Consider the following 70,635-nt stretch of genomic DNA (forward strand, 5'->3'; position numbering starts at 1 on the left):
AAATTTTCTGAAATGTGTTTTGTGCATCTTTGGGGACAAGTGATTTGTTTCAATGTTGTGGTTTAACTTAAAACAACTTTTGCCCGTCTAGAATAAATCAAACCTCATGTCTATGCATTCTCTTTTCACTGGATTCCATTTGTAAATAGTGTGCTTTGGATCCTTGCATGTGTATTCAAGAGAGAGGTGGGTGTTCCCTTGCACCCTGTTGTGCTGTCCTTGCTGGGGTTTGGGTTACAGGTCGTGCTGGCCTCCTAAAACAACGTAGGAAGAAGCACTCCTTGTGCTTTCCCAGAAGAGTTTTTGTGTGTGTTCTTTTCTTTTCGGAAGAAGTTCTAGGCCAACAGCTGGTGTAGGGTTTTCCTTGTGAGAAGGGTTTTCATTGCAGATTCCTTCTTAAGTGGAAATAGGATTTTTCTGATTTCCCATGTCTTCTTGTGTCTATTTAGATGAGGCATTTTGTTTTCTAGGAATTTGCTCAGACCTCCCAAACTTTCCAAGGAGTAAATGTCAACTGGTTTCTAATATCCCTCCTATCTGCAGCATCTGGTGTGATATTTGCTTTAGAACTTCTTATTATTGGTACTTTGTGCTTTGTTTCTTCTTCATAGAACCAACTTGGGCTTTTTTTTTTATTTCTGTCATTTACTATTTGTTTCCTGCAGCACTGATTTCTGCCCTTTTGTTTTCCATCTACTTGGTGATTGTTTGCTGTCCCATCTTGTAGTTCTTGAACTAAATCCTTCATTTGATTTTTAGCCTTTGTTCCTTTCTAGTATGTGTATTGTATTTATTTGCTTATTAGTGTGTTAATTCATTTTAGAATGAGAGCATGAGCACGGCAGAGGGTCAGAGGGAGAGAAGAGGGAGAGGGAGAGAGAGAGAGAGAGAGAGAGAGAGAGAGGAGAGAAATCTCAAGCAGGCTCCTCACTCAGTGTGGAGCCTGGCTGGGGATCAATCTTGTGGCCATGAGATCATACCCTGAGCCAAAATCAAGAGTGGGTCACCAAGCAACTGAGGTATCCTATGATATTTGTATTCTAAAGCTATGAGTCTCCCTTTAAGCACACCTTTACTGATCTCACAAGTTTTGATAAGCCAAATGTTTATTATCTTTTATGTGAAACTATTTCCTAACTTTCATTGTGGCATCTTTTTCTTAATTCATCACAATGATTAGGAGCATAACACATCTTGATGTTTCAGGGGATTTTCTCATTCTCTTTGTGCGGATTTCTAGCTTAATTCCATGAAGGTATCTGTCTCAGTGCTTTGGGGTGGTTGTAACAAAATACCATAGACTGGCTGCCTAATAAGAAACAGAAACTTCTTTCCTACAGTTGAGGAGACTGGGTAGTTCTCAAGATCAAGGCATCTGCAGATTCAGGGTCAGGTGAGAGTCAGCTTCCTGGTTCATCAACAGCCTGCTTCTCCCTGTCCTCCTGTGGTGGCAGGGGTGACAGTGCTCTCTCAGCCGCCCAGGACTGGTCATCACCGGAAGTCTCCCTGTCTTCATCCCATCACAGTGGGCGTGATGAATTGTTGGGGGAATTGAACTGTGAATCTAATGCAATCCGTCAATATGCCCTGTAGTATTTCAGTCCTTTGAGATGAGCTGACTTTCCTAATGGCCTGGCATATATTGGTTTTCATGAACTGTTCCTCGGGCACGTGAAAATAATGTGTATTGGGGGAATGCAGTAGTCTCTATTTATAGGTTAGATGAAGTTTGTTAATGACAGAATTCAGATTTTAGTAACCACTTGAAACCAAGTAAGGAATAGGCGAGAATGAGTTTACTAATATAACTAACAGGCATATCCAAAATATCATCTCAGTGTATAGCCGGCGTGAGAAAAAATTATGAATGATTTTGAATTCTCTTTTATCACGTTGTCTTGAAAATGTGTTGTACATTTTATACTTTCCACACGTCGCACTTTGAGGAGCCACGTTTCAAGTACTTGCAATAGAGCACGTGACCGCATATTGGACAGCCCCGTCCCACTGCCTTGAGTTTTCTGTTGTCGTCAGTTCTGTCAGATACTGAGAGATGTATCGTCAAGTCTCCCATCGTGCTTATGGATGTGGCTCTTTTTCCTTTTCTCTGTTTGTGAATTTTTCCGTAATTTGAGATTGCGTTATTAGGTATATGCAAGTTTAGAAGTCTTGTTCTCTTGGTAGATGGAAGTTCCATCACGAAATGTTCCTCTTGGTCTCTAGTAGAGCTTTTTGCAATAGAGGTTACTTTCTTGGAGGGTCCCAGTGGCCACCTCAGTTTTCTGTTCAGTAGGGTTTGCCTGGGGATCTTTTCCTTCCACCTGTCTGTGATCTTACGTTTTAAGGTGTACCTTTGTGACCAGCGTATGCTTAGTTTCCTTCTAATGAATTTGAGAGTCAACCTTTTGCTTGCAGCATCTGTGCACATGTCATGACTGATAGGTTAGTTGACACGTACCGTATTATTAGTTTCTTCTTTGTCCCCGCTGTTCTGTGTTCTTTTGGTCTCTAGCCTTCCTTTAGAAGTAGGAGGGAGTTTTTAATTGTACACTGATCTGTTAGGTAATTGGAATATATCTATTTCTAGAGGCAGGTGCATTTTGAACTGACCCCTGCCTGATTCAGGACTTGTACTGCTTCCCTGACACTGCTCTCTCCGTTTATCTTTTCGTTGTTTTAAGATTTATTTGTTTTTTGAGAGAGATATAATACAATCGGATGAGGGGCAGAGCAGAAAGGGAGACACAGAATCTGAAGCAGGCTCCAGGCTCTGAGTCATCAGCACAGAGTCTGACGCGGGTCTCCAACTCAAAAACCGTGAGATCGTGACCTGAGCCAAAGTCAGACACTCAACTGACTGAGCTACCCAGGTGCCCCTGCTCTTTTCTTTGACACTTGAACCACACTGAACTCCTCCTCACCTTTTACTGCCTAATATTTTTAAGTTTTAGATGGATTTTGGCGTTGTTGTCATTGTTTCGTGCACTTAATGCTTGTGAAGGTTTGTTCTCATAGTTACCCTTTCTGTTGTGACATTGTTCTGCAAGCCTTGTTTTTTCATATGTCTGTCAGAGACTACATTTCTTTTGTGCAACAAGCTGCTTTAATATTGATTTTATTTTGTGTCTGTAGTTGATGTGTAGTCATGGTTTGTGTGTGTGTGTGTGTGTGTGTGTGTGTGTTGTTTTTGTTTGTTGTTTCTGTTTTTATTTTTGTTTTTGCTTCTGTTTTGCCTGAAAAACATCTTTACTTTGCCTTCACTGTGAAGAATGTTTCTGTTAGGTAAAGACTTCCAGGTTGGTGGCTATTTTAGTTCACCTTTCATACATGCCAATCCATCATCTGGCTTCATTTGCTCTTCTTGAAGAGTCAGCTGGTAGTGTTGTTGTTGTTGTCCCATGGAAGGCGGTATCTTTGTCCTCTCATGACTGTTAACATCTTTTTGCCTCGGGTGTTCTTTGTGGAGTCACTCTCATGGTTCTTTTATCAGTTTTGATTCTTATCTTTGTAGCGAAGTGGTACTACCCATTCTGTGTTTCCTCTACTTTGTGGGTTCCTATTGGACCTTTGTACCATATCTTCTGTGTCTTTTGGGCTTCTGTATTTTCTGGACGTTTTCTCTGTGTATGGTCTAGATATATTTTTACCTAACTATCTTTCAGTTCACTGAGTCCATTCACCTGTGTCTAGTCTGATGTGAAACCCACAGACTGAGTTCTTAATGCCATTAACAAGATTTTTTAGTCTTTTAATTATGTTAGAGAGCTAGACAGACTGGGAGCAAGGGAAGAACAGAGAGAGAGGGAGACACAGATGCCGAAGCAGGCTCTAGGCTCTGCACTGTCAGCACAGAGCCCAACGCGGGGCTCAAACTCCCGAATCACGAGATCATGACCTGAGCTGAAGTCAGATGCTGAACCAACTGAGCCACTCAGGCACCTGGAGATCTTAATTTTAGCTCCGATAATTTGCAGCTTGAGAATCTGTTTTGAGTCTCTGAAAATTTCCCATTTATCAAGAATGGTTTTTGGATAGTTGACTTTTGCATCCAATAACTCCAGTCTATGGGTCTCCTCTTGGTCTGTTTCTCTTCTTTCTTCTTTGGGTCGATATGATGTAAAACCTGTTTTTTTTTTAATGTTTATCTATTTTGAGGGAGAAAGAAAGTGAGAGCAGGGGTGGGGGTAGAGGACGGGGGAGAGAGAGACACTGTTGAGGAGAGGCTGTTTTCTGTCAGTAGAGAGCCCAACACAGGGCTCAAACTAACAAACGTGAGCCGAAACCAAGTGTCGGTCACTTAAACGAGTAGACTGAGCTATCCAGGTGCCTCTCTTTTTTTTGTTTGCTTGTTTGTTTCTTCCCTTTTATTATTAAAAGAATTTTTTTAAATATTATTTACTTCAGAGAGAGGGAGAGGTAGAGACAAAACTTGAAGAGGGGAGGGGGAGACAAAGTGGGAGACACAGAATCCAAAGCAGGCTCCAGGCTCTTCACTGTCACCACAGAGCCCGACGCGGGACTCAAACCATAAAGCGTCAGATCATGACATGAACCAAAGTGGGATGCTTCCCCGACTGAGCTCCCCAGGCATTCCTTTCATTTCCTTGCCTTGCTTTGCCTTGCCTTGCCTTGCCTTTCCCTTCCTTTCCTTTCCTTTCGTTTCCTTGCCTTTCCTTTCCCTCCATTTCCTTTCCTTTTCATTTTTTCTTTTCTTTTCTTTTCTTTCTTCTTCTTTTTTCTTTTCTTTTCTTTTTTTTGTCTTGTCTTATCTTGTCTTTTCATTTCTTCTTTGTTTTCATTTTTGTGCTGGACTGTATGGAGAAGCATAGAGGCTCTTCGTGTGCTTGTATTCCTTCAGCATTTCATCCCACACACCCCAAGTGTGGCGGTTATTGGGCCCACACAGGCGTGAGGGAGTTGGGACTGGGGCTCAGTCTTTGTAAGGTGCAGTGTGAGCTGGGCTCACGCTGTCCCCCACCCCCGTGTAGACCTCCGGGGTCTCCATTTGGAGGCCTGGAGTATTTCCGAGGACCCATCCTTGATGCTAGGTCCCAAAGCCCAGTTATTTTCTCCACAGCACAATGAGATGATGGAAGGGTCAGCTTCTCAAGCAGTGCTTGCCGAGTGCCGGGCTCATTTTCTGTGCCTCCCTGTGCTGTCCACAGCTCGGTTAGCTGCGACTTTGTGCTTGCCTTTCTGTTAGGTTTCCTTTGCAGCTCGTTGGTATCTTGCCTCCATTCCCTGAGGAAATTCAGAATCCTCACATGTCTTGAGGGAGAGAGAGGACTCTGAACATAAGAGTTGGCTCAGCGGGCTTCTGTGTTGTTGCACCCAGATCCTCTGCAGAGACACAACCACTCACCCTTGTTGAGCCCTTTTGTGACTCTGCACCATTGTGGTCGCCAGGCTCTGGCTGCTGTGCTCCTCGGAGACGGGGTGGAGGCACAGCTGAGAAGAGTGTATCTGGACGAGTGAAGGGGTTAGGAGGAAATGTCGCTTACTTGTGCACCGTGGTTCCGGAAAGGCCTTTTCCGGAGAGGTCGCTCGGGGGCTGAGGCTGACCGAGCACTCTCCCAGCAGTGTGACTCCGAGGCCAAAGGCCGGGGTCAAGGAGGAGCTTGGCTTTGTTGTGAGCGATGGAAGCGGAAGCGGAGCCAGGTGAGGCACCAGGCAGCTGGTGTTGGGACAGAACCTACCCCGTAAGGAGTTGGGTTTTCAGATAAGGGCCTGGGGTCGTGGTGTCCTCAGGGGGAAGGACTGGCATGATGTTGTTGAATTTTTTATGTTTATTTATTTTTTTTCAGGATATGAAATTTATTGTCAAATTGGTTTCCATACAACACCCAGTGCTCATCCCAAAAGGTGCCCTCCTCAATACCCATCACCCACCCTCCCCTCCCTCCCACCCCCCATCAACCCCGTTTGTTCTCAGTTTGTAAGAGTCTCTTATGCTTTGGCTCTCTCCCACTCTAACCTCCTTTGTTTTCTTCCTGTCCCCCATGGGTTTCTGTTAAGTTTCTCAGGATCCACCTAAGAGTGAAACCATATGGTATCTGTCTTTCTCTGTATGGCTTATTTCACTTCGCATCACGCTCTCCCGTTCCATCCGTGTTGCTACAAAGGGCCATATTGCAGTCTTTCTCATTGCCACGTAGTACTCCATTGTGTATATAAACCACAATTTCTTTATCCATTCATCAGTTGATGGACATGTAGGCTCTTTCCATCATTTGGCTATTGTTGAGAGTGCTGCTATAAACATTGGGGTACAAGTGCCCCTATGCATCAGTACTCCTGTATCCCTTGGGTAAATTCCTAGCAGTGCTATTGCTGGGTCATAGGGTAGGTGTATTTTTAATTTTCTGAGGAACCTCCACACTGTTTTCCAGAGTGGCTGCACCAATTTGCATTCCCACCAACAGTGCAAGAGAGTTCCCGTTTCTCCACATCCTCTCCAGCATCTATAGTCTCTTGATTTGTTCATTTTGGCCACTCTGACTGGCGGGAGGTGATATCTGAGTGTGGTTTTGATTTGTATTTCCCTGATGAGGAGCGACGTTGAGCATCTTTACATGTGCCTGTTGGCCATCCGGATGTCTTCTTTAGAGAAGTGTCTATTCATGTTTTCTGCCCGTTTGTTCACTGGGTTATTTGTTTTTTGGGTGTGGAGTTTGGTGAGCGCTTTATAGATTTTGGATACTAGCCCTTTGTCCGATATGTCATTTGCAAATATCTTTTCCCATTCCGTTGGTTGCCTTTTAGTTTTGTTGGTTGTTTCCTTTGCTGTGCAGAAGCTTTTTATCTTCATAAGGTCCCAGTAATTCATTTTTGCTTTTAATTCCCTTGCCTTTGGGGATGTGTCGAGTAAGAGATAGCTACGGCTGAGGTCAGAGAGGTCTTTTCCTGCTTTCCTCTCTAGGGTTTTGATGGTTTCCTGTCTCACATTCAGGTCCTTTATCCATTTTGGGTTTATTTTTGTGAATGGTGTGAGAAAGTGGTCTAGTTTGAACCTTCTGCATGTTGCTGTCCAGTTCTCCCAGCACCATTTGTTAACGAGACTGTCTTTTTTCCATTGGGTGTTCTTCCCTGCTTTGTCAAAGATGAGTTGGCCATACGTTTGTGGGGCTAGTTCTGGGGTTTCTATTCTATTCCATTGGTCTGTGTGTCTGTGTTTGTGCCAATACCATGCTGTCTTCATGATGACAGCTTTGTAGTTGAGGCTAAAGTCTGGGATTGTGATGCCTCCTGCTTTGGTCTTCTTCTTCAAAATTACTTTGGCCATTCGGGGCCTTTTGTGGTTCCATATGAATTTTAGGATTGCTTGTTCTAGTTTCGAGAGGAATGCTGGTGCAATTTTGATTGGGATTGCATTGAATGTGTAGATAGCTTTGGGCAGTATTGACATTTTGACAATATTTATTCTTCCAATCCATGAGCACGGAATGTCTTTCCATTTCTTCATATCTCCTTCAATTACCTTCATAAGCTTTCTATACTTTTCAGCATACAGATCTTTTACATCTTTGGTTAGAGTTATTCCTAGGTATTTTATGCTTCTTGGTGCAATTGTGAATGAGATCAGTTTCTTTATTTGTCTTTCTGTTGCTTCATTGGTAGTGTATAAGAATGCAACTGATTTCTGTACTTTGATTTTGTATCCTGCAACTTTGCTGAATTCATGTATCAGGCCTAGCAGACTTTTGGGGGAGTCTATCAGATTTTCCATGTGTAGTAGCACGTCATCTGCAAAAAGGGAAAGCTTGACTTCATCTTTGCCAATTTGGATGCCTTTGATTTCCTTTTGTTGTCTGATTGCTGATGCTAGAACTTCCAACACTATGTTAAACAACAGCGGTGAGAGTGGGCATCCCCGCCGCGTTCCTGATCTCAGGGAAAAAGCTCTCAGTTTTTCCCCATTGAGGATGATGTTAGCCGTGGGCTTTTCATAAATGGCTTTTATGATGTTGAAGTATGTCCCTTCTATCCCGACTTTCTCAAGGGTTTTTATTAAGAAAGGGTGCTGAATTTTGTCAAAGCCCTTTTCTGCATCGATTGACAGGCTCATATGGTTCTTATCTTTTCTTTTCTTACTGTGATGTATCACGTTGATTGATTTGCGAATGTGGAACCAGCCCTGCATCCCAGGAATGAATCCCGCTTGATCATGGTGGGTTATTCTTTTTATATGCGGTTGAATTCGATTTGCTCGTATCGTATTGAGAATTTTTGCGTCTATATTCATCAGGGATATTGGCCTGTAGTTCTCTTTTTTTACTGGGTCTCTGTCTGGTTTAGGAATCAAAGTAATACTGGCTTCATAGGATGAGTCTGGAAGTTTTCCTTCCCTTTCTATTTCTTGGAATAGCTTCAGAAGGATAGGTATTATCTCTGCTTTAAACGTCTGGTAGAACTCCCGTGGGAAGCCATCTGGTCCTGGACTCTTATTTCTTGGGAGATTTTAGATAACCGATTCAATTTCTTCGCTGGTGATGGGTCTGTTCAAGCTTTCTCTTTCCTTCTGATTGAGTTTTGGAAGAGTGTGCGTGTTTAGGAATTTGTCCATTTCTTCCAGGTTGTCCAATTTGTTGGCATATAATTTTTCATAGTATTCCCTGAGAATTGTTTGTATCTCTGAGGGATTGGTTGTAATCATTCCATTTTCATTCATGATTTTATCTATTTGGGTCATCTCCCTTTTCTTTTTGAGAAGCCTGGCTAGAGGTTTGTCAATTTTGTGTATCTTTTCAAAACACCAACTCTTGGTTTCATTGATCTGCTCTACAGGTTTTTTTAGATTCTATATTGTTTATTTCTGCTCTGATCTTTCTTATTTCTCCTCTTCTGCTGGGTTTAGGCTGCCTTTGCTGTTCTGCTTCTATTTCCTTTAGGTGTGCTGTTAGATTTTGTATTTGGGATTGCTCTTGTTTCTGGAGATAGGCCTGGATTGCAATGTATTTTCCTCTCAGGACTGCCTTCGCTGCATCCCAAAGCGTTTGGATTGTTGTATTTTCATTTTCGTTGGTTTCCATATATTTTTAAATTTCTTCTCTAATTGCCTGGTTGACCCACTCATTCTTTAGTAGGGTGTTCTTTAACCTCCATGCTTTGGGAGGTTTTCCAGACTTTTTCCTGTGGTTCATTTCAAGCTTCATAGCCTTGGGGTCTGAAAGTATGCATGGTACAATTTCAATTCTTGTATACTTATGAAGGGCTGTTTTGTGACCCAGTATATGACCTATCTTGGAGAAAGTTCCATGTGCACTCGAGAAGAAAGTATATTCTGTTGCTTTGGGATGCAGAGTTCTAAATATATGTGTCAAGTCCATCTGATCCAATGTATCCTTCAGGGCCCTTGTTTCTTTATTGACCGTGTGTCTAGATGATCTATCCATTTCTGTAAGTGGAGTGTTAAAGTCCCCTGCATTGACCACATTCTTATCAATATGGTTGCTCATGTTTATGAGGAATTGTTTTCTATGTTTGGGGGCTCCTGTATTCGGCGCATCGACATTTATAATTGTTAGCTCTTGCTGATGGATAGGCCCTGTAATTATTATGAAATGCCCTTCTTCATCTCTTGTTACAGCCTTTGATTGAAAGTCTAGTCTGTCTGATATAAGTATGGCTACTCCAGCTTTCTTTTGGCTTCCAGTAGCATGATAAATAGTTCTCCATCCCCTCACTCTCAATCTAAAGGTGTCCTCAGGGCTAAAATGAGTCTCTTGTAGACAGCAAATAGATGGGTCTTGTTTTTTTATCCATTCTGATACCCTATGTCTTTTGGTTAGCGCATTTGGTCCATTTACATTCCGTGTTATTATAGAAAGATACGGGTTTAGAGTCCTTATGATGTCTGTATGTGTACAGTGTAGCCCCCACAAAAAGGGCTTCTGTGTTGGTGCACCCGAATCATCTGCAGAGACACAACCACCCACCCTTGTTGAGCCCTTTTGTGACTCTGCACCATTGTGGTCGCCAGGCTCTGGCTGCTGTGCTCCTCGGAGACGGGGGTGGAGGCACAGCTGAGAAGAGTGTATCTGGACGAGTGAAGGGGTTAGGAGGAAATGTCGCTTACTTGTGCACCGTGGTTCCGGAAAGGCCTTTTCCGGAGAGGTCGCTCGGGAGCTGAGGCTGACCGAGCACTCTCCCAGCAGTGTGACTCCGAGGCCAAAGGCCGGGGTCAAGGAGGAGCTTGGCTTTGTTGTGAGCGATGGAAGCGGAAGCGGAGCCAGGTGAGGCACCAGGCAGCTGGTGTTGGGACAGAACCTACCCCGTAAGGAGTTGGGTTTTCAGAAAAGGGCCTGGGGTCGTTGTGTCCTCAGGGGGAAGGACTGGCATGATGTTGTTGAATTTTTTGAAAGCTGGTGCTGGTTCTGTGTGGATAGTGGGTTGGGGGAGGAGACAAGAATGGATGCAGTGTAGACGTCATTGGGTAGAGTGGCTCCTTCTAATGTGTGGGTTGAGCGCTAAGATTCGTGCTTTAGGCAACAGGTACAAGCCCCTCACATCACCCATCTCATAAAGCACAGGACAGTGTGCGTCTTTATATCCTATACAGAACTACGTAATGTTTAAAAGCAGCGTGTGTAATATTTACGTGTGTGGGTACAAGGCGTACACTAAAGTATTCACCTGTTCTGGAGTGCGTGGCAGGCACGGTACTAGGTGCTGAACACTATGTGCTGCAGTTACCTCGCCCAGAGACGTATGCGGTTTTACGGAGAGTAATAGAACGGCATGGGAGTGTGTGGTTCGGTGGAATGGGGGAACGTGTGCACAGTGCGGCTGCAGGGTGGCCGTTTTGTCCCATGGGTCGGTGTGGGTCAGACTCGGGGAGGCGGTTTTCCTTGGGAGGTTCGGCTGCCCTGTGTTCTCCTTCATGCACCCCACTCTGTCTCCCGGACGTCTTTCCAAGCACCTCGTAGTGAAGGTCCATCTGGGCGGACTGTGGGCTCTTTGAGTTCCACACGGGCCACCACCCTCCTCCCCACACCTGTGCCTCCTCCTGGGAACAGAGCAGCTTGCTCCCTGGTCCGGTGGTCAGAAGCCAGGGAGATGGCTTTGCCTCTTTCCTGCTCTTCCCTCTCCCTGCTGGTCCGTGGGTCCTGTGGCGTGGAGCTTGCCTGTCTCAGAGGCCATCTGTGAGGTCTCTGGAGATCTGTACCCTGTCATCACTCGGGTGGACTCGGGGAGGGGCCGAGTCCTGCGGTCTTCCCTGCGCCGGCCCCACTCACCTCGCAGCTGCTTGGCTGTGGGGCGGGGGGCGCCTCCTGCTGTGCAGAGATGCTGGCGTTCTGCCCCATCCGTGTACAATACGCCTCTCTCTCTGAGAAGACGGCCTTTCTTTCTGAATCTGTGTCCTGCCTGCTGGCACTTAGTGCTGGGTGTTCCTGAGCAACTTGGTCACTAACTCCTTTGGGGAAACACGTATGCCTTGTGTACAAGGACCGTCTAAACTTCTCCTTTTCTGCTCCTAGGTTGCTCAGTGAGTTAAGCGGCTGACTTTGGCCCCGTCATGAACTTTTTCTTGGCGAGGGAACCCCCGAGACGGGCTCTGAGCTGACAGCCCAGAGCCTGGAGTCTGCTTTCAATTCCTTGTCTCCCTCTCACTCTGCCCGTCCCCTGCTGCTCTCCGTCTCTAAGGAATAAAGAATGACATTACAAAATTAAAACAGAAAATCTATTTCTATTTTCCTCTTTTCTGTTGTTCACAAAGGTCGTGCTTGCTTCGTTCTTCCCCGAGGATGAGTAGAGCTGTCCGTAGAACAACTTGGTGTTCGGGGTTCCACCCTGCCCACAATTGAAAATCCATGTATAAGGTTTGGTCCCCAGAACACTTAACTGTTCAAACTCTCCTGTTGTCCAGTAACCTGAGTAGAGAGAAAAACAGTGCATTAGCACCTGTATCTTGTATGTGTCATATACTATATTCTTCGAGTCAAGTAAGCTAGAGAAACAGTTTTACGTCACAGGGAAATAGGTGCACAGCTCTGCGCTGTATTGATCCCTGAGTTTATTCTCCATCTGTTTCTAGAATGAATTGTCTATCAGAACCCACATCAGTGCTGTCTCAGGTGACACACTACGCTGTTGTTACGTGTATCCTTAGCACTGTGCATCAGAAATGGGAGGAATTGGAAAGATTCCTGTGTATTTACGGATGTAACAATTCATGCATTACCAATGAAGGGTGAATGCTTCATGATGGCCTGGTGTACTCAGTACGATTGCTTCGCCATGGCCTAGGAGATACACGGGTGAATGCATGGTTACAAAGCTTTTCTAGCCTGCAGTTTTACAGCCATATTCCTAATACAGTCTGGACACATTGTTACATTACAAAAACAGCCTGTGATAGTAGGCTGAGAGGCATTTTCTCTGGGCGGGGACCGAGAGAGACCTGCCAGAAGGAAATGTCATTTTTTGAAAGCCAGGTTATGGAACAACACGTTATTCGTTTTATGTCAGATCTTACTGCCCTTATGCCCGTGTGAGGATAGGCTGTCCAAGTGCACACAAGTCTCCACACGATGTTCCTCCTGATGAACGCTTAGGTGGTGGTGACACACATGCGTCCCGGGCGGCCTGGCTGCATGCTCCCTCGATTTTCACGCACAGACGTGTGCATGGCAGGCGAAGTGGTTCACTGAGCACCTTGGTGAGGATTTGCTGTCTGGAAAGTGGGGGTGGGTCCTCACAAATGTGCTGATATGCAGACCTGCATGGGGTGGGGGGGACCCGCTAGATGGGGCAGTCTTGGGCCTTGGGGCCTGGCGGTATGGGGGTGGAGGCGGGCACTGTCTGTGCAGCTTTCCACAAGGGCCTCTCTGTTCCTGGCCAATGTTTCCATAGACGGCTGGCTGGCTTTAGTCCCAGCGCCCTTGTCATGGAAGGGTCCATGTGGGAAAGGAGCCGAGACTCTGCCGGATCACTCCTGGTGGCAGCGTGCTTTCCAGCGATGCCGCTTCCATGCCACCTTCCTCGCCCTCCGTCTGCTTCGCCAGATCTCCTCTCTCTGCTGTCTTCTTCTGTGACCTCCTCTGGGCTTTTCTCTGTGCTCGTGACCTTCTGTAGGATACGCATTTTGAATCCCTGCATCCCCCAACTCTTTTTCTTTTTCTTTTTTTTCTTTTTGCCATATGCACAGTCTCAGTCATGAGTTTCCTGATTGGCTGTGTCATAGGTCCTGGAAATCACGCACGTCGTATGGACAGTCATCTCTAGCAGGGATTTCTTGATTGTGTTGGGCTTGATGGTTTCCCCAGAGTTTTTTGTAACGTCCCTTGGCATCTTCCTGACTTTCATAATGTTCCCTCTGTGGCGGTTCTCTTTGGCAGCATTGACTGTCCTTCTTGTAACGTGCCTGTGCCATGAGCCTCACAAGTCCTCGTGGCCCCTGGTCCGCAGGCTGACTTAGACCCGCTGCGCTCCGGAGCGAGTGAGCCACCAAGACACGTTTGGTGGTGACCCGTGGGGTTCTGGGTGGCCAGGACATTGTCCGATGTCAGAAGAACTTTAGAGGACATTCCCTTGCTCTCAGCGTACTTCCTGAGTTGAGGGACAGAGCCGGGATGGAACTGGTCCAGGGCAAGGGCTCTGGTTGTGCAGCCAGACCACTGGCCACTGGGACTTGTTGCCTTCAGGAACCTGGGGTGAGCTTCCTACACAGGGCCAGCCGCCCTGCTCACACCCCCGCCTGTATCCGCTCATTCGGTCGCTGCTTCACCCCTTCCTACCCAACATCTTGGTGCTCACTTGTCTTTCTCGTGAATAAATGTCGTTTGTGGCATTTTCCCCCCGACAGGGCACCTCCTTCTGCATGAAAAACCTGTGCAGGCAGCCATGGTCTCCTCAACTGATTTTCTTGGGTTTTCACTTTTTGTGTTGGAGTGGTTGACATGCGGTGGATGGTAGTTCCTGCTTCTCTGCAATCTTCTCTCGGGCGTCTGGGAAACTGTGTCCTTCTTCTTCGTGGTGGAAGCTGCTTCTCCTATCGTCTGGACCATTTTCAAAGCCAAACCCCTTTCTAAAATCACCAAGCTATCCTGTGCCTGCATTGAAATGTGCCAGTTTTCGATCCTTCCCTTCCTTCTGCCTTACGTCGTGATGTCAGGTCTTCACTTGTCTTGCAGTTTGAGTTGAGTCTGCAGGTGTGCCCGTCTCACAGCAGTCCTACATCCACAGAGATGCCACATCTTCCACACGAGACACAAAGATGTCTCACAAATAGCACCAGGTTTTTGCGTGTGCTGGGGTAGCCGCAGCGAGAGCTTCGAGAATTTCCCTTTCTTTGTGCCTCCATGGTCCTCACGCTGGCCGGCTGGCAGCTGCAGCTGTGGACCTCAGGACGTGTCAGGCCATTCAGCCTTTTCTTGTCATACCATGAGTCTTCTCTGCATCGCGGGAGCACGTCCAGCATCCCTGGGGACACTTCAAATGGGTCCCAGGATGTAATTAAGGTTCATGGTATTGCCCTTAACATGGTGAAAATGATGCAGGAACCCTGAGAAATCACTTCTCCTGTGGTGCTTGATTTACTGGAGAAAGGAAGTGCTTACCAAGAGCTGAGTAGGAGATTCGTGGATTCGTGCAACACTTGAGGGGACCTCAATAGCAACAGGAGGTGGTGCACACTTCCCCCAGAGGACAGCGTCTGCTACAGCTTGTGTTATGCGGTTAGGACTTAATCCTGCGTCTCCACATTGGTTTGCCTTTCTCTTGACTGCAAATGGCACCATGTAGGTACGGTCAGTTTCTGTGTGCAAAATGATACGTTTTCTCTTGTTAGAGTAGGTTTGTGTATGTTTTCGGGGAGGAAATGCTCTAATAGCCTAGTATCTGCGTATATTTCATGCACTCGTGGCCTCCCTTTTACTTACTAGTTTTGATACTTCGTAGCTGCTCAGCTCATCTGCCAGTCTTTCCAAATGTCACACATCTCCAGAAAAGTTTCCAATGTATTTATTGGAACAAAAATCCCCACATAGAAATGGGCCTGCACAGTCCTACCTCAAGGATCAGATAGGCTTCTGTGGGTTCACCTTGTCAAGTCAGATTGCAAGGAACGTGGTCAGTTCTGTGGTAACATTCCGTTGATTTGGAAAGGGTTAATTTATGAAAGAAATTGAAGTATGTCACCAGTTTGTACTTGGATTTTCTAGAATTGCTGAAATCAACAACTCTCTTTATTTGGAATGTCAGTTGTTAAGTGAACGTTTATCCCCTCGTCTGTCCTACAGAGACCAAAGCTCTGGGGCGCCTGGGTGTCTCAGGGCATTAAGCGTCTGACTCTTGGTTTCAGCTCAGGTCATGATGTCATGGTTCAGGGATTGAGCCCTGCACCGGACTCTGCGCTCGACTGACTGGAGAGTGTGCGTCCACCTCCTTGGAGCCCACCTGTACGCCATGTCCTGGGCGGGCGCTCAGTATTGGCGGGAGAGAAGCCCCACGCGGGGTGGTGGGCCCTGGCATCACTCTCCTCAGAAACCCTTCCTCCATAATATTTCCTGCTTGCCTATGGAAAGAAGTCGTAAACTCGCCCTTTCGTCAAGAGTCCTACCATCATTTTTGAAAAGTCCATCGGGTAGGGTTGAGTCTGATTGAGCCAGGGGTTCAGGCTAAGACAGCAGCTTTTGAGGACCGTCAGCCTTTCCCCACTGCCGCTCCACAAGCCTGCTTGCCAGACGAGGCCAGAGGCTGCGGATGGGCAGGAGGCTTCTCGGCCTGTTGCTCCCGAGTCAGCAGAGTTCCTGAGTCCTAGACCTGCCAGGCACCTGAAAACGTCTGTCCCCTTGAGTGTCGGTCCCTCCGAAAATCCCCGGGACTCCTGTGGGTGGTGAGGAGGGGACTGGTGTGTGTGATGCTACTTGAGGGTGGTGGGTGCTGGGACTCTGGAGGGCCACGGAGGCCTGGTGTGCTCTGGTAAAGACCCCCTGTGTCTCTCCACTTTTGTCCCCTCTCCGACCCCAGGAGTGTGCAGCTCTCGCTGCAGAGCTCCACACCTGCAGGGAGCAGCTAATGCAGAGAGAGGAGGAGATCGCCAACCTGAAGGCGGAGAGAAACAACACCAGGGTCAGTAGGCGCACTGCCAGTGTCTTTAAACACAGGACACCATTCATGCCCCTTGTCCACATGTCCCCGTGGAGTTGGCTGGGACCTATTGTTCTCAAACCTTGTTTGATCCGTGAGGAGGAGTAAGGCTATTTTCACACATTCGAGGGGGTGGCTCCCTACCTGGGATCTGAATTGAAGGGATTCAGACTTGGTTTTGCATTTGGTGAACTTGAGGCCCGGAATTGAAGGTGTTCTTGAAACACGGTTTTCCTTTTGCCTCTCCCGCCAGCTGCTGCTGGAACATTTGGAGTTCCTCGTCTCCAGGCACGAGAGAGCTCTTCAAAAAACAGTCATACGGCGACAGGCGAAGACTCCTGCCGGCGTGTCCAGTGAGGTGGAGGTGCTCAAGGTCCTCAACTCCATATTGGAGAAGGACAAAACCGAGGCTGAAATGGTGTGCCTAGCCACAGCGGTTCTCAATTTGTGCACATGCTGTGTGTTCTAGGCACACTTTGTGTGTTTGTGTGACTGGAGTTTCCTTTTCATCTTCTTGAATTCTTGTAAGAAGACAGGTCTGTATGGTTAAAAAGCAGTAGTTGGTGGAAATGTTGTGTGTATCGATTGGCTAGTACAGATTGCATAATGTAATTTATTTCGGGGAAGATTTGTCTCGAATGTAAAATTGAAAGGGGTTAACAAGCAAGTTTGTGAACAGGAGCATCCGTGAAAAAGCTTACCAGCATTCTGTCATGTTCTTTGAGGCGAAGGGGTCTTAGGGTAACTGTATAGTAAGGACTAATGAAACACCTCTGTGTACCAACTCAATCCCTTTGTTTCCAGGTGAGAGAGCAGTTACGTGTGGCACTGGAGGGGTGTAGTTTCGTAGAAGAATTAGGGGCCACACGCAGAGTTCAGCTCCAGACATCATCCCAGGATTTGATTGGAGGGGGTTTCCTTTTTATCCATTGTTTTTAAAACAACACGGGGGGCCTGGGTGGCGCAGTCGGTTAAGCGTCCGACTTCAGCCAGGTCACGATCTCGCGGTCCGTGAGTTCGAGCCCCGCGTCAGGCTCTGGGCTGATGGCTCAGAGCCTGGAGCCTGTTTCCGATTCTGTGTTTCCCTCTCTCTCTGCCCCTCCCCCGTTCATGCTCTGTCTCTCTCTGTCCCCCAAAAAATAAATAAACATTGAAAAAAAAAACAACATAGGAAGACTAGCAGTGGGGGCCCTCACATGTTGCTTCCCTTTCTGAGTGTCAAAGGTGCAGAGCCAGGTGAAAGAGCTCCTGACTACCCTGTGCATTCTCGTGGCCAAGCTGGAAGAGGACCTAGACACCTCAAGGAAAGACCTCATCCTTTCTGAAGCAAGGAACACCATATTACAAAGAGATGTCCGTGAAGTGAGTGTCAGTTGAAATGGCCACGCCATCGTCGAGCCTAACGTGGGGTGTTTGGTTCGGCCTTGCCCCGTGTGTCCTTCGTCTCCCACGGGTTTTGAACGTTTGGAGTTTGGTAGAAGTAGCAGCAGAACGGGACGTGACTCCGGGGCCTGGGCGGGCTGCCTCCCCGTCTGTGTGGTGGAATCTGTCCTCCCTGGACTCTCCCCTGCAGAGGCCTGGCAGGCAGGCGGCAGAGTGGCCTCGGGTGTGGAGTGTGGGCCACCTGAGCTTGGCCCATGCCATGCTCTCGGTCCGTTTTGGGAACACACTCGGCACGTAGGAACCAGCGTGGTGCTGCCAGGTCGTTTCCGGGGGCACGGCCTTGCGGGGGCGGCGCTGCCAGGGGCCGTCACGGCCACCTCTGCCGCCCTGCCCTCCTCCCAGGGGTTCCGTGCCCCTGGTCGTGGCGGTCAGAGTGAGCGAGGCGCAGCCCGCTGGTTCTGGTGTAAGGTCATGGAGGAGTGCGGCCGCTTCTGCACGTGTGGACGTCGATGGGAATCTGATCATTGTCACAGAAACTAGTAAGGGTAGGATGGTTTCTCTGTGCCTCCTCCTGTCACTGTGAGCTGCCCTTTGCGGACAGTCCCCGCACACCCCACCCCCAGCCCGGAAATGCCACCTCGGAACACCCTGTCAGACCCTTGAGGGTGTAAGTGCACGAGCAGTCTGTTTAGTACCTTAGTGTGGGGGAGATCGTGTCAGAATTTAAAACAAAAGTATTTGCAGAAATTATAGAACCTGTTCAGTGAAGTTGTTGTTTGGCAAAGGTGGGGAGAGACCCCTCAGCAGAGTTCAAGATGCAGAGAATTTAGGAAATCATTTCTTAGGACTCATCACTTTCACTCTTGAGACTGCTGACATAAATTGCTTAGTAAACACGGAGGGCTGGAAGAGGAATCTTTCCCGTGTTGGACAAGAAAAGCAGGGCAGGACGTTCTGGTTCCATTGGCAGTGTCAGATACCATGGGATACAATGTTGTTACAGGGTTAGGCTATAGAAGATGACTTCCAGTTATATGAAAGGTGGAGTTTGGCTTCCATTTGTTAACACTGCTGCTTCAACTCTGTGGTAATTGGATGAGATTTCATCCACCTTTTCCCCGGAAAAAGGATGGTTGTCTCATGGTGTGTGCCTCCAGAGGCAAGTCGCTGTTCTGTGGAAAGCTCAACGGTGTCCGGAGGCAACCGAGGTGATTTCCGGGAGACTTTATTATCCGTTTGTCTTTGAACACATGGGAAAGAATAAGCCTGGGTAACTGGTCAGAATCCTGAGCAGCCTCCGCACTGTCGGCACAGAGCCTGACGCGGGGCGGGCGCCAACTCACAAAGCGACACCGGCTGAGCCACCCAGGTACCCCGAGGATGCTACTTTTCTGTTTGTTTGGAAAATGAGGATTTCGCCCGGTTTTTGTGTCTGGAGCGTGTTAATGTGTCGTACGCTAATTCTTTCCCTGTTTTCCCTCTGAAATACCTGCTGTAGGCCGTGGCCCAGAAGGAAGACATGCAAGACAGGATCACTACCCTTGAGAAGCGCTGCCTCAGGGCACAGCACAAAGCCACCTCTCTGCACGACCTCAAGGATAAACTTGAAAACGAGATCGCAAAGAAGGACTCTCTGCATCGACAGGTCGTTGGTTTCGTTGAACTTCATTCCACTTTTATTAATTACAAGTCAAGTTAAGGACCAAGTGTCAATGTCAAGGTTTTAGGATCTTAGAATCTTGTGTTGACCAGCGGGGTTACTTCAACGTCCAGGGTTTAATTCTTTCGAATTTTATGGAAGCATGTTATGGGGCTCCCCTCCTTGATTCCTTCTTTGTCTTGTCTTACATGCACGTTACTCTGTTGCCTGTTAGCACTGTTTCCAAAGGAGCAGGGAGTGGCCGGGAATGTGTAGGCAGCTGGCCATTTTGGTTAGTACCTGAGATCGGGGGGAATGGCCGGGGCAGAAGCACAGTCTGGCGTGAGGATGTGAGACCCTGTGCTTTGGGAAGCAGCACGTCTCTTCCTTGGTTGTCTCAGGTCATCCGGCATTGAACAGGAACACCACATCCAGCTTCTTGGAAACAGAGAGAGCTTTGTCTGGTGTGTTTGTCAAATGTGTCAGTCGACCCAACATGATAATCAAAGTGAAATACTAGGAAGCCATTAAAATGACATCGAGGAATGCTGTTTGAGAGCACGTAACATGTTCCAAAGCATGAGTGTAAAGGGCAGATCACGAAATACTATGTGTACAGCATGTGATTTATTTTGGAGGGTTTTAAAGCATGATACGCGGTCTGTATATACACACAGAGCTATATGCACACAGAAGATGGAAGGAGTCTGTGGGAACAAACGTTAACCTTGCAAAAACCTCACCTTGTACATGATTTTTAAAATGACTTTATATATTTTTAATGCTTATTTATTTTTGAGAAAGGGAGCCAGAGTGAGAGAGAGGGAGACACAGAATCCAAAGCAGGCTCCAGGCTCTGAGCTGTCAGCACAGAGCACGAGGCGGGGTTGACCCCATGAGCTATGAGATCATGACCTGAGCCGAAGGTGGACGCTTAACCGACTGAGCCACCTCGGCTTCCCTACAAGTCCTTTAACAAAAAATCTCGTGTCTAACTTTTCCACGTTGAAGGTTTCCACGTTTTTGGTCAAGAGGGAGAGTGTTTTTGTTGAATAATGGTACACTTCCAAAAAGAACTCAACTGGCATCAGGCATGCTCTCAGAAGCTCTGTGCTGGCTGATGTGCCCACCTCAGAATGTCCTATGTAGCGAGCCCTCGGACCGCAGTATAAATATGTTTACGAAGGGTTAGGACCTCACCCTTCTCTCGTTTACTGGTCAGGAAGAACGAGCAAGCTCCTCCAGAAGATGGGTTTTCTTTAATGTGTGGGAACTTTGTCTTTGGAAAGACTTCTTTGAAGATACTGAAGAAGAGCAAAGAGTTTGGCAAGACATGTTTTGCGTAGTGAAAGGAGGACCAAGGCCGTGGGTGACTCCTTGCAGAAAGGAAAGGTTTACTCTGAAGCACCTACCAAACTGTTGGCTTCGGTCAGAACTAACAGCAGATCTCTGCATTCAGATTTTGTTTCACTTTATTAAAAATGGAAACGGAGAGAAGACTTGCTACACTTTGATGCTTTGCCTTCATTTCCTAGACTGTGGATCAAAACCGCCAGTTGCAAGAGCGCCTGGAGGTGGCGGAGCGGAAGCTGCAGCCGACCCCGAGGAAGGCCAAGTCGCTGCCCGAGGTGGAAGCCGAGCCGGCCCAGAGGGTGGCCACCCTCTGCAAGGTGGGGCCCCCGTTTCCTTCTGGGTCCCATGGTGGGAATGTCATTTTCATGGCGGTCCGTTCTTGTATCTCATTTCTCACCGGTAACGTCGGCGTGCCAAAGTCCGCGAACCAGCTGAGATCTGTTTTCGGTGCTACTTTGTCTGAGATTGGAATGCTTTTCAAACGGCAGGCATCATCCCCAGTTTTGTTCCCTCCGGTTTTGTCCGACGTGTGCTGTTTGCCGTTGGCTGCATCTAAGACTCACTGCTTTTCAGACTTAAGTCAGCGACTCAAAGCTCAAGATAGTAGCCTTGGGCAAGAGAAGGACAGGGGTGCCTGGCCGGCTCAGTCAGTGGAGCTTGGGACTCTTGATCTCAGGGTCATGAGTCTGAGCTCCCCGTTGGGTGTAGAGCTTACCGAAGGAAAAAAAAAAAAACAAAGAAAGCATAGAATTTTTCCGAGAAATGAGAAAATCCTATCCTCTTTTAAACACAATCGTGTTTATTTTAAAAAATTCTTAAATGTTCATTTATTTGACACAGACAGAGAGGGCGAGCATGGGCACATACATGAGCAGGGGAGGGGCAGAAAGAAGGAGATAGAATGCCAAGTAGGCTCCATGCTATCAGTACAGAGCCTGACCCAGGGCTCGAACGCCCAAACCTTGAGTTCATGACCTGAGCTGAAGCCAAGAGTCAGAACCCGACTGACTGAGCCACCCAGACACCCCTTTAAGAAATAAATCTTTAAGGAATTCACTCGGAGGTTCCACAAATAGAGTCGAGGAACGTGCCAGACACAGTCCCTGCCCTCCCAGCTCTCACAGCCCTCACCACCCACAGAGGAAGGCAGCAGTTGAAGAGGTAGTTTCCAGACATGATGTAGTCTGTGCTGGGATCGAGTGATGCACACAGGACGAGGGAGCACATGACTGGGCAGCCAGTCCATCCTTCCGGAACCTGGGCTGAGGGAACCTGTAGCAGGGAGCCTGTCGGTGCTTCTGTGTCACCGGTTCCAGTGCAGTGAGGGTCCCAGTGGGAAGGGGGGTGGGTTCGTCACGGGATAATGGCCCTCAAGGCTGCCATCAAGTCGGGCAGGCGGCATTGGGCGCCCACAGGCCCAGGCTCCAACAGAGCCTCTCCTCCTTTGTGATCTGCATGCCAAGTCTCCGTTTCTTTTCTCGCCTGTCCTGTCTCCTGTCCCTGGTCAGCCGTGTAGCCCGACCCTTTGTCTTTGGACACTGTGCTGCTGAGGAAGCTAAGTTGTTGGAAGTAACTTCCCAGCTTAGGAAGGCAGCACGCCTGTTTGCTCTTTCCGCTTGCTGCTGAGTGGACAGGGGTGTCTCCCGGGGGACGAGGCACCGTCCAAGGATCCGGGACCCGGGGTGGGGATGAGACCGTTGCCTACCCCCGGTCACCAGCAAGGAAGCCCAGTGTTTCCCACTGGCACGCATGAGGCCTGTAGGGACTGTGAGCAGGCAGAAGGCCGCTCACAGCATGTCGTGCGTAGGCACAGTGTGTGGTGTGGGGCAGCCAGCTCTTCTGACCCCGCTGTCGCCCACAGGCCGAGCAGAGGCGTGGCAACATGGAAGAAAGGCTGCGCCAGATGGAGGCCCAGCTGGAGGAAAAGAACCAAGAACTGCAGCGGGTACGTGTCCGGGCGGAGCAGCCGCGCACCTGGCAGTGATTGAGGATGAGGCGCAGGCTGGGGGTGTGGGGGTAGGGAGTGGTCCCTTGTTTCCCACTTCTCCCCACGTGGACGCCAGGCCCCTTCTCGATCCCATCAGGGGTACAGTGCACTCTTGTGCAAGTTGGATGTTAGTGAACACTCCTAGCCTGTGGACAATGTTCTCTGGACGCTGGGGCCCCGTAGGCAGTGCCGCCTAGGGGTGGAGGCACCCGCACAGCCCACCGTGCCCACCAGCTCATTAGCAGCTACTCACGGTTGACGCGGGACCTCGTGGGTGTCCCTTGGCCAAAGCGGAGGTACTGGCCTGGGGTAGGGCAGCCTAGAGGAGGGGTCTCCTTCCTTAGGACATGACACTGAGGTCCTGAAATCAGGTCACGGGCCTGACCTTGGTCCCCACATCCTGAATTTCTACTTGAGATGTAAAGGCACAGGTCGGGGTAGATGTTCCTAAGAAGAGGAATAGCGTCATCGAGCCTTGACGAAAGGGAGGCCCCTGTCCCTTGAATCCCCTGAGATTTTTCCCTGCGGGAGCTGGTCGGACGTCAACATGAAACACCCAGGAGACAGAGCAGGCAGCAGCCTCCCCAACTTGGGACGTCCATCCAAGGCCATCAGGTTTTGTTTTCACCAGAAAACTCAAAACACTCACCCTTAACTTACACCAGAAACTCGTGTGCTTGGCCCTCAGGGTCAGAGAATAAAACATGAGTTTCCGCGGAGTGAAGCTTCTGATGCCAGCGTGACGGCTCGGTTGGCCGACCCCAGCCCGCCATGACACATGCACACAAGCGAGCACAACCAGACGCTAGCCTCTTGGGCCGAGAATTCGACCTCACCTACTTAGAGAAGCACTTCATTGCCTTTAGGACTGTATGGTAGTTTGGAGGGACAGGTGTTGAGATAAGGATTCTATTATAACTGAGACAATTGCAAGGACACTTTTAAGCTGCTTTGCTTGAAAAATACTTGGGTGCTGATCCCTTCTTGTGGGGTGGCCAGGGTCTTTTCCAAGTGATGGCCGTTGCTGCGTGTGAGGTGTGGTGGTCGTGCTTTCTGTTGCCTGCTCCCAAGGAAAGAGGTGCCAGCAGGTGTGGCTTAGAGATGAGGAAGCCCGAGGCTGGAGGGACTGTCCATTGCCTAGCCTGCGGGTGTGTCCTGAGGGCTCTTCCTCCTCCCTGGGCCCCCCGACTGCAGGGCACATGTGTACCCCGTACCCCACGGCCCTGCGCCCGGCAGGAGCCCCTGAATCCTGCCGGCCTGTCCTCGCCGCTTCTGTTTTGGGTTAATTCAGGATATGCGGTAGAAACAAGTTTTTAAACCATACGATTGATGAGAGTTCTATAAAACACAGACCCGTGAACTTTGCGGTTACGTTCGGAAATTACTTGAGGTAAATACAAGTTTCCATTACAAAACGTTCAGGAGATGTGTGAATTTCACGAAAAACAGGTGAAAGTCTTTCTCACCACTGAATCTTTCCCAAAGGGGATTTTTTTTTTATCTTTGGGTTTTGTCAATGGATTCATTTCTTTCCCCCTGAGGCCAGATCCGAGCTTCTGTTTCCGCCCCGGAATATTCCTCCTCCCGTGTGTAGATCAGCTGATCCCCTTAAGAATATGCTCTCCTGCATGTACATCTGCCTCCTGAGCCCATCTGAGAGCTAATAATGAGGACATTCGTGAGGGCCCATGCGTGTTTTGTTTCCCAGAAACAAAGGGACCTGCTAAGTGATGACCCCTGGGAAGCAGGTTCCTGCGTTTCTGTGCCCCGCTAGGTCGGTGCTGGCAGTGACGCACAAGCACGCCAAAGAGTGCCGTGGGAAGGGGCAGCCGAGGATGGCGTGCGTGTGGGTCACACCGCTGGTCATTCGCACGCCTGAGCCGGTGTTCGCACTTTGGCTTGAAGCCTGCGTCTTCTCTTTCAGGTAAGGCAGAGAGAAAAACTAAAGGAAGAGACTAATCAACATCTGTCCAGCACTATTGACAAGCTCCTGTATGAATCGGACAAGCGACTTCAGCGTCATCTACAAGAGAGAATGGCTGCTGCGGAAGATAAGGTAGGACATGAGAGACAGCGGCTGAGTGCCCCCATCCTCACAGAGGAGACGCTCACGTTGTGATCCTGAGGAGCAGCGTGGAGCAGAGGCTAACAGCCACTGCAGAAAGTAGAAATGATTCTTTCACGCGGAAAAACTGCAGGCTGTTACCCACTGCCTACGTTAAGTTCCCAGTGTCCTGTCCCTGCCCGACGTATGTGTGCGGGAAGGTGCGTCTCACTGTCTAGAAGAGGAGTATGGTCTGGGGAGGGCCCGAGAGTGAGTATTTTAGGCTTTTCCTAACTGAGACGTAAGGAGTAAGCTAGCTTCATGCTAATCAAAGATGGGCACAGAAACAGCCATAGGCAGTATATAACTAAGGGGAGGGGCCGTGTGCCGATAACCCTTTGTTGAGAGGACCCGGCGGTGGCTGGATGTGGTCGGCAGGCCCTCGTTTGCCACCCCTGTGCTGGAACCTTCAGCCTGGTTCTTGTCTGGGGAGCTAATTTCTACCTCTTTTGTCCAGAACGACCGGTAGGAGTGCGCAGTTCTGTCAGGCATTTAACCAGCTGAAAACAGAGTTTCTCCTGTTCCATCTCCTGCCTTCCCTCTTTTCATCTGGGTTGCAAAGAGTCGAAGCCTGGACTCTCACACCATCATAACGGATACACTTGAGGTGTAACGGGAGGGAAGCAGTATCATAGCATCTCTGTGAGAGAAGCTCTGGTGGGGACAGTTGGATGCGGACCTGATACTACCGGTTCTGGTGACACCTGTGTCCCTGTAGATGAGCCCAGAATCTTCCCTAAGATTGGCACTTGGAGACACCAGTGAGCAATGCTAATTACACGACACACTTGTTTTGGGTAAAACCCATTATGAGGTGCGTTATTATACCCCACGTGAGATTCTACCTTGATCACTGGGGCCAGCCTTTCGGTAGAAAGTTGTATGTGAGATTGGAAGTATATGTACGAAACTTAGGTCAGGTTTCCCAAGTGACTGAGGCATCACAGACCCTAAAAGCTAGTACAAACCAGTGTACCTGCTGCAAGTAAACTTAGGAACTTGTCATACTTACAGTCAGACAGTGATCCGTGAAGAAATTGTACATGGACAAAGTATGAGTAAAGGCTGTTACTGCAGTTTCACAGACAGCATTTCACTCTGTGGTCATGTGACCCGGTTCGTTGGTATGGCCATCCGCTCCATGCCTTGTCTGTGGTGCTGCGTTATGGTAAAGAGAAACGTCGGCATGCTCTAGCATGTGGAACGTTTGAAAGAATCAACACTAAAGGACTGTGTGTACCTTTCTCAGAAGACTCTGTTAGGAGAAGTTGGCAATCTGAAAAAACAGTTATAAGAAACGCAACGTGAGAAGGTATTTCCATCTCTCAATCATTCAGTGATCGGTTGAGACTGGAAAGGAGCAGGGGACCTCTGGGGCTCACACTTCCTCCAAGGCGAGCCACCACTGTGCTTTCGAGCGGCCCCACGCTCGCAAGTCTGAATGGCACGCATGTGGCGGAGTTGGAGCCGAGCAGCCTATGGGGTTCAGATTTCTGAGTCCCTTCGGGGGTTCGCTCGAAAGCTAAAATGTTCGCGTAAACCTTTCGTTGAGTGCAGCGTAGCCCAGCAGGAAGGTAACAGGTGACACGGGTGTCATCCCAAGGGTTCTCGAGGCTGCATTTGAAAAGGTCAAACAGGGACGCCTGGGTGGCACAGTCGCTTAAGCGTCCGACTTCAGCCAGGTCACGATCTCGCAGTCTGGGAGTTCGAGCCCCACGTCGGGCTCTGGGCTGATGGCTCAGAGCCTGGAGCCTGTTTCCGATTCTGTGTCTCCCTCTCTCTCTGCTCCTCCCCCATTCATGCTCTGTCTTTCTCTGTCCCAAAAATAAATTAAAAAAAAAAAAAAACGTTGCAATGGTCAAACAGACGGGTGATGTTTAGTTTTCATGCAGCCTGATGCAAGCAACATGTTATTGTATCATGTAAATAGTGTAGACATGAAGGAGCTACTCTACAATGTTTTTCCACATTCAGTCCTTGCAACCCACGGGGCATCTCACAGTGCCATCCCCTGTGGTTGGGACCAGCCCCATTTTGGGCGCTCAGTTAGCCACGTGCGGCGGTGTCTCCGGCCTGGGACGGCACTGCCTAGGGGCTAGTTGTGTGACCGAAGCTCCTCGTCGGTTTGCTCCCTGGTGCTGCGTGTGCAGACGTGAGGCTGGGCTGCAGAGGGTCCACGACGGAGCACGTGCCTATTGCACAGAAGGGCTATTCCCCCACCGCCCAGAAAGTCCTGCTCCTCTCTACATAATTAGGAAGAAGTCCTAGTGGCTCGGTGTTTCTCCTCTGTAACCTTGCTATGCCTGAGACCTAACTGTTCAGTAGGGTTTAGGACGTTCACTTGGTGATCTGGGTGTTTCCTGGAGGACTCTTGGAGAGAATGGTCTTGGGGTTTGTAACTGCTGAATTTACCCATCGTGGTTATGATGGTCAGCATTTCAGCACACTTGATGCTAGTAGTGTTTTCCATTTGTTCTTGAATTCTAATGAACCTACAGTGTTGTATCAGTTTCAAGTAGACAGCATACGGTTTCAACAATTGCACACGTGACTCTTTGCTCGTCACCATCACTGTGGTCACCGTGTGTCACCATACAGAGTCCTTAGGGTATCACGGACCGTATTCCCTGTACTGTGCTTTTCATCCCCGTGACGGCCTTATTTGATATCTGGATGCTGATGCCTCGTAATCACCATCATCTCTTTTGCCCACCGCCCCTACTCTCCTCTCCTCTGGCCACTACCAGTTTGTGCTCTGTGTTGAACGGACTCCTGATGCAAAGACTAGTTAACCTTGCTTGCAGTGAGTGTCCTTGTCATTTGCTGCTTTGCAGGATCACCTTCTACGGAACTTGGAAGCACTGAGGGCCATATTAAAGCGGGCAAGAGTGAGAGGCTCTTCGCTTCACCACGGGTATGACACTTCCCGGTTCACAGATCTGTTTGAGATGCGGCTGGGGGCGGCTTCCCTCTGTCACCAGTATGACGTGAACCAGCTCATGGTTCCAAAGTAGAACCGTGGGTGTGCTATGGTATGACCCGAACCGGATCAGAGTTACACACAATAACCCTGAGTGTGTTGTAGTCTGACGCGATCCATTTTCCAGGGACCGGCTAACTGATGATGGGGCGGGGCTGGGGGGGACACTGCCCTTCACCGTGCCTAACATGAACCACCTCACAAACACCTATGTTGGCACCTGCTGTGTATCTTCCAGAGGAATCCTTTGGCCGAATGGGCAGAGTGACTGGATGTAGCTCAGGGAGCCGGTAGCTTAGTAGTTGGCAAGAGGGAGAAGTACAACCTCATTCCAGAGGTTAGGTTTGGAATCTCAGGAGACCGGGAGGCATGACAGAGCTCGCAGCCATGGGAGGAGGAGTGGAAGTTAGGGCAAGTTCTGTTCGTGTTTGGGTGGGTTTCTTTGCGGCCTCCCTCCACCGAGTGTGGCAGTGATGGTGTGGGGCTAGGAGGGGTCCAGCGTGCCAGGTTCGGCCCAGCATCCCTGGAAGCTATGGTCCCTTCCGCAACGCCAGTGGGGTCACCATGGGAGTGCACACGTGGCCATGGTTGTGAAGGTCACCTTGACATTGGTGGGGTTAGCGCAGTGCTCGCAGTTTCTTATATGTTTGAAAAGACTGGAGAATGACATGTAATCGCTGTAACTCTGTTGGGACGTTGGTGAGTCGCCTGTGAGGGAGTGGGTCAGCCGGCTTGTGAGCTGCGTCCTGCAGACAGTAATTGTCAGCGAGGTATTAAAAGGTTTGCTTGCTTCTTTGTAGGAAATGGGTACCATGTGAGAGTCATTCTGGTGTGACAGTGCCTCGAGTAGCTGACTAGGCCCCCTTAGGTGCAGGAAGGAGGCTCCTGCTCCAAAGGCAGGCCCACTCAGGCCTCACTGGGGTCTGTGAGGCTGCCGACGGGGGCTCTCGGGAGAGTCGAGGGTGTGCTGTGGCTGTCCTTGTTGAGCCTGCTTGTAGGAGAGAGAAGTCAGTGCAGGTAGAGTCACAAGCGGCCCTCCCTGTCCACGGAAGTACTGGTGGCACAGCGAATGTGTGTCCAGAGAGAGAAGCACCCAGGAAGATCCAGGCACAGAGCAGCCTCTTGGTTGGCTGACGGAGATCCTCGCCAGCAAGACACCAGTGTGCTGAGTGTCACCATTCCAGGGCTTGAAGACGGGTATGTGTGAGGAGGCCAAGGGAGCAAACAGTGGATGCGGTGCAGGCCACTCGAGTGCATGTTGGAGTTCTCAAGGGAAGGGGCTGTGCAGGCCCCTGGAGGGTGGCACCGTGGGGCAGTTGCCATAAGAGGGACGTCCACGCCCGTCACCCGCCTGAGGTGAGCTGGCCAAGGAGAAAGATAGAGAGGATCGCAGTGCTCCCGTGGTTGCGGAGGCATTGGCCGCGGTCACAGGTGGCCTTGTGGTCAGAAGACTCCGGGCAGGAGACCGGCTGAGGAACAGGGTCTGTTTGAAGCCATCTCCCAAAGTGCTCTCTCGTCTGGTGGCAGAAGAGAGGCTGCTGGGAGCTGTGTCGCCGTGAGTGGCCAGAGGCCGTGGGGACGAGACTGGGAAGGCGGCAGGCAGGCTGGAAAGCTGAGCCCTCCTGGCACGACCTCATAGCCACGTCTTCTGTTTGTGTCGTCCTCTAGCAAGATGACATGGTCTGGGTTGCAGAGGAAAAGAAAGGTGTCAGACCCACTTCCACACGCAGGCGGGGCAGATGGGAGAGAGCTCTGGGATAGGACTGGGTGCAGGGTGGTGGGGTCGGGAGCCAGGGAGCCTGAGATAGGGTGTCAGAGTCAGGGGACACACGCGAACCTCAGTGGAGCCATGAACCATGCCAGGTCCCATGCGGGGTGGCGTGTGTGGCTCTCCCCGATTGGCGATGTGTCGTGGCCGCACAGCGGTGAAGCTAGACCACCTGAGCTCAGGTGAGCAGTTGTTCTGGGAATGGGGGGACCAGAGGAGGGGAAGGTGGTTGTGGCCAGCGGGCAGTCCCGACTTGGCTGTCTTAGAAGCAATCAGTACCCTGAGGCAGCACGTGTCAATGACGTTTCTTGAAAGGCTGCAGAGAAGAGCTTGAAGCACCACAGAGGAGACGCCCTGTCGTGGTGGCTCTGTCTCCAGGCCACAAGGGGTGACGCCAGGGGCCCCCTCTCTAGTTGATGTGAATCAGATGGGCGTGTTCTGTCTCCCGAGACCATAAGGATTGGTGAAATGGAAGGCAGCCTCTCTTCTTTTCCAGAGAGCAAGGAGCCACTGGACTCCCGTGCAGGGTTCAAGTGTGGAGGGTGAGCCCGTGGCTGAGGCCGGGCACGTGCGCTGGCCGGTGCTCCTTCACAGCTGCTGCCCAGAGCTTCGTGCCCAGAGCCTTTGCTGAGGGGAGCAGCTGACAGCCCAATTAAGTGACTCCACCCTAGGGGCTCGGGGCTCCATGGAACTTTTCTGGAGACTTCTGTGGCCAAGGGGGACATTTGTCTGTTAGTCTAACTGCACAGAGGCCAGAGACGCTTTTGCCTTGGAAACACCGGGCGCATTGCCACCTCCTGTGTACGGGAGCTGCGAGGTGTGGTTCCCGAGGATCCTGCTGCGACTGCCCCTGGGGCGCCCGATAGTGGCTGGTGGAGGAAAACCTGGGGTCACCTGGCATCACAGCAAGGGCCTTGGCACACGTGGGCCGATGGCAGGTGAAGGCCAGAGGGACGTATAGGAGTGCTTTCCGGTCAGTTGGGCAGGAGGTGGTGCAGACACGCAGGACGACAGCTTGACTGGGGGCAGGCGCTGCTCCACCTCGGGGACGTCTGGGCCGCGGGGATGCGTTGCACCTGCTGGGCCCGGGAGACCCTGTCTCCACAGGGCCCGGCTAGCGGGCTTGCACTGGAGCCAGGGGCAAAGACGCCTTCCTTGGAGACCTTTTTCTCTGACCTCATTTTCCCAATGGATGGGTTCTGGCCTGGCTGACAAAGTCCACTTTTCTTTAGATAACAACCTTGGTGTGTGTGTGCGTGTTTGTTTGATTGTTTTCCTCCGTATTTCAGGCGGACGCACGTCGGCAGCATCCCAGCTTCCAGGTTCCGTCTGGCGGACGGCCCCACGGATGCCAGCAGCAGCAGCAGCAGCAGCGCGGTGTTGCGGCGCCACCGGAAAGGCCGTGTGGCCCGTCTGCGACATGAGCCTTCCAAGGCAAGGACCTCCATCCTCTGGGGGCTCTCGTGGGACCCACCTGCCTGCTCCAATGTCTCCTGCCTTTTCCTCTGTCTGTGAGGCTCTTCTGGAACTAAAGGACTGATAGGCTGCTTTCTCTTTTCCCCTTCCCCCATTCTTCTTTTGCTGCCTTAGAATTTACTTTTGAGAGCTTTTGTTCTTTCTTTGTGTAAAGTAGCAATGTGGATTCAGATAGGACCTAGTGTTAAGCACAGCACAATGCAAAGTAGTAAGGGTTTGAAACGCTAACGAAGGTTAAATGAACATGTGTATTCATCCTTAAACAACAAAGAATTCACCTTTGGAGTTTAAGTACTTTTGTCCTTTGTCTCTTCAGCCGCGTATATTTTTATATATTTGTGTAAGTTTTGAGCACCTGTAGTCATGGAACAAGTTTGGTGCAGATATCGTCCCAGAGCTAGGGTGCAGCATGACTGAAAAACCCAGATGAGGGGCGCCGGGTGGCTCAGTCGGTCAAGCGTCCGACTGCTGATTTCTGCTCATGTCACGATCTCTGGGTTTGTGAGATCGAGACCCGGAGCCCCGCAGCCCCGCATGGGGCTCTGCGCTGACCGCGCCTGGAGCCTGCTTGGGATTGTCTCTCTCTCCCTCTCTCTGCTCCTCCCCCACTTGAAATAAAACAAAGAAAACAATAAATAGATAAAAAGTCAGAGGAGAGGCCTGCACCCCTATGTGTGCACAGTGTAGTGAGGGGAGACCAGCAGCGAATGGGAAGTAAAAGGTGATATGTGTGTTAGTTATCTATTTCTGTTTGACAGATGATTGACAAGTCCCTAGATGGGCACCTGTGGATAGCCCCAGAGTGCAAGGGTGGCTCTCTGGGCACTGCCCAGTGTGGCAGTGGAGAGAGAGAGACAGAACTGGCAGAGACCAAGCGGTGAGCTTGGTCTCAGTGAGCCAGGTGCTCAGGGAAAGGGAGCCCGGTGGCCTGGTCGTGCTGGGTGGGGCCAGGCAAGGTGGAGGCCGAGGACCACGGTGGTCTGGTCCAGGAGCCCTTGCGCTAAAGCCCACTCGCCAGAGTTCCAGAGTCTGTGTAGACACAGTAGGGGCAGCTTTCTGGAGGACTTGAACTCTGGTTGGGAGCAGAGACGCAGTGCTAGCTGGAAGGAGACACAGGGTAAAAGTTCTGTGGTTTGTGTTTTGTCATTTTGCTGTTTTGCCCTGGAGCGTCTGTGGTCACTCGTGGCTGGCTCGTGTTGTTTCTCCTGTATCTTCATTTGTCATTAGAGAGTGGGGTTTTGCCCCAATAGTCATAAATTGTCGTTAGCGTATCACTGTATAGTACAGGAGGATACGGGTATGATCCAGATAATAATTTGTAAACGAAGTGTTTCTTCAAAAGAGATAAGGCACTGAGCATAGACGAACGGAAGCTCGATACAGACAGCACGCTTTGCGGTGCCGACACTCGTGTTCAGGACTCCAAATCTCATGGGCTTACTGAGCACAAGTACTGCCTTCTACACTGAAACTCAGGACTCCTACAACGTGAAGCCGGCACCTGCCCCTGAGCCCGTTTTTATCACGTACCTGCCCAGGACACCCTCCTGTAACCAGCACAGTGATTTGTGAGAGGTTGTCAATCAAATTCTAGGTCAGGATTTCACATTCACGTCCAGCAGGGCATTAACAGAGTGGGTTTGTTTGGTGTTATCCAAGGTGTTGCGGGAACTTCGGCATCCCCTAGGGTGATACTGTAAAAGTGTAACTTGGTTTTCAACAAGGAGAACAGTTACAGGAAAGTTTCGAATAGGCACCTGTTAGATGTCTCTGTTCTACAAGATGCCATGTTTTAATAAGTCGTGTATGTTATAATGGAGTTTTCCATCCCTGAGTGATAATTGGTAGTGTCTCTGGTAAATGTCGAATAACCTATTACATTCAGATGTGTGGTGGAACAAAGTGCTGCTTCCAGGCGTGGTTGTTTCTAAATCTTCTCTCGATTATATCCGTCCTGTTGTTCTCTTTAAAATATGTTTGCCTCGTTTGGTCTTGGAAATTGTAGCTTCCAAGTGTGCAGTAAATCTGATTTCTCTTCCTTTCTTTGCATGCCTCTGTCAGCCTAGTGATGTAAGGAAGCATCGGAGAAAGCGAAAGTGTTTCGTAGTGCAACCTAGCTGTGTTTGTGTGTGGTGTGGGGGAGAGTGCCCGTCTCTTCACAGTGAGCACCACAGCTGGGTAAGGACGAGCGGCTGGCGTGTGCGGGGAAGTACAGGAGCCACTGGGAGCTCGAGCGCGGCGTGCGGTTTCCACGGTACCTGCGACGGCCACCAGAGCTCACCGTTGTCTCTCGTTTGTGTCTTGCTCGCTGCGCTGCGTACTTAGTTCCATGAGACATAGAAGTTTCTAGGAAGAGAAATTACTGAAGCAGAGGCATAGAGTTTCGATTTCGAGATCACCACTTTTGACAGCCGTAGCCAGCAGCATTCAGAGAGCTCTTAGGGTTCGCCACCTGGTGTGTGCAGTGGTTTAGGATCCTGTGACCTGGCCCTCACAGACATCCCCGCGAGCCACAGCTTGTGTGGTTACCCATTTCCAGATGTGCAACCAGAGCCTGAGAGCCTGGGTCCTGTGCATGAGGACACTTTGCAGGGCAAACACTGGCCACGACACCACTCTGCCACGTACCCCACCTTTGCTCGGGCGCCCTTCTCCCATTTACAGTGCCCTTGCTGGGACAGGCCACCTCCTGTGTCCAGAGGACAATGATGTGGGTGTGCCCATTCTCATGGGGAAGCGCCGTGCCTCGGGACGGAACCCTCGACCAGAGAGTCCGCCTCATAACTGGGATGCCTTGCTCCCTGGACCGGACCCCCATCCCAGACCTTCCCAGCCATGCGCTGACAGGGCCGTGCCTCTGATACAGAGCTGGGCGGCAGCTGGGGGAGCCCCTCCACTGCACAGACGGTGTGTCCGTTCAGTTGAATTCTTGCGTTCAAGTGCCAGTTCGGTCCCTGGTTGTTTTGTGACCGGGGTGTATTCATCACCGTCTTTTTTTCCTGCTTTGGTCTCCTGGTAAGGGAGGACAGCGAAAGGTTCATGGCCCTGGGGGTGTCCACACCCTGCCCCTCGGTGCACGGTCCTCAGAGATCAGGAGCTCACATCGGCGCCGGGGCACAGAGCACGCCCTGCATTCTGCTGGCTCGTGCTGCCTTTTCTTCGGTAGCAAGACTTTCTCAAGGAACAGAGGGTCGTGTGATGAACACCCAGGCAGGACGGCCTGCTCCCGCAGCTCACTGATGGCTACTTGGAGGGCTCTTTGGAGGTTTTGGGGGATGAAGTCTAGGTGTACGGGCAGTGGGCGTCAGGTCCATGCAGACAGGGCCAGCACGGGCGTTGCACTTCCCAGCCTGGCGGGAGCCTCCCGTTTTGGTTGAGACTGAAATGGCCCATAGGCACAAGTCTGGCAGGACCCAGTGCTGGGCGGGGGCCTGTGTGTGGACTGCGCTGTGACACAGGGGAGGGTGTGCTCCCGGAACCCTCCGTCTCTGCTCACCTCATAGCCTGGTCGCTAGTGTGGCTCCCTGTCCTGTTCCCTTTTGGGTTTGTTTTCTCCATATCCTTGCTTCCACCTGGGTATGAAACCTACTTGTGTTGAGCCAGTCTGACCCTGTTTGGTTTTATGTGGATAATTTGTAGCCTGTTAAGGTAGCCTTTTGTTGTCTGATGATTGTCAGGAAATCAGGAGAGGAGGCAGGTGTTTTGGAGCTGTTGGTTAAGCTTGTGTCTTCCCTGAGCTCAGCTCCACTTGGTGCTGACCGCCATGGGTGTCCCGAGCCCCATGCAGCTTCGGAGGCCCTGGTACAAACCCAGTTGGCTGTGCCTGTCTCACCAGTCCTACACGTGTGTCTCGTGAGATCCGGCCCTGCCTCACCACCAGGACCTGTCAAGGGTCGTAACGCTGGCGGGTCCGTGGCCCCACGGTCCTTTCCAGGGCCCACAGCCACATAGCCGCAGACCCACAGCCTGTCACACAAGGAAAAATGGAGTCTGAAGGGGTTCATTTGTCGTGACGGCAGCCAAGGGACGCTGTGTCTCCACCGTGTCGAGCAGACTGTCTGTAAGCTGCAGATGAGTCCATCAGTTTGTAACATCAACCGAAATGTCCCCGAGAAGCAGAAGTCAGACCCGAGTGTGGGGTCAGGGGGTTGGGTGCCTTGTCACTTTACACACGTCCCCGTAGATTCCAGCCTTGCATCGCCACCAGAGGTGACAGTGGATTAGGCCACAAGCTCGCTCCACTTCCCCCAAACAAAGAGCTTTGGACAATCGTGCATGGGAGGGCTCCGTGCTCACCAGGGTTTGCCCTGAATGGCGTCAGGAAACAAACACCTTCCTTCTCAGCTGGCCGTGGTGTATGGTGACATGGTTTGGGTCTCCGCCTCTACCTTCTGTGGCCAGGCTCCTGGTGGTGGGAGGTCCTGGGGAGGGTACACCCCTCGGTGCAGATGGGCTGGGGGTCTCAGTGGGCCCACTGCCCGGACGCGAATCCACCCTTTCGCCTGGCGTTAGGCCGATCCTAGGAAGTCGTTTTGGACGCTGCACAAAGCACAGCTCATAGCTTTTCAAATGAGTTGCTGCCTGTGATTTCAGGGCTGTGTGCTCCTCTGTCTGGGTGCACGGTGAACTCATGTCACTCTCCTCTCCACCCCACAGTTGCTGCCTTTGGAGGAAGAGTCACAAGATAGCACGGCAAGGACACGATGTGTACCGTCAGCTCCTTCTTCCCAGAGGTCCCTGAGCTTGGACAGGCTGCAGCAAGGGGCACTGCACAAGGCCAGCCACGAGGACATCAGGGACGCCACAAAGTAAGGGGCACAGGCATCGTAGGAGACATGCCTGTGCGCTGGTTTTCAGCTCTGAGAAACCTTTGATCTCTACATGGGGGAGAAAGGGTCGGAACAGCGATTCCAAAGAGAGGCCAATGAACCGAGTTTACGTGCACGTCATTCTTGGGATACCTGCCTGGGTGCCCTGGGTGTGGCCAGCAGAGCAAAAGGCAGGGGGAAAAGACCAGAGTCTTGTGATGCTGGTGGCTGTAGGGCAGCCTCGTTTGCTCAGATCCTACGCACCAGCCGTCCTGAGACCTCCCTTTTCCTCCCGGTGGATCCTGGGTGACATGCTCCCTAGGGCTCCTCCCCTGGGCCGCACTGTGCCCTGTGGGGCTGTCAGGAGCCATGCTCTCTTCCCCCCACCCCCACCAGGCAGCTCCAGCAGCCTCTCTGTTCCTCGCACCACGTCCTGGGGTGGCTCAGGTGTGCATGTCCTCCGTGCTCCCGGGTCACGGCCAGGGTGGGGTGCCGAGCGTTCTCAACCCAAGGTGCTTGGACTCCAGATATACTTGGGAGGGAGAGAGTGTCAGCTCCCAGGGCGCAGCCCTCCCTAGAAGCTGGGGGATTGTGCTTCTAATCACGTGGGGCGGTGTGTCGTGTGACGAGCACGCGTGGAAGATGCTCTCCTGTGCGTCCCCCAGATCCCCAGGCTCTCGGGATGGCCCCTTGAGCAGCCTCAGCAAAACTAGCAATAGCCAGGACTCACTGACCAACGCCCCCAAGAAGAAGGGCATCACAAAATCCATCCGCTGGTTGCTCACCAGAAGACAAAAGGTCCACCCCAGCCACGCTAGCGACGAGCCTGCCTGACCAGGTTGGTGTCCCCTGCGTGTTTCCAGCGTGTGGGTGGTCTTACTGGCCTCATTCCTCTAGATCCGTGGTCTCTCTGCCTGCAGACCCCTCCCCGTGTCGGGAGACCTCACGTGGCTGTGGACACCCCCCACCTCCCATTTCATCACTCTGCTTCCCCACAGCCACTGGATTGGAGCCACTGAATTGAAAACCCTTCCCAAGGTGCCCTGGGACTCAGCAAATTGGGCGGACAAGCTGAAAAACACCAAAAACTTTAAAAAATAAGCATTGTGTTTCTTGTCACCTTGCTGAGCACTTTTCAGCTGTACCCGTTTTTAAAGCAGTAGCTGTTCGTTTGTTCAATAGACTCTATAGCTGCAAAGCAGTATTATGTCCTCCACGGACATAAAAAGGCCTCCAGGGCCTTTTGCTCCTGGAACCATGCTGGGAAAATTCGGTCCCTTAGATGTTGCCGGTGTGTTTCCTTATACTTTCTGTAATGAAAACATTAAGATTCGTGAAAGTGCCCTCTGGCTCTCACACCCACTGCTCCCAGAAATGTGTATGTCTTGTAAGTCCAGAGGTCACAAAATTGGCCAAAACATTTCACTGTGTTTCCTACGTTTCTTTTGTCATCTTCGGGAGGTACGGTTTAAGTACTTGGTCATATGAGGACAGCGTTTATTGAGTCGTTTGCCCCAGCATTTGATTCAGTTTCACAGAGTGTGTGTAGGTGACTTTCTCCGGGGCTGAGATGTTCAAATCGCTGACTTGGCTTCTGGGTTACCATAGGTATAACGCAGTGTCTGAGAGTGGATCATACTGTGGTCTCTGTGGACATGCATGGCCAGTCCCAGAAACATACGGTTGACCCTTGAACAGCCAGGGTTTGAAGATCAGGTCCACTTGTATGCAAGTTATGTGTTTCCATGCAGTAGAGTATTGTAAACGTATTTTCCCCTCTTTATGGTTTTCTTAATCACATTTACCTTGTTTTATGAAGGAATACAGCATATACACGTCACTTATAAAATATGTGTTAACCGACTGTTTCTGGTAAGGCTTCTGGGTACAGTGGGCTATGAGGAGTGAAGTTCTCAGGGAGGTGGCGGTGAGGTAGAGCCCCATAAGGCTCCACGAAAGGTGCCTAGTGTTGACAATGTCCGCCTCAGGAGAATGAGTCTCAGAGTTCTTACAGAGTTCTTACAGAGTTCTTACAGAGAAATGTAATCACGATCTGTAAGTGTTTTAAGCGTGTCCATGTGTTTGAACAACTGTTATTTTACCTAGTGAAAGACCTTGGAAATGAACTGGGTATATGTGTTTCCTGTACTGTGTACTTCATTTTAAATCTCTTCACAGTTGACAGAAGCAGTCTTTCACCAGAAGTAACTAGTGAATCATCTGGTGATTTTTCGATGTCTCCTAAAGGAGATGCAATATTTATTACTTTGCATGAAAGTGAGGTGTCCCGTCACAGTCTCTTCATATGCTGGGGAGTCTTTGCAGGTTTCTCTGATTTTCAACTGAGTCCACAAAGCGGGCTTTGCGATTAGAACTGAGACGTTTGTGTTGAAGTGACAAGGTGCCCAGGCTCGGGGCCAACAGTGTTGTCTGACGGGAGGAAGGTTTTCCAGAACACCCGGAGTGTGCAGCTGAAGCATAGGCTTGGGGCACAGAGCGGAGATCCTTGTCCTGCATCACAGGGTGTGGATGTGATGGAGAGAGCTTTCGGCAGCCACCGTGGCCATGGGTGTTTACTGTCGGCAGAGGTGCTGGTTTGGAGGAAGGACCCGGTGATTCGCTGGGTCCTATCGATTGGCCTTAAAGAGGAGGCCAACAATCGCGTAGACGGTGGCGTTCACGGCACGTTGATGGCCTTAGACGGGACCTTCGATGTCACCGCCCTGGCGCTTCTGGTGCAGATCCCGACCCAGAACACACAGGTGACACCGGGCCGTCTGCACCCGCCCACTGCTCTCCTGCTGGAGACCCCGCAACCTGTATTGGAGCAAGGCAGCGCGTAGCTTCACCGCACAGCTAGTCCTCTCTCCCCAAACCCGGTCTGTTTTGCGCGGCACGGAGTCCTCGGTGCTGCCTCCTCCTGCCTGAGCTCTGCCTGTCCCTTCCCCTCACAGGCTCGGGAGACTGGCGTGCGTTTAGCTCTTATGTGGAGAGAGAAACACTCTTGCTTCGTGTGCCACGTGGAAGTTTCATGGCTTCTGTTTCTGATTTCCCTGTGGAATTCTGTTTGACTCATGGGCTCAGTGGAGAATCAGGAATCTTTTGATCCTTCTACAGAACACTGTACACCTTGGGGAATGCCCTCAGTGTCCCAACTGCAAACCCCCCTCCACGGCCCCCTTGTCTAATTTCCTGGAGAGCATGGACCCCTCTCCCCAAAGGCCCATTCCTGTGGGCTTCCTGGGGGGCTCAGATGATTCGGCGTTCGACCCTTGCTTTGGGCTCAGGTCATGATCTCCTAGTTGGTGGCGTCGAGCCCCAAGTCGGGCTCCGTGCCGACAACTTGGAGTCTGCTTGGGATTCTCTCTCTCCATCTGTCTCTGCCCCTCCCCTGCTCATGCTGTCTCTCTGCCTCTCAAAGATAAGTAAATCAAGCCCATTAAAGGACTCCACATTAACATCTCTGATTGAAAATACACTATTAGGATTCAATGGGTATTGTTTTGAGTTTGAAGTCTTGGTTTCGACGCTATTGCAATATGTTGTCATCCTTTAGATTGACATAACTTTTGGGGTGTTGGCTCGTGACTTCAGCCTCGTACTATCTTGGAATGGGAGTTGAACCACCTTTTGGTCATGGGGACTGACCAAAGGGTTGGTGAAATAAGTTTTCAGCCTAATGATCTCTAAATTTGCGTTAACTGTTAAGTATTATATTTGGGGATGCCTGGCTGGCTGAGTCAGAGGACAGCGTGACTCATAATCTCTGGGTTGTGACTTTGAGCCCTGTGTTGGGGGTAGAGATTTCCTAAAAGTAAAATCAAAAAAAAAAAAAAAACAGGAACGTAGATTATTATGTTTGTAGGAATCATGTACCAGACTACTCTTCCAAATGCGGAGATAATTTTACCTTACAAGTTAAGCTTAGCTCTTAATTTATTAGCAAATGAGCTTCGGGGCGCCTGTGTGGCTCAGTTGGTTAAGTGTCTGACTTTGGCTCAGGTCATGATCACACTGCTTGTGAGTCTGAGGCCAGCATTGGGCTGGCTGCTGTCTGCGTGGAGCCTGCTTTGGGTCCCCTGTCACCCTTTCTATCTGCCCCTATCTCACTCACACACAATCGTTCTCTCTCTCTCTCTCTCCCTCTCTCTCTGAAAATCTAACAAACAGGGGTGCCTGGTAGCTCAATCATTTAAGCATCTGAGTCTTGCTTTCAGCGCAGGTCATGATCTCACACTTCGTGAGTTTGGGCCTCCCGTTGGGCTCAGCGGTGACAATGGGGATTCTGCTTGGGATTCTCTCTCTCCCTAGCCCTCTGCCCTTCCACAACTCATACTGTTTGTGTCTCTTTCAAAACTACATAAATGTACCTGCAAAAACGTAAAAAACACCCAAACCAACGAGCTATTGAGAAACCAATATTTTACCAGAGGTGAGGAGTTTGGTTTCTTTCCTTTTGGTATTTGACTTTTGATAGTCTTGAGAAATATTTTTCACATCATAACACATTGACGGCAGCCTGGCAATAGAGCCTGTAAGTTGCCTTTGGGGGCGGCTGGAGGTCTCTCTGCAGTCCAGGGCCCTGTGCTCTGGGGGAAGGTTACAGTCGTTTATTTAAAAAGACACGAAGTGTTGATTTCTCCTTATACAACACCAGGACTGATTTACTCCCACACCACTACTTAAGACTGTCTTCGTTGCCATAAGAACACTCGAGTGTGACGAGAATAGGACACGTGAAAGGGTGCGGTGGGACTGTCCTAGCGTGTAGCACTGTCCGCAGCTTAAAGACTGTTTTGAAAACAAAAAGGTAGTATCTTGTATAGCAGGAAGGTGATTTCACAAAGACAGTGCGGCAGGTCCAGTCAGCCCAGGACTGTCCTGACTTGTGCCCGGTCAGGGTCCTGGCACAAATATGGCCCTGCCCCCCTTTACCGCCTGGGGCGGCCGTCTGGGCAGGGGGCCCCCAATGGCTGTCAGGAATGGGGGTAAACAGCTGTAAACAAACTTGCAGAGTGAGGTCATTTTAAAGGGCTGGTAACCTTACTATATATTTTTGGTTTTCATTTCACAATGTGTCCTGTAATTTCCCAGGATGATGATAGAAGCTTCAGGAGGGCACCTTCTTAGAGATAGCAATGTAGATCAAGACACTGTTGACTTACCTGCTGGGTCAGCAGAGACTCTCCCTGCAGGCTTCTGGGTCACTTCCTCTCTGTCCTCTATGCAGCCAGAGAAGATGCTGCTGGTCTGTATGTGACGTGCTGCTCTGCCCCAGCCTCTTGGCGGAGGTATGGGAGGCTCTTGGGTTGGAATGTGAACACTGATGGAGAATGGCCGACTTAATATGTAACAAGGCGTTCAGATGCTATGGCATGCTCAGGCTCAAATGATCTAAGGTTACTCCTCACTTCTGCTTATCAAAGTTTCACAGTGAAAGAGATTTTTTTAACTTTTCTATCTGATGGAATATTAGCGTATTCTCTCAACTACTACAACTAGGCATCGTGGGTGTCCTCAGAGCGTTGGACCAGCCTCAGAGCGACACTTGCAGAGCTACGTATGTGATGGGCAGCCCTGGCCCCTCTTTCACAAGATGGCAGATGGACACGGCGAAAGTGTTTTCATGGCCTCTACTGCCCCATTGCTATTTGAGAGTGAACTCCCGGGGACTCCCCCGGCTGCTTGCGGGTGGAGAGAACCCCACTCAGAAGTGCCCCGGGAGCCCTCAGTGGTTGCTGCTGTGGTTTGGAATGTGTGTGGCTGTATTTGTGCCCTCATGTGCTATTTCAAGACTAACCGCATGCTGCATTTGCACGCTGCCCCTTGTGTTGCTTGGAGCAGGCATAGTATCTGCACCACAGAGGCTAGATTCAGGCAGTCATGTCTTAATCCTGCCGACACTTCCTGTTGGTGAGTAGAGGGCACCGTCCATGCAGGCCACAGTCGGACACCCTGTGTCCTGTCTGCGCAATGTCCATGTGAGCCAGGAGAGTCGTAGCAGGCTCACTTAGGGACTTTCAGAAATACACAGACACGCAGATGCACATAGACAGACTCACACACACATACACATACACGCACACACGCACACACACACACACTTGCACACACACACACACACACACGAGCTTCTCTACACCTGCTAAGAGGATTCTGGTGTTTGTGTGCTTACACTTAAGAGGTTGGTGTATTCTCAGTTTTTCTGGAGAAAACTGTATTTCCACTCTTTTCGTAAAAAAAGAAGTTTGGCTTCAGTGTCTGCTAATGTCTTTTGTGGTAGGGAGGCAGGATTGCTGTCGGAGCAGTAGGAGATTTTCCAGGTCTGAGCTGACCTTCCCGGTCGTTCGGGAGCAAGTGGCACTGGCCTTTGCCTGGTCTGGTGGAGCTCCTAGGTCAGCAGGCCCTGGCTGGCTTGTTTTACGCACACCTTCTTGAATGAACCAGGCCCAAGAGGATTCTAGTCCTCACGTGAGTGACGCTGGTGGCCTCTCAGTTGAGAGATTAGCTTTTAAAAGCGGAATCACTTTGCCCTCTGAGGGGTTGAGTTTGAACTTGGAGATTTCGGGTGTGGGCCCCGGAACCCAGCCGTCTTCTCCCTGATCTGAGGGCCTCGGGGGGTGGGCTTTGTTCTCCTCTCATTCTGTTTTCCTGTCTCAGCCACAGTGTTTGATTGTTGGGAGCTCCTGGCTGGAGGCCAGGTGGAGCCTATGACACTTGAACTTAGGGTAGTGAGTTTGAGCCCCATTTTGGAGTGGAGATTACTTAAAATCCTGAAAAAAAAAGAATAGTTCATTGATTCCTTCATCTTGTTTTTTTTTTTTAATTCGGTAACTTTCAGTCTTAAGCCAGTATGAACTCAATCGAATAATTCTCATTGGTAATGCAAAATGCTTCATATGTTCTCTAGATTCTCAAATCTCTTCAGCCAGGAAGGTCTTTGGGGAGGGGGGGCACGTGCTAGGCCCCACCTGGGGCCCTGGAAGGTGCTTTTCGGGCTGATGTCTTAAGACTGATTCTTTCCTTTATCTTGCAGTTTACCCACACTGCTTCTACCGATGGTCTTGCAGCACGCAGAGCCCAGCAGTGACTACATTTGAAACTTCAACCAGATCTTTCATCTGTTAATCCTTGTTATATGGACGCTGAGATATTTTATTACAGTATTTAATTACTGAAAAATTCGTGAATAGGATCGAGAAACTCATTTAGCATTTAATGTTTCGTACATTTCTGTAACTTTGTCACTCCCTATAGATAGTTCGTTACTTTCATGTATATCCGGGCTATAAATATCCTTTGGAATCAATTGATGTTGTTATATCTCAGTTTAGTCTTTCAAGTGTATGTACTCTCATGGTTGTATGTATAAATCCTACGACAAATACAGGGCTTTTATAACCTGTGCACGTATTGTAATCATCATTGTTTAATTGTTTGTTAAGAAACCCTGACAGAGAAAAGGATTTTACCACGTTTGCAAAATCACCGTGACACAGCCTGCATTATCCTTTACGAATGTCCCTTAGCTCTACACCCATGGTTTTGATATAATCAGACTTAATTTGCAGCAATTGTCATTGTATTTTAATGACTCACCTTAACTACACTTTTTCTAGCAAGAAATGCTTTCTTCTGCAGTGTGAACAGAGTAAAAATATCTGGTGTTAACTATCAGCTAAAGAAACTTGGAGTGGAAAGCTGATGGAAACACTGTGAAAATCTCCCAGGCCGGTATGCTGTTTCTGAGCCTGGTCCCTGGGGGCCTGGGCAGTTTGCCTGGAGTGACCCGCACAACCTGGGAGCTGAGGCCCCAGAAAGCCTGGGTGGGGCAACCTGGCCACCACTTCCCCAAAACCCTGCCCGCCCCCTTCTCCCCCCCAACCCGAACCTTAGACCCCTGGCAGCAGAACTCTCAGAGGACCAATCAGGGTGCACTGGTCTCCCACCTCGGGCCAGGGTGCTGGGTGCTCAGCACAGAGCAAGATGCAAGATCCTGGAAACAATGTAGTGCTACTCTAATAAAGGCCTTATTCTTCTTCCGGAAATCAGCTGTTTAGATATGTTTGTAAACAAGTTTAAGGAGTGGACCTCATTTTCCATTTGTAGATTTTATTTAATTTTTTTTATGTTGCTTTATTATTGAAAGACAGAGAGAGAGACAGAGCATGAGCATGGATGCTGCAGAGACAGGAGAAGACAGAGAATCCGAAGCAGTCTCCAGGCTCCAAGCTGTCTGTCAGCACGGGGCCCGACATGGGGCTCGAACTCACAAACTGTGAGATCGTGACCTGAGCTGAAGTCGGACGCTTAAGTGACTGAGCCACCCAGGCGCCCCATCTCCATGTGTAGATTTTGAGGAGACAGCCATTACAGGTTATACAGGTAGCCAACGTAACTTATAATTTTGAGGTGGCATATAAAAAAGCCACCCAGGAATGTGCTCAGATCATGGTGCCTTATTTCTTATGCAGCTGGTACAGAGATAGAAACGACATGTCTCTTTACATTGGACGTTTGACAGTTTCCCTGTGTCTTTCTATTAATCTTTTGTGAACTTCCTGATTGTATGACAGAGTAGGTACCGTCTACTTTGAACTATTTTTATCACGGAACTATTTGCCGGCTTTCAAGGCAGTAGTGGAGCGTTTCCCACTGCCAATAAAGACTAGTGAGAATAAGCTGCCATTGACTTGAGAAGTGGCTGCCGTGGATTTCTCTGGTGCACGGGGCCATGAAGGCACTTGTGCCACGTGGAAGTAGTAGTGTGGAAACCAGCTGATAGAATACCACAGCTGGAAGTGGAAGTTCAGGACAGGGGTGTCCTCCACAGGAGGGCCAAGTGCCCAGACCCTAGGGTGGCGGCCCCGGAATCAGTGCAGCCGGGGGCCCAGGCAATAGGCCAACAGGGCAGGGCGACTCTTCCACGGTCAGGGCCAGCTGAGGCTGCTCTTCCTCCAGGACCCCAGGAGACTGGAGTGTGTGCGTGTGCGCATGTGTGTACAGGTGCGTGCTTTCCACCCAGTCTCCACTCCTCTTCCATCCTGTGTGTGGGCTTTCCTGTCCTGCTGCTGTCCTCTCAAGGTCCCAAGAAGTGCCCAGGGCTGCATCCTTCCCCATCGTCTCAGCCCCTGGCACCCACTTTGCTGCTTCTCCCGAAGCTCAGACCCAGTGCTGAGTCTTACACCAGCCGGTGTGGCAGGCAGGAGGGTCTGCCCGCACCGGGGGCTGGCAGCCACCACCAGGCCAACTCATGAGGCTCTGGCACAAGATCCCTGTCGCTCAGCTGACTCTGGGACGGTGCCTTCCCTCCCTGCCACAGAGAGGCTGCACACAGGGTTTCCGGGACACGCACCGGGGCACATCCAGCAGTTAGAGGGTACGTTGGCCTGTCCTGTGCAACCGGTGGCCACCGTCCCACTGGCTTGGAGTGTCTTTGGTGTGGCCGGCCAGCCATCCTCAGAGGAGGCGAACAGAACCTTTCTCCACTGGCGCTGAGGGGTGCCCCACAGCCCAGCCTCCAGGCCTTAGCGCCATGGCTCTGGTTTCCAGGCCAGGATGCTCTCAGAAAATTAAGTAAAAGCTATTTTTAAACTTATAATGAGAACAAAATAATGGAAATTGCTTTAAAAATCATTAACTAGGGGTGCCGGTGTGGCTCAGTTGGTTGAGCGTCTGCCTCTTGATCTCGGCTCAGGTCATAATCTCACGGTTTGTGCGGTTTGAGCATGGCATCGGTCTCTCTGCTGACAGCACAGACCCTGCTTGGCATTCTCTCTCTCCCTCCCCCGCTCACGCAAGTGCTTGCTCTCAAAATGAACGTAACAGAAAATAAAAAAATAAAAAAATTTAACTTGTAATTAAAGCAGTGACTAAGGGATTGTCACGTTGCACAAATAGAGGGTTGAGGATGTCTTCATCTCCAACACCTTATTTTCTTTTTTACGTTACCTTTTAAATTTTGTGAAAGTTGTGTTCATTTCGACAGGGACAGAGAGAGAGAGAGAGACGAGGAGGAGGGGCAGAGACAGAGGGAGAGAGAATCCCAAGCAGGTTCCTCACTGTCAGCACAAACCCGACATGGGACACAACTCTCACCAACAAAAAGGTCATGATGTGAGCTGAAATCAAGAGTCAGAAGCTACACAGACTGAGCCACCCAGGTGCCCCTAATTTCGATTTATTTTTTAAGATTTTAAGCAACGTCTGCACAGACCCATGACCCTCCTACAAGAGTTGTATACTCCCCTGAGTGGCAGCTGAGTGACCCTGGTTTTTTTACTTTTTCAAATGTTTTAATGTTGGTTTATTTTTGAGAGGGAGAGAGAGACACACACACAGAATGTGACTGGGGGAGGGGCAGAGATAGAGGGAGATACAGAATCCAAAAAAGGCTCCATGCTCTTGGCTTTCAGTACAGAGCCTGACGCAGGGCTTGAACTCACCAATGGTAAGATTATGACCTGAACGGAAGTTGGACACTCAACTAGCTGAGCCACCCAGGGGCCCCTGTTTTTAACGTTTTGCCCAAAGTGCCACCACACTCATTATTTCAAGAGAAACTGTGGCTGCCCCCACCTTGGTTTTTACTCCCCTCCCTACCCCATGTGATACTATTCTAACCATTTCCTCCCCTTGCTTCCCTACAAACTCATTTGTGGCCAGTGTGAGCCCTGGCAAATCCATTTCAGATTTACCCGGTGGCATCTAGGTAATAAAGCGATATGTATTGCTCAGCCACGTGGATTGCAAGGAGGACAACACAAAGGGCTCACGGTGCCACCGTATGTCCCAGTATTTACACGTGCACTCACCCACTGTCTGGGAATTTGACGCCCTGGGTTAGGTCAGGGTATGCATCAATGATTAAGTGACCATGTGGGTTGATACTGGTGGAAGATGGGTGATGCATTCATGAGGGTTTACTGTACATCTTCCTTTGGCATTTGTGCAGAAGTTTCTAGAGTGGAAAACGTTAGTAGCTGTTTAGGGAACCCTCCGTGCAATAGATGGTCTCAGTGCAGGGCAGGCTGCACCCCAGGTGGTGCAGAAACAGGAGGAGGGGGAAAGAGAAGGCAGAAAAGCTGAGGTGTCTGCCTGAAGGCCAACAGAGGCACAGAGGGCAGAGAAAAGGCTTCACGTGGTTCTAAAGCGTGTCAGCTCAGTTAGATGAGCAGATGCCATGTTTTGTTTTTTTGTTTGGCTTGGTTTGGTTTTCCAAAAGGGAAATTAGGCAGTCCATGTCAGGCAAGAGAAGACAGGGAAGATCCCTGAAACAAAAGGGGTTTCGGCAGCTGCTTGGGAAGTTTCCTTCAAATCTTCATCCGGAGGTAGACTAGCCAGAGACCATTTGCTCTCATCATCCTAGTTCTTAATCCAGGGAATGAATGAGAGAGAAGCCCACACATATAGGTAGAGTAAGCAGAGTGTATAGGGAGAAACAGTGAGAGAGAGAGTCAGAGTCCCTATATTGTGGATGGCCTGTGGAAAATACACCCGCCCAATTTCAGTGCAGGGATTTATTGACAATGACTGGAAGCTGGCCTTGCTGCCTTGGTTGGCAATACTGCCCTGTAGCCGACGGTCATTCCAAAGACACCACAGTAGCAGTGTCAAAGCCCTATGTGCCTTAGAAGGTATTGTCACTTCCTCCAAGTTAGTCTTAGCCCACGGCAGGCATGGCAAGAGTGCCATAACTAAGTTCTCATGTAATTCACCTAGTCAATGAGTGGATAGGTCCTCATTTAATTGTCTTGCTTTTTCACAGTGTCTTTTCTGTTTTTGTTTCTTTAATGCCAGTTAGGTAATATGAAGAGTTATGTTACTTTCAGGTCTACTATTCCATAGATCACTCTGTGTTCATCATGACAAGGACACCGTTCAAACACCATCACCGATTTCACCACCCCCCAGTGCATCCCACCACCCCTATGGTACTATCAGATTGTTCTCTAATCGGAAGAGTCTGTTTCTTGATTGTCTGTTCTCTCTCTCTCTGTCTCACTCTGTCTCTCAGTGTTTCCATTTGCTTGTCTGTTACTTCAAGTAAACATATGAGTAAAATGACTGAATGGTACTTTTTCTGATTGACTTATTTCACATACCATCATATTCTCTACCTCCATCTGTGTCCTATAGATGAATGTATACCTATATCTATATCTGTATAATAGATATATATTGATATATGAATAAATATATGTTTACATATATCTATATACCTATAGATTCATATAAACATATAGAGATGTAGATACATTCATGGATATATTCATGGATATATATGTATAGGTATGTAATTATGTATATAAATATGTATAGACATATATGGGTATATGTGGATATATAAATATATATACACACATATGTTTGGATATAAATGAATACACATATGGATATATATTTTGATATATATATAATTACATGTATATGGATATATACAGACATATATGAATATATATATCAATCATATATCCATATATCCATATCCATGTGTATATATACATAAATATCAGTGATATATATATATATATATCAGTGATATATATATATATATATATGTATATATATCAGCAAAAACAATGAATGAATACTTTCCATTTGCAGGAACATGTTTGAACAGTTAGTATTCTGCTAAGCGAAATAAGTCTGTGAGAAAAAGACAAGTACCATGCAATAATTTCACTCATATATGGAATTGAAGAAACAAAAAGCAAAGGAAAAAAGATAAGGGATAAAGTAAAACTCTATTAGGATTCGCTGCCACAGACTTTTAAGAAATTCATTATGGAAACTGTCTCTCCCCACAACAGAAACCATTCATTGTATTTTACAGACATTGGAAAATGTGGCCAACACTATCCCCAATCAGAAAGCAATCCTGAAATCATTAATGATTCCGCAGCAATACTGCCCTTGGTTCCCCACACAAGGAAATTATGGTCTTAAAAATTGGGAACAAGTAGGGAAAACATTTAAAGCTGGGCATTCTGAGGGGGTAACAATCCCCCTGAGGTCGTCCTCACTTGGTCCACTGTTGACACTGCCCCTCTCCCCTTGAGTTCACAGGATGTCTATACAGATGTCAAATTACCACGAATAGAGGAAAGACCTGAGCTTTTTGACAGTCAGCCTGTGCCTTTGGTGCCTTTGCAGACAAGAGATACTCTCCCTCCCTCCAAAGTGTGGGAGGATGTGGAGCCTCTAAAAACCTCACCGACCAGTTCTGACAAAGTCCTCGCCCCCATGCAAAAGAGAACACACGAAGGAACCCCATAAGGCTGGTCAATTCCAGCTGTTTCCGTCGTCAAGCAACATGGGCAATAGGTCCATGAAGGCCTGCTCTTTCCAATAGGAAGAGAATTGCAACAATCGGTTCAGCTGCATGTCCATCACAGCCCTTTTACCACGGGCACTTTTAAAAAACACTTGTGGTACTTACTCCATGTGGGCCTGCACTGGGGCTCTCTTATGAGCCCCATTTTGACTCCAGCCCAGTGTGCCGTCTGTGCCCAAGAGGTTCAGGCAGCTTGTGTGGTTCCTGCCCTACAGACCTTTGATATTGCTATTGCCGTGTCTTTCGAATGACCGTCTGCTACAGAACAGCATAGCCAACCAAGGCAGCAAGCCCAGCTTCCACTCATTGTCAGAAACAATGCAGTGAAATAGTGTGGTGTATTTTACACAGGCGGTTTCTACTCCTACATGCCCCGTCGGGGAGAGAGTCTGAACAGCACTGAAGAAGATCCAAGAGAAGGCCCTGATCAGCAGGGTGCACGGCGGGCAGAGGGGCATGGGTAGCAGGCAGGGGATGCGCACTCCAGGCCCAAGTCCACCGCCTCACGACAGACGGGCAGGCCAGTGACAGCACGTGTCCCGCGGGAGCACCAGCAGCTTCCCTGGGGAAATGCCGAGCTGGTGGTGTTTCCAGTCGTGGGGTTTAATTCACCTTTTAAAGATCTCTGGGTTTTTAATTAATACGTGAGCTCTCTATTGTTAACGGTTGGCAACGATTTTCAAAATCTGAAACTGCACGGGCACCTGGGTGGCTCATTTGGTGAAGCATCAGACTCCTGGTTTCACTCAAGTCATGATCTCGTGGCCTGCTAGTTTAAGCCCCTCCTCAGGCTCTGCACTGACGGTGTGGAGACTCCTTGGAAATCTCTCTCTCCCTCTTTCTGCCGCTTCCCAGTTTCTTGTAAGTAAATAAATAAATGCAAGAATACACACATACATACATACATACATAAATGAATAAATAAATATACAAACAAATAAACCAATAAAATCACACAAAAATTTAAACGTGCATGGACTCCTGGTGACTCAGTTGTGCGAGCTATTGACTTGTGATATAGGGGTTGTATGTTTGAGCAGCACACGTGTGTACGGATGACTTAAAAAAGATAAAATCTTCATGAACATTTTTAACATGCACGCGAAATACAACATTGCAAAAGAGCCAACAATCTGCAGCCTCTGCGGGAGGGTACTGCGTCTCTAACACACCCCGCATGCACACATCAGTGTATAACTGATGCCTGGCAGGGATTTTAACGAGGGACAGGAAAACCAGCAGGGCCTGCAGGGACAATCTGGCAGCATCCACCAAAATTTTACCTTCCACCTTCTGTGACCCGGCAATTCCTCTTCTAGAAATTTATGCTTCTTAATAATCACTTCTGTCGATGACACAAGAGAACAAGATTTTTAACTTCAAAAACTGCACAGCGCCTGGATCCCATGGTCCAGAGAAGAAGGACGTACCTTGGGAGACTTGGGCCCTTCACACGACTGGGGCTGAGGTGCCATCCGAAGGACGACAATCCCCCTAAACCCATGGAAGAGACAGGAGTGCTCGCACACGTTCAGGTAAAAAGGCTGCGTGAGTGTAATGTGGGCCTGTCTCCCCAGGTCCTGTTCTGGGGACGCAGGAGGCATCCCACACGAGGGGGCCCCAAGCGGTGAGCATGTGCTGCCACAGGCTGACCTTTCTGTGACTCGTGTTTCTCGGTCATGCCCTGGAAATTGAAGTCCACGACACTCTTGTCCACGTGCTTTGCCTTCAGGCTGTACTTGATGCCAAAGTCGCTCGAGTAATTTGAGGGGACTGGACAGGGCTCGGGGACAGAGACCGACGATGGACTGGTCTCTCGTCTATCACTCACGACAGCAACATTCCGGAATTAGGAGTCACCAGGACATGACGCACACGATTGAAAACACCACCCATGGTCACACACCAGTGAGCCGGCCTCGGCCTACAACTTGTGCACTGGGCAGCGAGGACCCCAAGCCTGTGATGGGCACCTGCTTCCTGGGGCAGAAACGAGCCTCGTTCCCACTCGGGAAAGTAACACTTTGGAAGCTACGCACTTATCATCCTTTTCCAAAGGGACAGGAAATGCCCACACCTGGCCACAGCACCCGCACCCTGGCTCATCTGATGACAAGCAAGAGGTGGAAGTCACCGGCTTGCTCAAGACACATCAAGTCCTCTGAGAAGGTGACACTCTTTCATTGCTAAAAAAGGTTCTAAAACATGGGCACAACTGAAAGGTCAGCCAATAACGTATTAGAGAGCACCCGTGTCCAGTAAAAGTGAACCATCAGTAATTGAAAGGCTCGGGATTACATTGTTGGGGGGGAAGTTAGCTCTTCACTGACCGGGCCCCAGAGACGACTGTCCAGGGAACACTGCTCAGAAAGACAGCTTCCGTGGCAGTGACACAGGACCCACACACCTGGAGAGCACAGTCTTCCCCAGAGGAGACACCGCACTCGCCAGGAAACCACCTCCGGGGACATTGGCCTCTCCTCCCGCTCGACTGGCCTCAGGCCTTACCTTTCTGAGAGGCGTGTTTCTCAGTTTTCCCCTGCTATTCAAAGCCCACAGCAGAGTGCAATTACCACAAGAAGGGAAACACGTTTTTAGAGGTCTCCAAAACAGGTCATCTGATCCCAGAATGCATGTGAAAGGATTGAAACCGCAAACCGTGTCACTTTTTGACCTCTGCCTTCCTAAGCCATGTGCAGGCCTACCTCACGCCCAAAGCTCTGGGGATGGAATCTTTCGGCCATGAAACATTCTGCAACGCCCAGCAGGCAGTGCGGGTGGACCGGTAGCCACCCGCAGGCCCTGCACGGCAAGTTGTGCTCGTGGACTTCAGCCCCCCAATGCCAACCCTCGGCGACCCCCTCCCGCCACACGCACACCTGCTTTTCCATGAGCTCTTCCAAGAACAATACTATCATCAGTAAAGACAATGGGCATGGTGGGGGGGCATCTGCGCACACGGCCCTAGGAGACAGGAATCCCCGTCGCCCCGTTTTACAGGCAGTTAGTGCAGAACCGCAGCTGACATGTAGTAAAGCCTGAATGCAGACAGAGGGTTAACTCCAAAACCCAACTGCTGTGATGTAAAACAGGGTATACACGGCCCTCAGTCAAGACTGAGAGACTGAGGCCCAGAGGCGCCAGGACACCGGGCTTTGGCCCTGGAAACGGGCACATGTGCCATACTCTGCCATGTCTGCCCTGAACACCACCGGGTCACAGTGATACCCACGCAGGGAGGCTGGCTAGAAATGGTCCCCACGGGCACAGTCTTAGGCAGTGAAAGGCTGTCTGTCCCTGGTCTATGTGATCTGTAGATACCAATGTGGGGGATTTCTACAAGAAACAGTGTTCCTCTTCTCACTTCTTAACCTGGCAAATCATCTCAGAGTCAGGGACTGGGGCGGGGGGCTTCTAGAAGCTCTGCACCTGGACGGCCACCCCACAGGCCTGAGTCGAGGCGCTATCTCGATAGGTCCAGTGCATACCCTGGTCTAGAGGGAGGGGCTCCATCACCTGCACTCTGGTTCCCATGACGCCTCACTCACCTGGTCAACGCTGTCCACCTGGACACCAAACTTGCCTCGAATGCCCCTGATGGAGTGGACATGGGACGAGCGCTTGGAGAGCTTCGACTGATACTCGTGGCCGACAGCTGACTGAAACAGGTCGCAGAGCAAAGGTGTCAGCTGCCGGGCATAGCAGCTGTATCAGACACCCCCGGGCATGGTCCTCGAGGAACAGGCCCCCACCTTTGTCCACACCAGGGCTCCTCCTGGGAACAGGCTCAGTGTGCAAACTGGTGGAGGAGGGATCCCCGAAGCCACCCAAGACCCTACCAGGTGGGGCTTGTGATCTGAGGGGAATGGGGAAAGGGCCACGGGGCCGGGACCATCCACAGCCGAGTCTGACACCTGGCACCCACAGATGGTGATACAATCACTAGCTCTGTAAAGCGAGGCACTTGCCTACCTTGTGGCGTAGGAATGAGGACCAGGGATTTGCGGCGACAGGTGGAGACAGACTCACGCGCTTGGTGACAACATGCACTCCACCACTCTACACAGAAACTGCAATTGCAACACCCGCTCTATCCACATACAGGGTCTGCCACGCAGGAAAGTCTAGGCTTCCCGCCACTCTGGCCTCAGCGGGGTCAGCCACCCATAGCCTCCGTGCCACTCCGGGCACCACAGCACTTTGCAAACAAAGCTTCTGGAACGCAGCCCCCACCGAGCATTTATATATAAGCCCGGTTCTGAGATCTGCCCACCAAATTCAGTAAATGCCAGATGTGCCACATCCTCCAAAGCTGAAAATATGGACTACCGAGCTCCCAGGCAGCCCCCGGCCCTGCCTGGCCTCCCAGCACCAGGCTCTGTCCCCAGTGTGGTCGGCCCAGACGTGTGACCCAGTGCGGGCATCTGAACCTTCCCTCTTACTGCCTGGGACACGGTGCATAGACACCCCTCCACCTGGTCTCTCAACGGCCCTACAAGATACCTGGGTCAGGAGGAGCCGGGATGAAGAGGAAATCAGGAGGCCCTTCTCAGCACAGTTCAAGGGGGAGAGCGGCGAGGTTTATTCCAAACTTCGGAGCCCTGCCACTCTCTCCCCTCCCCGGCTCTGCTCTGATGTCCATCCTGCCTGGAGACCTGAGGCACACTGGCCTCCCACAGCCTCCAGGCTTCCACTCAAAAGTGCTGACAAGCTCCCCTGGAGGACAGCCTGCGGAAGGGACTCCCCAGCACAAAACTTAGCAGAAAGAAGTTGTAAGAGAGTTTCTCTAAGAGTACTGCCAGAGATGCAGAGTGGCAATTTTTCAAAGTTTTTTTTTTTTTTTTTAAATCAAAACAGGTTGATCCAACTGAGAAAATCATGCGTATAACTAGGCATCAGCACCAGGGAGGGTGTGGTCTGAATGCCTAGTCTCATGCTCCAGGCAGGGGGTTGGGCCAAGGCCAGGAACGAGCCCAGGAGCGAGAGCAGGAATGAGGTCCGCCTCACTGGCTCACCTGCAGACAAGGGCAGGATGCCAGACAGCAGTGCAGACTGGGGCCTGGCGGCTACCATACATGCCCAGGCCACACTCATGCAAACACGTGCCTGCCTGAGCAGACTTTTGCTCTCCAAGACTCCATCACATTCTCCTCAAATCTTAACACAGGGATCTCAGGGCTCTTTCCAACTCAGAGAGGACAGGTTACAAATAACTTCAGAGTTATGCGTTTTTGAGTCTCATTTTCTTATCTTTATTTTTTATTTTGAGTGAGACAAAGACAGAGCATTTCAGGGAGGGCAGAGATATTGAGAGAGAGAGAATCCCTAGGAGGCTCTGCACTGACAGTAGACAGCCCAATGCAGTGCTCGAACCCAGGAACCGAGAGATCATGACCTGAGCCGAAACCAGGAGTCAGACACATAATAGACTGAGCCACCTAGATTTCTGACAAGTTGGTCCAATCTGGAAGAGCTGGAAGCCAAGCTTGCCTACAGGTTCAGGGTGGCACGGAGAGAGGGGCTGTGAGCCCATGGCAGCACCCCACCAAATTCATCTGTAAGGGCAGTCTCCCCACTGTACCAGGTGTAGACACCTGAGCATTTCCGTCAGCTGTCTGGGTACCATCACTGCACCGGCTGGTAACTCATGAGATATCGCTGAGCGCCTGCACGGTGCCAGGCCAGGCACGAGGTAAGGAGGACAGGTCTCAGCCCCAGAGAGCCTCCACGGAAATACAGTAATGTCCAGGGTGAGTGAAGGACCACAGGCAGAAGACACAGGGGAAAGGCAGCTGCAGACAGGCTGGCGGGAAGGAGGGCTCCTCAGGGAAACTTCGGGGCCTAGTAAGGCCAGAGCCCACGGTGTTGAGAGGACAACAGAAGCAGAGAAGCCAGCAGTGACAGCTTTGTTGATACTGCCATCAAGCTTCTCCTTGATAGATTCATTGTTTGCCCCAATGTGTCATTTTGCCAACCCAGAGCTAGAGACCCAGACAGACCATGAATTTCTCTCCGTTTCAAATCCCTACAACCCCATGGGCACAGGCTTTGTTTCAGGAAGGAAAGGCCTCTACCTGTTTCTCTCACTGTCCGAAGCACACGGGGGTGACGGGTTGTCTGTACTGCAAAAGGCAACCAGGCAACTTTGTAGAATCCAAAGATGATTCCACTCCCCACTCTGCCTGTCTAGATATCTCCGGGAATGACAGCCACACCAGGAAACGTCCCTGTCTGTTTCCTGTAGCTCACTCTTGGTCCAACCCCAGCGTAGGCAAATTCCAGACCTGGTGTGCGGTGCCCCTAGGATGCCCCAAATATCTGCCCGGTGTGAACACAGTTCAGTGTGGCTCACTGTGACCCAGTGGTACAGTTCTGCACTTGGATCTGAGCAGCATCTGGAATTCCAAGGGACAGGTTAGAATTATAGACCAGAAATTCCGTATCAGCTGATGGCTTCCCTTCTATTCAGAACAGAGGCAGACATCTGTTGGGTCAGAATAAGAGACACTGCTCAAACTGGGAAATTCACCTCTACAGGGAGGTCTGCAGAATGTACACAGGTACCTCCCTGGAGAAACATGTAACACACCCACCCCTGCACCGTAGTCTCTTGCATGGGGCATGGAATAGAGCGGCCGAGCTCCGGGTGTCTCAGGACAGAGGATGCAAAGTGCCACCAAAGGCTGATGTGTGCAGTCAACCATGCTGAACCCTACAGCTGGATGGCAGAGGAGGCTCGCCCACTGTCCTCAGTGAGTGCTCTCTCCTGGACTCACGGGAAGTGACTCTACACAGAGGGCCATGTTGGACTGTTCTGTCAAGGTCGTCAATGCCTGAAGGACAGCAAAGCACCTGGTGGCTGAAGCATTGCCTGCGCACTGAAGGACAGCCCCAGATCTGGTTCTGGCACCAGCTGGCTGAAGGCTCGCCTGCGCCGTGAAGGAGAGTCGCTGATCTGGTTCTGGTCTGCAGACCTGCTCAGATTAGGCTCCTGGTGAACTGGGGGCAGCAGTGACACCAACACCCACACTCAAGATCCTTCTGGGCTTCTGTCCTCCAACCAGAGCCCCCCCACCGCCCCCCAGTAAGGCCTTCTACCACATTGCCCAACCCCGGCACACATGAGAATCCTAAAAGAGATTCTAAAACGCAGGAACACCTCATGAGGAAGGTCAACAGAGGAGGATCTCACCTTCACCGCATGGACTCAAAGGTCTTCTGCAAGAAGTCTGAGCCCCTACTTCGCCAACTCTGTGCCCACAGTGAACCGGCACATTCTGCGAACACCGACCTTGTCCATCCAGTCCTACCACATGCCAAACATCCTGCCATAACCATGAGAGGCTTTTGTTCCTCTTTCAAGCTCTTTTCCTTGAGGGTCTGGTGTTCTTAAAAATCATTCTCTCTCAACTTGTTTATGCTTGAAGGGAAGGAAGGGAAGGAAAGGGAAAGGAAGGGAAGGGAAGGGAAGGGAAGGGAAGGGAAGGGAAGGGAAGAGAAAGAACTGGGAATGGTGGGAGGGCATCGGTGCCTTCTGAGATGACACGTGAGGTCACGTGGTGGGATCTCTACACCACTAGGCCCCATTCCTCCACACCCCCAGTCCCTGCCTTTGCCAGTCTCCCCTTAGTCTGCCAGGCCCATCTTGTCAGTAGAGCTCAGAGTCAAGGTTACAGGGAAAACAGAAACTAATGTGCTCCGGGCCAGTGAGTCATCCCAAATCCAAGAGTAGCTGACCTAAAATGGGAATTTTCTATATTCATATGGAGAAAAGGTTCTCTTTCATCAGGTAGCAGGATTAGGAGAAGCACTTTTGCAAGCCTCAGCTCATAGCAGAGGTGGAAACCAAGTCAACAATCCCACATCGCAGAGACTCTGAGGACGCTAGTCAAAGACAGTGAGGCAAAACGTTTAGACAGCATCTCTTTACTTGAGGTACTACTGCTTTCACATATTCTTACACATTCGAAGGTGACACAAGACACTATCAGAATTTATGATCTAAAGCCCCTTTCTACATTTAACACCGGGAATAGTGAAGCAGATCCCAAGCTGTGGTCAAAATATGGCAGGTCAAGAAGCCTTTAGAGCTGTCCCAATCAGGGGCCCACAAAATGGCACAAAGGCCACCCCACAGGGCTGTCCAGGGGTCACCACGTCCACACATCTGGATGGCAATCCCAGAGTATAGCGAAAAAGCAAACGAGCCCTGGCCCCTGCCCACTGTCCTTGGGAATGGTGACGGGAATAGAACCGGCTCCAACACCTGGAACGGCCACCGGGTGCCCACAACTGTCCCAGGGGTTGTCCCAACATCCAGCATGTTTCAAAGCCACGGGAACAGAAACGACGATGAGAGCAATGGTGACTTCACCGGCTCGGGAGTCGGCTCCCAGGGCCTCGACATCCTCACGTGGCTTCTGTGGAAGCTGTGGGCTCAGCAAGTCAGGGAGGAACATACACTGTGTCTAAAATACCCACACTACAGACTTCACCTCTTTTGGGGATGATTTCCTGGCTCTGCCTCAGCCAAGAACAGCTTCATTTTCCTGAAAGATATTGGGGCCAAGGAAGTCAAGCACCGCAGGTGACCCAAACAGATCAGAGGGATGGTCCCTCACAGTAGGGACGGGAAGGTCCAATCGGAAGCCGGTGCATCCTAAGGAAAAGTCTGAGCACAGTTTCAAGGTTCCTTTTACCTACACTTCCTGACTAGGAAACACCACCGGGAGAGGTGGCAGCATAAGGCCATGCCGAGTCAGGTGCAGGGCCCGCTCTCCCACGGGACAATCCCTCGGCTCTCCTATTTGGGGATTTTCATGAGAATATTGGACTTAGAAAGCAGCTCCCCAGTATACCCCATGCGCAGTGACAAAGCAGGAAAATTAGAGTCGTGGAGGGGAGTTTAAGGTCGGACGTATTCAAAGACATGGTGTGTGGCAGGAAAGCCCACTTGCAGAGAGCATAGGTGACCGAGTCCCTTGATGAAATTTCCTCTCTTGAAGACAAGATGCTAGAATCATCAATACAGGAACTGTTTGTGATGGGAGATTCTAAGCCACCACGTACCTATGCAAACACATGTATAGAAACATGGAGTCATGTATTGTGGGAACATCAGCTCCCAAGACAGACCAAGTCGTGCCAGTGTGGGTTCACAGGAAAGCTGTGTCCCCCTGGTCTGTGTCTCTGCCTTTCAAAAGACCAATTTCACACCAGTATGAAGATAGTCTCTTCCTTGATGTGCTCATGGTGCCCAGAAACTTTCACTGTCTTGGCCCCCATCTCTGCTCTTTGCCACTTACATCATTCAGAAAAGTGTAGTCAATGAGGAGTGAAGCCCACACAGGGGACTGTAAGAAACACAGACAACCCAAATGAAAACAAGAGGAAAATCACCTTTGGGAAAAGGGAGACAGAAGGACACTGGTGACTCATACCACAAAAAAGGGTCAGTCTCCCATGGGTCTCATCAGCACACCCTCATCCTGGGGAATGGACATGGTGTGGCATTCCTAAGATTCCACATGTGAAAGAGCAGGGCCCGGGGTCAGGGACGCCTGGGAGAACGGCTCTCAGAGGCCACCCAACAAGCTCTCTGGCCACAGTGTGACAGCTCTCAGCTTGGGGGGGCTGGGCAGCCGGGCCACCAAATGCCCACCCTCAGCCCCGTGCAGGAATGGCTACATCAGACACAAAAGCAACATCATGTGGGATTTCTAACACTGCTCTCAAAGGGCATCTTAGACCATCAGAAACATTCCGGCTTCAATTCAATTGAGAAAATGTTCTCGAAAACAAAAAGTCACCCATGCATTCAAGTCATCCATTAAGAATACACCCTTCCAGGGGCACCTGGGGGCCTCAGTCTGTTAAGCGTCTGACTTTGGCTGAGGTCATTATATTGCCGCTCGTGAGGCCCAGCCCCACATTGGGTCTGTGCTGTCAGTGCAGAACCCACTTTGGATCCTCTGTCTCCCTCGCTCCCTGCCCCTCCCCCGTTGCGGCTCTCTCTCTCTCTCTCTCTCTCTCTCTCATTAACAAGCATCAATAAAGAAAAGAAAGCAAGAAAGCAAGCAAGTAAGAAAGAAAACATGCCTTCACTAAGTCATGACAACAGTGTTGTCCAAACATGAAGGAGCCCACAACGTGAGCGATTCCTAGGTTCCGTGGACTTTCTCACTTCAAAGAAACAACAGGAATCATTTCGATTTCAAGTACTTCCTGGAAGGGTAATAGTGACATCCCTAACTCAGGCTCTGACAATTGTGTCCATTTTTTCAAGTGATTTCTTGGAGGGCTGCTTCACACCTCGCAGGGGAAATATCTGGCTGGTACAATGTGGACTTTTCTCCTACCGGGAATCTCAGAGGATGTGCTGTCCCCTCCACCTCCAGCACATCAGTGCTAGAAGGGTCCATCTGGCACCGAGACCAAGGGCAGCAGACTCACACCTGAACAGGACAAGACTTTTCCCACCCACAAATGTAAACTCGAACTTTTACAGGTTTCAAGAGAAAACTATGTATGAGACCCGACTCGTTTTCCACACCAGTACTAGTAACAGTTTGCTAGCAGGTAAGGCAGGATCCACACTGTCCCTTCAAGGCCACCTCAAATCTCGCTCCCCTATCTCTAGGTATCCTAAGCCTGGCACGAATTTCCCAGATGCGATCTACTGTGGACGTAGTATTAAACATCAGACTCAAATCTCAGTCCTGGGAGGGGAAACCAGGCAGTGTCTCGCCGGGGCGCCCATTCACAAACGAAACAATGGCAGAACGAAAGTTGTGTGATTTGTACACAGTCTCTGCCTCTCCAGCCAAGTGTGCCCCATGGCCCCGAGCTGGAAAGAGGCCACCATACTGCATGCACGACTTCAGCTGCCTGCAGTTCGGACCAGGGGAAACTGTCACACGAAAGGACAGGGTCTCTGGGGAGGGCCGGTGAGGCTAAATCTCCCGGAAGGTGAAGGTCAAAGAGGGCTTTGCCTGTTGTTCTAGACTCGCCAGGAAAACTCGGCAAGGCCACACCATTCCTGGTCCTTCTGGAAGCCAGCTTCATCAGAGGGCAGGGTGAGCACCTGTGCCCGATTCCTCACATCCTGCCTGGCAGCCATGCCCACGGTCCATATGCTCCTGCTCCCCAGCTCCTGAGTTCTCTTTGAAAACCACAGGCAACACTGGAAACTGAGCTGGACTGAGCTGGATTTTTTAAATGTTATTCATTTATATTGATTGATTGATTGATTGATTGACTGATTGATTGATTTATAGGTAATCTCTACACCTAACGTGGGGCTCAATCTCACGACCCTGTGACCCCGAGATCAAGAGTCACATGCTGTTCCAACAGAGCCAGCCAGGCGCCCTCTTGACTTTACCTTATAAACAACAAAATATCCTCCCAAAAAAAATTTCTATCCTGACGTGATCTCCGCACACCCAAAGGGAGAATCCCCACCCCATCCTTGCCCAGGGACTCACCGCTGTGGTCCGAGGGGAAGGAACACCATGGTGACAAGGCACAGACTTTTCTTTTTTGTTTTAATTTTCTGGGTTTTTTTTTTTAATAATTTACCTCCAAATTGGTTAGCATATAGTGCAGCAATGATTTCAGGAGTAGATTCTTTAGTGCCCCTTACCCATTTAGCCCATCCCCCCTCTCACAACCCCTCCAGTATCCCTCAGTTTGTTCTTCATATTTATGAGTCTCTTCTGTTTTGTCCCTTTCCCTGTTTTTATATTATTTTTGTTTCCCTTCCCATATGTTATCCCTTCTGTCTCTTAAAGTCCTCATATGAGTGAAGTCATATGATTTTTGTCTTTCTCTGAGTGACTAATTTCACTTAGCATAATATCCTCCAGTTCCACTCATGTAACTGCAAATGGTGAGATTTCATTCATTTTGATAAGGCACAGGCCTTTCTTCCTGGCGGAAGGTGAGAGGCTGCTCACAGGTCTCTCTCTGAAACCCAGCGATCCATTGAGGAAATCCCAGGCATCTGGAGGGATCCGTGTGTAACACGATGAAGAGTAAAAACGTCAGGAGGACGTCTGCCGCCAGGGCAAGTCGTCAGGCGTGCAGACCTTTTCAGGACTCCAGGACATCCTCCCACACTTCACACGGCTTTGTGAAGAAATCCGAAGGAGGGAAGGAGGAAGTGCATTTGACTAACCAAATAGCTCAACCGGTTTTCAGACACATTGAGAAAATACAGAAAATGACAAGTTTCCAAAGATTTATAGCTGCATAAAGTTTTCTCTTCGTGCCAACAGAAATCATTACTGCAACCTGCCAGCATACATCTTCTCATGGCCTCCTGTGATTATTCCTTGTAAATGAGGACTTTGCTACAAGTGAAAAAAATCTATTACTGTGAGTTAAACACATACTCACACACGCAAACACACACATCCACACACACCCACCCACCCCACCCCACCCCCACACACCACCTGCGTGACTAACCAGATTAAGCACCCAACTTTCGACTCAGGTCATGATCTCGAGGTTTGTGGTTCGAGCCCTGCGTCCACCTCTGGGCTGTAAGCTGGGAGCCTGAAGCCTGCCTCTGATTCTGTGTCTCCCTCTCTCTCTGCTCCTCCCCTTCTCACATCCTATCTCCCTCTCTCAAAAATAAATAGACATGAAAAAATATATAAATAACCCAAGGAAACCTCTCTGAAGGGACCGTGATGCACCTGAGAGACAAGCACAGCACAGGGACTGCTGTCTGGATTAGAGCAGGGTGACTCGGGGAGCAAGGGAGAAGCCAGCTGCACTTCTCATGAACGGTCACTGCGACTGCAGAGAGACCAAGACACCAATTCATCCACCCACCGACTCCCCACCCACTCCCACAAATGATACACCAACCTCGACAGGCACTGCATTGTTACGAATTACAGAGTAGAGAAATCAAGTCCTCTCTTCCCCTAGAAACCAGCCAGTGCCAAGCACGCACCGCTTACATCTGTGAGCAACTCTGTCACACTCAAGAACCACAGGTTCCCCGAGCATCCCATCTACACATCCATTTGGTCAAGCATGTCACCGAGGACGGCCCAGGCTCAAGGGGAGGCCTTAGACTCCACCTCTCAAAGGGAGTTGGAGACAAGCAACTACCTCTCATCGTGACTTTGATGTCATCATAGGCCACGTTTCAGCAGGTCTAAGACGTCACCACTTGTAGGAAGCATCCTGATGTCACACGAATCAAAATGTGAAAGCAAGGTCAAGATGGAATCGTGACGTGTAGGACTTGCACGCTGGTTTGTGATGGGAGACGTGTCTCCGCTGCCGGTGCAGCTCAAAGTGTGAACCCGGGCTACCTTCCGTTCCAAAGTGAGGGCCAGGGAGCAGTCGTTCCAGGCTGAGACCATCTATTGCACGGAGGGGATCCCTAAACAGCTACTAACGTTTTCCACTCTAGAAACTTCTGCTCAAATGCCAAAGGAAGATGTACAGTAAACCCTCATGAATCCATCACCCATCTTCCACCAGTATCAACCCACATGGTCACTTAATCATTGACGCATACCCTGACCTAACCCAGGGCGTCGAATTCCCAGAGGGTGGCTGAATTCACCTCTAAATCCCGGGGCATAAGGTGGCACCGTGAGCCCTTTGTGTTGTCCTCCTTGCAATCCACGTGGCTGAGTGATACATATCGCTTTATTACCTAGATGCCACTGGGTAAATCTGAAGTGGATGTGCCAGGGCTTACACTGAACACACATGAGTTCGCAGGTAAGTAACGGGACAAAACGATTAGAATACTATCGCATGGGGAAGGGAGGGGAGTAAGAACCAGGGTGGGGCAATTCAGCCGCAGTTTTCCTTGAAATAATGAGTGTGGTGGCACTTTGAGCAAAACATGAAAAACAGGGGCACCTCGGTGGCTCACTTGGCTGAGTGTCCAACTTCGACTCAGGTCATGATCTCACGATTCATGAGTTGAAGCCCTAGGTCGGGCTGTTTGGTGACAGCTCAGAGCATGGAGCCTTTTTCGGATTCTGTGTCTCCCTGACTCTCTTCCCCTCCCCCAGTTGCACTCTGTGTGTGTCTCTCTCTCCCTCTCAAAAATAAACAACCATTAAAAAAAATTTAAAAGAAACAAAAACCAGGCTCACTCAGCTGCCACAGTGAAGGGTGTATACAACTCTTGATACCTGGGTCGTGGGTCTGTGCAGAAGTTACTTAACATCTTTAAAAATAAACCGAAATTAGGGGTACCTGGGCGGCCCAGTCAATTAAGCACCTGACTCTTGATTTCAGCTCAGATCATGATCTCTCTGTTGGTGAAAAAGTTCCCACATCAGGTTTGTGCTGACATTGGAGGGCCTGCTTGGGACTCTCTCTCCCTCTCTCTGACCCTCCTCCCCTCTCCCTCTCTCTCAATAGATATCATTTTTAAAGTTTAAAAATTAACATAAATAAAAAAGAAAATAAGATGTTGGAGACTAAGACAATCTTAGCCCTCTATTTTTGCCATGTGACAATGCCTTACTCACTGCTTTAATTACGAGTGAAAAATTTTTTTATTTTTGTAACTTTATTTTTATAACTTTATTTTGAGACAGAGCACATGCGTGAGTGGGGGAGGGGAGAGAGAATCCCAAGCAGGGTCTGTGCTGCCAGCCCAGGGCTCGATGCGGGCCTCAAACCCACAAACGATGAGATCGTCACCTGAGCCGAGGTCAAGAGTCAGACGCCCAACCAACTGAGCCACCCAGGCTACACTAATTAAAAAATTTTAAATTAACTGACATTATTATTCTCCTGAAAATGTTTACAAATAGCTTTTACTTAATTTTCTGAGAGCATCCTGGCCTGAAAACCAGAGCCATGGCCACGGAGGCTAGGCTGTGGGCCTCCCCTCAGCACCAGTGGAGAAAGGTTCTGTTCTCCTCCTCTAAGGAGGGCTGGCTGGACGCACTAAAAGCAATCCAAGCAAGTGGGACGGCAGCCACCATTTGCGCAGGAGAGGCTGACCTACCCTCTAACTGCTGGATGTGCTCTGGTGTGTGTGCCCCGAAACCCTGTGGGCGGCCCCCATGCCCATGGCTCACAGCGGACGGAGGCCTTGGAGGCAGCACAGTGGGACACAGGCCTCCCTGCACCTGGCCTTCACCACAGCCCAGCCTGGCTGGCATCCTGGCTTCCAGGCCTGATGCTGCTTCCTCTCATGTGTGGGCAGGATGGTTTCCTCTTGCATTGCTGTCTCCCCTGCACGTCCTAGTGCCTTTCCAGACTGGTTCCTGTCTCAGGGGTCCCTGAAAGTGCCTTCTACCAAAGCAGAGAACACTCAACCTCACCAGGCACACATACGCTCGTGGCTAGGAGAGGCCCAGCACACTCGAGTGAGAACATCAACCGGCAGTAATCCTGATGCACGCCAGAGGTCCTCTTGACTATTTTCCATCTTCCACTTTCTGCCTGGACACTCTAGGGCCTGTCGTGTGACCCGAGAGTCCTCTTCCCCGTGGGAGGGTTGGGCCCGTCCTCCCCACCCTGATGCCTCCGGGGTAGGACCGGGCAGAGCAGGCCTTCTCCAGAAACAGGTGGACTGGGGAGGTGGTCCCGTCTATGTCCAAAGCTCTGGAACCTGTGCATGTGACTTTATTTGGAAAAGCAGTCTTTGTAAGTGCAGCTACGTGGAGGACCTGGAGACCATCCTGGACTCCCTGGGGAGGGGGCTGGGCAGTACACGGATGAATGTTCTTAAAAGAGGAGTCAGGTAAGATACACCGAGAAGGGACAGGGCACGGGGGCCAGCAAGCACCGAAGCCGGGCAGGATGGAGCCTCCCTGCTCCCGCTGAAATCTGCCCAGGCACCGGGTGGTGTGGACACAGCGCTGGCCTCAAGTCAGGACTGGGAAAGGTGCCGCAGGAAGACAAGGAGGAGAATCAGCAGAATCCACGCCACTTCTTCCCACCGAGGACTCAAGCGACAGGGGGGTAGGAGAAAGCAGAACATCAGAGATGTTGAGAAACACCATCAAGTGAAGCCACATCATCAGGAAGGAGGCAACAACCCCTCTTGGGCATGTGCCTGCTGCCCCTCTGCAGGGGCCATGGGGACAGACCCCTCCCGGTACCGCGGAGCACCCACCTGGGAGGTGGCAGGACTCGGCCAGCAAAAGGCGAGGAGGAAAGTGTGAAGTCACAATTACATTCAGAACACTCGACGTGACACACAAGAAAGGACCTTAAGGGTAGCAGTGAGGAGGGTAGAGTGGCCTCAAGGAGGAGCGTGTAGCGGTAGGAGAGTCAAGGGTATTCGGTGGGACCTGGCGGGTCTGTGGAAACGCCTGCAAGCCCCGGAACATTCAGTATGGGGAGAGCACAGCCAAGGATGGCTAACGCGTGTTCTCAGAGAGGCCACACCCCTCGGACATCTGCTCGGTGCTTGGTCTGTTTCTCAACTGACATTTCTTTTTTAAGCATAATTGGATTCACCAAATCAAGTTTTAATAAACCATGTGCAACCTAATGTACCCATGGGGAATTGGTCTGTTTCCAGGAACTCTCAGATGCCGAAGGCTTGCCCAGCTTTGGTGGGGAAAAAACAGAATCTTAGATGTAAAACGCAGGGAAGCACTTTGTTGTTCCAAACCTCACACTTAACACTAAGGACTAGGAAGTGCAGAAACTAAAGATCAGCCAGCAAAGGTTCTGAACAGGAAGACACAGAATGACCTAACTATGCCCTGACAGAAAGGAGAAGGGAAGTCTTACTCCACAGAAAGAAACTATGTATCCTTCACAGTAGTAAGCGATCGGCCCTGGCGGGAGAGACAGTACAGGAAGAGGAAATCCCAGCGATTGTCAGTTGTGCCCTCCACACAAGGTCCACGGGTCAGGGCGTCCATCCCTTGACCCAATGGCCATAAGCTCTCTGTGGCGGGGAGGGAAGGAACCATCCCAGAGTCGCCTGAGCTATGAGGGATCTTGTGCCAGAGCCTCCTGAGGTGGCCTCGTGAGGGCTGCATCAGAATCTGTGTCTTCTCCTGTCTCTGCCCCTCCCATGCTCATGCTCTGTCTCTCTGTCTCTCAATAATAAATAAACATAAAAAACTTAAGCAAAATCTACAAATGGAGAATGAGGTCCACTCTTGAAACTTGTTCAAAAAAGAAATGTAAAAAGTGATTTCCGTAAGAACAGTAAGACCTTTATTAGAGTTGCACTACATTATTTCCAGGGTCTCGCGCCTTCCTCCTGGGTGCACACCCAGCACCCTGCCCCGCGGTGGGAGCCCAGTGCTACCTGATTGGTCTTCTGAGTGTTGTGGTGCCAGGGAGTTCAGGGTGGGTGTGGGGCAGGGGTGGGGGGAGGACGTGCCCGGGTCCCCCCCACCCAGGCTTGCCATGGCCTCAGCTCCCAGGTTCTGCAGGTCACTCCAGGCAAGCTGCCCAGGCCCCCAGGACTAGGCTCTGATAGAGACCACGCACTGAGGACACCCACGATGCCTAGCTGTAGTAGGTGTAAGAGCACACTAATATTCAAGCAGATAAGCAGAAGTTAGGAGTCATCTTAGACCATTGAAGCCTGAGAGGGCCACAGCCTTGTTACATAGGAAGTCGGCCATTCTCCACCATTGTTCACATTCCAGTCAAAGAGCCTCCCGTGGCGCCGTCGCCGAGGGGCTGGGGCAGGTCAGCATGTCACGGACCAACGATCAGCTGCATCTTCTTTGGCTGCATAGAGGACAGAGAGGAAGTGACCCAGAAGTCTGCAGGGAGAGTCTCTGCTGACCCAGCAGCTAAGTCACAAATGTCCTTTGGTCTACATTGTTTTCTCCTAGAAGGTGCCTTCCTAAAGTTTTGTCATCATCCAGAAATCCAGACTGATTGGAAATTAAAAAACAAAAGTGTATACTAAAGTTACCAGCCCTTTAAAATGACTTCGCTCTGCAATTGTGTTTACAGGTATTTACCCCCATTCCTGACAGCCATCGGGCCCCCTGCCCAGAAGGCAGCCCCAGGGGGTAATGGGAGACAGGGCCACACTTGTGCCAGGACCCTGACTGGGCGCAAGTCAGCAGAGTCCTGGGCTGCCTGGGCCTGCTCCACTGTCTATGTGAAATCACCTTCTTGCCATAGAAGATACTACCTTTTCGTTTTCCAAATAGTCTTTAAGCTGCAGACAGTGCCACACGCTGGGACAGTCCCACAGCACCCTTGCCCTTGCCCTGTTCTCCTCACAAGCATGTGTTCGTTCTTATGGCAATGACGACAGTCTTAAGTGGTGGTGTGGGAGGAAATCAGTCCTGGTTTTGTAGGAGAATGCAACGTTTTGTGTCTTTTCAAATAAATAACTGAAACATTCCCCCAGAGCACAGGGCCCTGGATTGCAGTGAGATATCCAGCTACCCCCAAAACACAACTTACAGGCTCTATTCCCAGGCTGCAGCCAGCGTGTTATGATGTCCAAAATATTTCTGAAAACTATCAGTGTCAAATAGCAAAAATGAAAGAAACCAAACTCCTCACCTCTGTGAAACTACTGGTTCCTCAATAGCTAATTGGTTTGTTTATTTATTTTTTATTGGTTTTCTTTCATTTTTGAAAGAGACAGAAACAGCAAGAGTGGAGCAGGGGCAGAGAGTTCGGGGGAGAGAGAATCCTAAGCAAACTACCCACTGTCACCTCTGCGCCCAATGCAAGGCTCACATTCACCAAGTGTGAGAACATGACCTGTGCCGAAACCAAGACTCACATGCTTCACTGACTGAGCCACCCAGTCGCCCCTGTTTTTAGAGTTTGAGAGAGAGAGAGAGAGAGAGAGAGAGAGAGAGAGAGAGAACGAGTGTGTATGAGGAGAAAGGGGCAGAGAGAAAGGAGGAAGAGGACCCAAAGCAGGCTCCACGCAGAAAGCAGCCAACCCACACTTTTTGTTACCTCTGAACTTACAAAAATACCCATTTCGGGGAGCAGTGGGGTGGGACAACCAGAAGGCACTACCACGAATCTTACTGTTTTCATTACACAAAGTATAAGGATGTGAAAGAAAACACATCAGCAACATCTAAGGGACAGAATTTTCCAGCATGGTTGCAGGAGCAAAAGGTCTACTTTCAGTATCAAATTGCATACAGCAAGGTGGCAACTATCCAAGTTATTGTAAAACACTTTTATATACTTCAAACATAGGGACATTCAAATCAGACCACTGTTGAACAGTCCCTACAAATTTCCATTCCCAGAGAACCAAAAGCCAGAGGGTTCCTACGAATTGTGAGCAGTAACAGAAATAACAACATTTCACCTGAAGTACAACTCAGTGTGCCAGTCATGATCATTATTATGAGTTCTGAGATGGAGACTACATTGAGGCAGATGGAAAGAAACCAACGGACAAGTCCGGGGGCTGAAGCGGAACGGCCTCTGCGGGAAGGGGCTCTGTGGGCCCAGTGTGGACGTGAGGCACCCTACTCCAGACCTCGCAGGCTCTCAGGCACAGAAGAGTGGCCACACGCCTTGCCTGCTGTCCGGTGTATCACAGAGCCCACTGACTTCTGCCCAGGCTCAAGGCCCCGTCCCGTCGTCCCACCATCTCCAATGTACCCCCGTGGCCCACCTCCTGCTCCACCCCGCTAGCCTGCAAACCACCTCTTCTGTTGAAAAGTACCTACTTTTTTAATCAGTTGTGGGATCACTGGGATATGGTTTCAACCTGCCTCCTTCACCCACTTAACTCTGCTCTGGGACACAGTCAACCCACGTGCGACATGCTCTGCAGTGGAAAGTCCCAGAGAGTTATGCCTGCACCACTCCTCTGTGCCCCCATCCCGGGCATCACAGCGCCTCAGCTGCTTGGTAGCACGCGAAACCCACTGCTGTTACTCGTTGTCAGAATCAAGACCAGTTGAAAGTAAGATGTAGTGATCAGACTGCAAAGGTCAGAGTCTATCGAAGAGAAACTCAAACACTACAGGGGAAGGAAACACAGGGGCAGCCTAGTGAGGATGCCAGAGAGATCACCAGCATGAATGACAGGTTCTGAATGCTGGTGACCAGGTCCTCACAGGGGCTGCAGTTACACATAATGTGATGGAGCTTCTGTGTTGAAAGTATCTCGTGGATATTTAGAAGGAGACACTCCTGAAAGCCATGTGACGGAAGTGCTCCCACTGTTCCCAGGTACAGGTGAGAAAACGGAGGCACAGGAATGCTAATATGGACTTTCCCCAGACCTCCAAACCCATCTGTGCAGGAGCCAGGCTCACACGAAAGTGCTCTGGGGCCACAACCGCACGTGAGCCACAACATATCCTCCCTGCACAACTTCTCAAGGTGCACTGGGAATCCATGTGAGTCCCTTCAAGATTTCATACGTGCTCTACGTCCTCCAGGACCCACAGTTTAAGAAGAGACTCAGGTTCAGTGTGGAGGACATAATACTGCTTTGCAGCCATAGAGTACATTGAGCAAACAAACAGCTACTGCTTTAAAAACAGGTACAGCTGAAAAGTGCTCAGCAAGGTGACAAGCAACACAATGCTTATTTTTTAAAGTTTTTGGTGTTTTTCAGCTTGTCCGCCCAATTTGTGGAGTCCCAGGGCACGCTGGGAAGGGTTTTCAACCTCCAATTCAGCGGCTGTGGGGAAGCAGAGTGATGAAATGGGAGGTGGGGGATGTCCACAGCCACGTGAGGTCTCCCGACGGGTGAGGGGTCTGCAGGCAGAGAGACCACGGATCTAGAGGAATGATCCCAGTAAGACCTCCCACACACTGGAAACATGCAAGGACACCAACCTGGTCATACAGGCTCATCGCTAGCATGGCTGGGGTGGACTTTTGTTTTCTGGCGAGCAACCAGCGGATGGATTTTGTGATGCCCTTCTTCTTGGGGGCGTTATTCAGTGAGTCCTGGCTATTGCTACTGTTGCAGAGGTTGCTCAAGGGGCCACCCCGAGAGCCTGGGGATCTGGGGGACGCACAGGAGAGCATCTTCCACGCGTGCTCGTCACACGACACACCGCCCCACGTGATTAGAAGCACAATCCCCCAGCTTCTAGGGAGGGCTGCGCCCTGGGAGCTGACACTCTCTCCCTCCCAAGTATATCTGGAGTCCAAGCACCTTGGGTTGAGAACGCTCGGCACCCCTCCCTGGCCGTGACCCGGAAGCACGGAGGACATGCACACCTGAGCCACCCCAGGACGTGGTGCGAGGAACAGAGAGGCTGCTGGAGCTGCCTGGTGGGGGTGGGGGGAAGAGAGCATGGCTCCTGACAGCCCCACAGGGCACAGTGCGACCCAGGGGAGGATCCCTAGGGAACATGTCACCCAGGATCCACCGGGAGGAAAAGGGAGGTCTCAGGATGGCTGGTGTGTACGATCTGAGCAAACGAGGCTGCCCTACAGCCACCAGCATCACAAGACTGTGGTCTTTCCCACCTGCCTTTTGCTCTGCTGGCCACACCCAGGGCACCCAGGCAGGTATCCCAAGAACGCCATGCACGTAAACTCGGTTCATTGGCCTCTCTTTGGAATGGCTGTTCCGACCCTTTCTCCCCCATGTAGAGATCAAAGGTTTCTCAGAGCTGAAAACCAGCGCACAGGCATGTCTCCTACGATGCCTGTGCCCCTTACTTTGTGGCGTCCCTGATGTCCTCGTGGCTGGCCTTGTGCAGTGCCCTTTGCTGCAGCCTGTCCAAGCTCAGGGACCTCTGGGAAGAAGGAGCTGACGGTACACATCGTGTCC

At 50.3% G+C, this 70,635-nt stretch overlaps 2 protein-coding genes across 2 annotated transcripts in view; one reads left to right on the forward strand and one right to left on the reverse strand.

Annotated features, from left to right (window-relative positions):
• The first annotated feature begins 9,999 nt into the window (after nt 1-9,999).
• LOC122478451 (liprin-alpha-3-like) lies at nt 10,000-42,994 on the forward strand. The gene is made up of 13 exons (XM_043572049.1): nt 10,000-10,232; nt 15,970-16,071; nt 16,343-16,547; nt 17,306-17,451; nt 18,971-19,117; nt 20,647-20,781; nt 22,326-22,409; nt 24,376-24,507; nt 27,390-27,469; nt 30,593-30,737; nt 35,436-35,587; nt 36,253-36,425; nt 42,624-42,994. The coding sequence occupies exons 1-12, from the start codon at nt 10,065-10,067 to the stop codon at nt 36,419-36,421; spliced, it is 1,665 nt and encodes a 554-aa protein (XP_043427984.1). The 5' UTR covers nt 10,000-10,064; the 3' UTR covers nt 36,422-36,425; nt 42,624-42,994.
• A 23,084-nt stretch (nt 42,995-66,078) lies between these two features.
• The window catches only part of LOC122478454 (liprin-alpha-4-like), a 23,928-nt gene continuing 19,371 nt past the window's right edge, over nt 66,079-70,635 (reverse strand). The window contains exons 10-11 of the mRNA XM_043572055.1: nt 70,524-70,635; nt 66,079-66,626 (exon numbers count right to left, since the gene is read on the reverse strand). The exon at nt 70,524-70,635 is cut by the window's right edge and continues 40 nt beyond it. Of these exons, the coding sequence (XP_043427990.1) occupies nt 66,608-66,626; nt 70,524-70,635 (131 nt within the window). The 3' untranslated portion in view covers nt 66,079-66,607. The remainder of the gene's footprint in view (nt 66,627-70,523) is intronic.

This window comes from Prionailurus bengalensis, unplaced genomic scaffold (genome assembly GCF_016509475.1).
Source record: "Prionailurus bengalensis isolate Pbe53 unplaced genomic scaffold, Fcat_Pben_1.1_paternal_pri Un_scaffold_66, whole genome shotgun sequence".
Taxonomy (NCBI): Eukaryota; Metazoa; Chordata; class Mammalia; order Carnivora; family Felidae; genus Prionailurus; species Prionailurus bengalensis.

Bases quoted from the DNA above. Each gene is read 5' to 3' on its own strand.
- LOC122478451 (XM_043572049.1), top strand. From the start codon at position 10,065: ATGTCGCTTACTTGTGCACCGTGGTTCCGGAAAGGCCTTTTCCGGAGA. The intron at 24,508-27,389 runs GTAGGACATGAG...GCTGCTTTGCAG, and splicing joins TGGCTGCTGCGGAAGATAAG to GATCACCTTCTACGGAACTT. The intron at 30,738-35,435 runs GCAAGGACCTCC...TCCACCCCACAG, and splicing joins TGCGACATGAGCCTTCCAAG to TTGCTGCCTTTGGAGGAAGA.